Source organism: Vicia villosa, unplaced genomic scaffold (assembly GCF_029867415.1).
Source record: "Vicia villosa cultivar HV-30 ecotype Madison, WI unplaced genomic scaffold, Vvil1.0 ctg.001633F_1_1, whole genome shotgun sequence".
NCBI lineage: Eukaryota > Viridiplantae > Streptophyta > Magnoliopsida > Fabales > Fabaceae > Vicia > Vicia villosa.
Window position 1 is genome coordinate 249,130 of NW_026705680.1, and position 72,089 is coordinate 321,218.

Genomic DNA, 72,089 nt, shown 5'->3' on the forward strand with positions numbered 1-72,089 from the left:
AAGCCATCTGTTATTGGACAGTTACGAAACCGTCTTCGATTTTCAAATCTTCCCGCCTGAGTCCGTCTTTGACGCGTGGCAGTGTATTAAAAAACACTACGAAAACACGCAAAGTAGTAATACTTAAATACATATTCTATAAATTTTGTCTAAGTCCCGAAGACATATGCTTTCATTAGTCTTTCAGTGTTCACTATCTTCATCGAACTTAGAAGTCTTTATTCTCGAAGCATGACCATCAGTAGCCATTCTTTTATATTTTTAAGGGATGGCCATCAGTAACCATCTTTCCTTCGATTTCCTACTCCTTCGAAGGACAAACACTATAAAACGAAATCTTCAGCTAACATCACCATTTACCGAATTCAGATAATACACGACTTCCCTTATAGGGTTGATAGCAAGCAGCAACCAGTGTGCTCTATAAATTAAAACAATAGGTTATATGAAAATTTTGCTATACACAAAAGAAATAGAGATTAGATGAACAAAGAATGAGAAACTAACCCTACTGGTCGGGTATTATACGCCAAAAGATGCAGACGTTCTGTATTGCCGGTGGACATGAATCTATCGACTAAGTGTTGTCTAACTTATTCCGGTTCCGAAGCAATTGCCATTCCGCTGCAATGGGCGGAAGACACGAAACGGAGTCTGTTAGACAATGGATTCCCGCGCAACACTCTGTCATACAACAACCTTAAATAAAAACATAATAACATTAGATTATTTTCATTGAAATGTGTAAATAAATTATATTGTGGGACTAATTAAATAATATATCGGATGAGTGAATATTACCGGATGTATGAGTGCATGTTAGTAACGCCTAGTTGATCATGCCTAAAAATATCCTCCAAGTCATCAATTGTAATAAGTGACTTGAATTCAATACCGAAGACACTTTCATCCATATCGATTTCACGTAAAGCACCATCCTTCAAATCGGACATATCAACCATTGTTGCGAGCGTCGACCGGTATCGAGGCACAAAAGCACCGCCTTTTTTTCCCGCTGGCTTCGGAGGACCAGTGGGTGGTACGGTACGAACTTGCTGCGTCACTTGTTGTGACTCCCGAGCGGATGCCTAAAAATCATATAAGTTAGGTAAAATATAAAATCATGCAGATTTAGATTCAGATTAATTATTAACACTTTAAATGTACCTCTTTTAGTGATGCAACGGACTCCTCCTCCTGTAAAATCCCTTTACCCTTAACTGTGGGTTTTATAGGAGCAGTCTAAAATTAAAATGTAAAAACTAATTAATAAACGGTTTAGAATTGACATTCGAAAACTAAATGATTCATAATCGTTTTCAATATACCTCATCACTAATGGTAATGAGCTCCGAGGGCCATGCAACAAATGATCCTATTGCATCTCGCAGCAATGTCGTCTCTGAGACCATGTCAGGTACCGGTAGCATCGCATCATGATCTACTACAACATCCACCGATACTTTCAGGTGTCCATCCGGGAGCGGTCTATGGTGAAGTAAATCTCCCAAAGTGTTGTGCACTTTTCCCTTGCCAACTAGTCGATAATTCGGTTCCGATAAGTATAGTTGGCAAGATGAAATGCCCTAAACCAATAGTAAATATAAAGTCATTATCATTAATAAAATAGAACAATTTAAAAGGAAAAAAAATTATAATTACCTCGGGAAATTTCCTTTGATAGTTGATACTAGCCTTATCACTAGTTTCTTGCACCGATGAAGTGTTGCACTTTTCTCTCATATACATCTCTTTATCTCTTTGCAATTCAGAGACTTGTGCTTGCAATTCCGCCAACTTTTGCAACACTTCTTCATTTGAAGGATTTCTTCTCCTAGGACTCTTGTAAAAAGAGGTTGGAGTCACACCATGACCCTTACCCCTCACCCAACCGGGATACTCAGGAGCATCTAGTGCTCTACTAAGTACGCTCCCCTCACCGGTGGATGCCGGTTGCGACAAGGTCTCCTGTAATTCATTTACATTAAAAAATCCTTTATATATTAAAAAACATTTGATTTAATTAAAGACACAGTATTATACTTACACATTCAGTAAAAACTCTCTGAACTTCGGGATCGACAACTTGATTCTTGCCCACATGAGCTTCCCTCCACAACACATGTACAGGAAGTGAGGTTTCCTCACTTTTAGTCTCCTCTAACTATGCATTGACACAAATGATAAAATCGTCAAATAAAACACATTTAGACAATTAATTAAAACGCATTTCTATTTACTTACAATTTTATCCTCCAAGCGTGCATATCCCAAACACCTTTTTTTGTATGGATATGCGGGTTTTGATGCTCTCGCGCTATTTGTGACACTCCTTTTCCGAAAATCTTCATCTCTTTGCTTTACAAACTCAGCTCAATCTTTTTCACCAATGAAGATCTCATACTTTTTTGGCCGTCCCGGTGCCTCTTCAAGAAAGTTTTCATCTTTATCCTTAAGATATGTGTTTGTCAAAAAAGCTTTCCACCCTCTATATCTTTTGCCGGCAAAACTAAGTATGTAGCATCTACGCTCATCTGGTATCTCAAAAGTCCTCTGCAAAAAAACATACGCATAGTGTGTTAGTATAAGTAATTTAAACAATTTATCGTCAAGATAATAACAACAATTAACCATATATGATATATACCTGAAGCTCGTCCCAAATCGCATTTTTTTTCGCATCCAACTCATCGCTTTTCAGATTCCATTTAGCTACGGAGACCGGAATATGCATACGAACAAGTGTACCAATGTAGCTTGTCAACTTTGCAGAATTAGGACCAATTGGTTGGTTTTCAGAATTCCATTCCAAACGGTATACTAATCCTTGGTCTCTATGTCGAACGATTCCCTTCATAATGGTGATGCCTCGTGCTACTTTTTTTGCTTCAGTATCAGGTGGAGAATTTGTATCCAGAGCATCTCTTTCTTGATCATCTCTTTCTTGATCATCTCTTTCTTGTGAGTTTTCTTGTGAGTTTTCAGGTGGAGCATCTCTATCCGGAGCCATTTAACCTGTATCACACAAACTAAAGCACATTAGTACACTTTTAATAAGTTAACAATCTATACAAGTCAAATGGAAGTCAAACCATGCATTTACAAGTGTATCGGAAACAAAATCGGTACAAATCAAAATAAGCGTCAGAAAAGAAAGTTGTCGGAATTGAACGAAATTTACATGGCTATGGTAAAACGTCCCCACGGACTAAAAAATAAAGTCGGTTTTCCGAAATTCAGACCCTAAGCCCGACTTTTGATTACGGGCAGAAGCAAAACCGATAAAAAAACAGTCCCGAAATGTAAAGATAAGTGCACGAGCAGCTCCGGAATCGTCAAAATAGTATAGTTACATGTAAAGAAGTCGACAAACGGATACATGGTTCAAAAGTTATGTACAAAACGAGAATATGCACCAAAATTGAATAATTACTATACTATTGATTAAAACAATCGGTACAAATTGAATAAAACAAATTATTCGGAATATGTATACTATTACCTTTATCACTAACGTCTCTTTCTTTTCTTGGTAGGATTGTGTTCTACGCGTCTCTTAACAACGCGGACGGTTGGATTGAACCAAATACCCTCATTATGATCATTTCTAGTACAAGATTCATTATCATTTTGGTCGTTTCTTGTACAAGATTCAATGCCAACACCAATATCACCTTGATCTTCAATGTTTTCATCAACTATTTTGTTAGATAAAAGCACTATAGACCATTTCGTACTTGTCGGATCATTGACATAGAACACTTGTTTAGCTTGAGAGGCTAGAATGAAAGGCTCATCTTTGTACCCTACCCTGTTGAGATCCACTTGCAAAAATCCTGACTTATCCATTCGTATGCCACTATTATTTTCAACCCACTTGCAACCAAATACAAGATCTGAAACTTCGCGTAATCAAACACCAAAATGCGCTCGATAACCCCAAAATATGACAAATTTGCAAATTTCGGATTTAAGTCATTCGCACTTGATATGTGCATTGCTTCAGCTACCAAGGTAACACCACTATTTTGCATAGTACTTTTATCATCCTGTTCTTTGGTATAAAATGTGTATCCATTAATAGCGTATGCGCTATAAGAAAGCACAATTACAGTTGGACCATAGGCTAAACATCTCAACCTTTCTGTTACTGAAGCAGGATCTGAACGATACTTTGAATAAATATGATCCCTAAACCACGGTATGAAACTTCGATTGTGCTCTCGTACTATCCAGTTCTCATTTCTATTTGGATTTAAATCTCGGAGAACAACCTTGTGCATTTCAACATACGGCTCAACCTCAATCTCATTGTGCAGAACATACAAATACGCTTGATCCCGTTCGACCATTAATACTGTCACAACTTTATTTCCAATTAGCCTTTTTCCTTCTTTTTTTTCGACAATATGAGATTTGAGGAGTCCAATTGATTAAACATTTGACAGATATTTAGTACAAAACTCAACCGCTTCTTCAACAATGTATCGTTCGGCAATACAACCCTCCGGTCGACTTCTGTTTTTCACGTACCCTTTTAATATTTTCATATAACGTTCAGCAGGGTACATCCATCTCATATAAGCTGGTCCGCACAATTGTGTCTCTTTCACAAGATGAACAACTAGATGAACCATTATGTCAAAAAACGAGGGAGGAAAATACATTTCAAGATCACATAAAGTAACAACTATCTCTTTTTGCAATGTTGGTAAGATCGCGGGATCGACCACCTTACTGCAAATTGACCTGAAGAAGAAACACAGCTTAGTTATTGCGCTTCTTACTTTTTCTGGCAGAATAGAACGTATACCTATTGGTAAAAAATGTTCCATTATAACATGACAATCATGCGTCTTCAAACTCTTTAAATTGAGGTCTTTCATGGACACGAGTCTTCTAATATCTGAAGAGTATCCTTCTGGAACTTTAACTTCACTGAGGAACTTACACAATGTTTTCTTCTCCTTTCTAGATAGAGTGTAAACAGCAGGTGGCAGATATGTTCGTCTTCCTTTCGTCACGGGTCCCAATTCAGCTCTCATTCCCATGTTTACCATGTCCTTCCTTATGTTAAGGCCATCCTTAGACTTTCCTTGTATATTGAGTAACGTACCTATGACGCTGTCAAATACATTTTTTTCAATATGCATAACATCCAGGAAATGTCTTACGTACAACGACTTCCAATATGGAAGTTCAAAAAAAATGGACTTCTTCTTCCACCCACCCTTGACAAGTGAATGTGCAAAAGGCTTGCCAAACTGAGTACTCACATCTTTCACCTTTTAAAAAATTTGATCACCTAACAAAAAAGGCAGGGCTGTACCATGTTCGGCCTTTCCGTTGAATGCTTTTCTCCACCCACGGTAGTGATGATTAGAATTTAAGAATCTACGATGGCCGAGAAAGACATTCTTCTGACAAAGCTCCAATCGTGTCGTATCGGTTTCATCTTCACAAACGGGACACGCCTTTTGACCTTTATTGCTGTACCCGGATAGATTTCCGTATGCTGGAAAATCATTAATTGTTCCAAACAACATCGCCCTCAAGTTGAAACTTTCCTTCCTATACCCATCGTAAACCTCCACACCGTTGTCCCACAAAAACTTTAAATCTTCGATTAACGGTGCCAAGTATATGTCTATGTCATTCCCTGGTTGTTAAGGCCCATAAATTAGCATAGATAACATCATGTACTTACGCTTCATACATAGCCACGGAGGTAGGTTATAGATCATAAGAATCACAGGCCATGTGCTATGCGAGATACTTTGAATACCATGCGGGTTCATTCCATCAGTAGACAATGACAACCGAAGGTTTCTTGCTTCTTTTCCAAATTCAGGATAATCAGTATCAACTTTCATCCATTGTGGTGAGTCTGCCGGATGTCGCAACTTTCCATCAATAATTCTTTCATCTGCATGCCAAGTCAAGTGTCTTGAATTGGTCTCACTACGATACATGCGTCTAAATCTCGGAATTATAGGAAAATACCATAAGACTTTAGCAGGAGACAATTTTTTCTTATATCGAGGGGCACCACATTTAGGACACTCATTCAACGCTACATACTCGTTTCGAAACAAAACGCAATCGTTTGGACATGCATGTATCTTATCATAGCTCATGCCAATAGAGGACAACATCTTTTTGGCTTCATACGTTCGATTGGGAAGAACATTATCCTCTGGTAGCATATCTTTCATAAGGGCTAATAACTCTGTGAAACTTTTATCCGACCATCCATTGTCCGCCTTTAAGTTGTACAACTTTAACACCGCAGACAATCTTGTGAATTTTGAACAACCATCATACAACGGTTTCTCTGCATCTCTTACCAACCTCTCAAACATTTTGGGACAATCCGCAAGATCTTCTTCAAGCGCTTCTGCAATCTCTTCGACTCGATCGCAATCATATGTTTCTGTGCAATCGTCGTTTGAAGCATACTTCCTATTACACCTCGACTCAGCATTCCCGTTACTTTTCTCACAATGCATTGTGCAACATGTATAACTTCTATCAATTCCAAACCGTAGTAAATGGGATCCCAACTGTTTCCCGTCAACCTTACCCCCATAACAGCAAATGCTTAATTAATCCACGTCTTATCCATGTCTTAATTAAGCTAAACAAATGCTTCTTGGTTTCTCTATCAGGTACTAAGGAATTCTGTCAAGATAATAAATAGCTATCATCTTAATAGAATACCTAATCAGAATACCCGATTTCTTAAAGAAGACATTACCTTATTTCAAGGTAAGTCCACAAACCAAAAAACTGGTTGAGAGACATTAAATTGATATTAAATAGAACCATAAACAATAAACTATAAGTAGAAAATACCAAACTATAAGCAAGAAGAAAGGGATAGTAGCCTGAGTTAGACTTGATGTGGGAGATGGGTAGGTTTGAATCGGCGTTGTACGAGTAGAAACCAGAGACTTCAAAGTAACTGTAAAATTAAACACACACACACACGATGCAGTTAAATACAAATATCATAAAAGTGAAGGAAGTATATGCAAACTGTAGCATATTCAATTATTTGTTCAATAAACTTGATTCCTGTACAATTATTTTAAAATGGTAAATAAAATGAAAACAAAATTATAATTTTATAGTTTAAATTGAAAGCAAAATATGAAAATAGAATATATTCTCAAACAAAATAGACCATTAATTTCTATATGTGCAGCATAACACTTCTTTCTTTTCCGTTTGGTTTCCCACAGAGAAAGTTTTGGTAGTCAATGGTGCTGCAAAAGTGTGCAGCATAACACTAACACAATATCAAAAAAACCCCAATATAGAACTCAGTTATTTAAAATGATATGAAATCAATTATGAATTAGCTAGTAACTACAAACACCCGAATTTACAAAACCGAAATGCTCAAATATGTTTTGGCTAGATGCTTTATCTTTATCTTTTGTTATAGAAATAGCTTATAACATCAATGATATTAATTTCTTTTTACTTAATTAAACTGTTTATCTAAATAGTGCCTAAGTTATGTTTAAGAGTCACTTCTAACATCAATGATATTAATTTCTTTTTACTTGAATATTGAATATTTCTCATTAACAATGAAAAGATGTGAACAATATTTATATACATGTTAGTTGGAAAAATCTAAATAAGAATGTTATTCTATCGTTAATATCAAAGGATACTATTAAATCTTAATAATCAATAAGATAGCACTCAAAATATCTTCACTAATTTGTCGGTGTCGTGTTGTATTTACACACCACATAACCTACAATCACTCAAATTATCTTCACTCTTTTATGAATATATTTCAACAAGAATCCAATTTCCAAACCAAATATAATCCGGGAATTTTCAAAAACCTAATCAAATTCAAAAAAACTACCGACACTACTCAAAGCATCAATCGAGCAATCAAAGTAGAAAAGACCAATGTAGTAATTAAGCTTCGTTGTATGAATAAGAAGCAGAAGAGAACACTAGAATACAGAATGATATGAACCAGATGATTCAATATGAATAAGAAGCAGAAGAGACAACATAGAAGCAGAAGAGAACACAAACATGACATAAAAATTACCTAAAAGGACATGCAGCAAACCAGAGGCGGAGGGAGAACGGAGAACGGCAAACGAGCGGCGGAGACGGCAACTGAAGCGGCGGAGACGGCAACTGAAGCGGCGGAGACGGCAAACGAGCGGCGGAGACGGCTGAAGGTCGTGGCGGAGGTCGTGGCGGAGGGTTGAAGAGAGACTGAGAAATTGATTTAGGGATTCTGTCGCGAGGAGAAGAAGAGAGACTGAGAAATTAATTGGGGCAAGTTTTATTAATTTAATTTTAAAACACCTACGAGGGCGCTTTTGAAAAGCGCTTTAGAAGAACCCCCTATACCAGCGTTTTTTAGGAGAAAAGCGCTTTCGTAGCCTACCCCTATAGCAGCGCTTTAGAAAGCGCTTTCGTAGCCCATTCTATACCAGCGCTTCTAAAAAGCGCTGTCATACCCCCCCCCCCCCTTTAAGAGCGCTTTTAGAAAGCGCTTTCATACCCACCCCCTATAAGAGCGCTTTTGAAAAGCGCTTTCATTACCCCCCCCCCCCTTTAAGAGCGTGTTTTTTTATTTTGTTTTTAGTGCAACCTATACCAGCGCTTTTTACTAGAAGCGCTTTAGTAGGGGTGCTGCTAAAACTTAAATTTGGCGTAGTGTTTAAAGAAACAGTCATTCCAGGCATGGCAAGGAACGCCATAGCATCTTAACCACACCAATCTTTCATGTTCTACATCTTCCGGTAACCACCTCCTAATGTTTTTAAACACACCTCCCCACCACTCCCTTCTTTCCTTAATGAAACTCTCAACCTCCCCTTCTATGAGATCTTCCAACAAACAGGAATTTGCTCCCATCGTTGTGACCCTAACTGAAAAGATTCCTTCTTCGTGAAACATCTTGATCTTCACCATATATGCAGAACCAAGCACTAACATCTCCCTAATAAAGGCTCTCTTATATCTATTCAAATCTTCAGCACGTGCTTCATATGACAGAGTCGGTTTTACTGCATTTAGATCCTCATAAGACTGCCTTACCTTAGTCTGGTTTCTAGTCACATCGGCGAAAGTTCTACCTCCACCCACTTTTGAATCCCTTCTTAAGCACCTTGCACCACTTCTGTTACCGTCTGCTTTAAAAAACACTTCATTACCTCTACTACCTTTGATCTCACTCCTATTAAATCTTGGAAGGTTTGCAAAAAGTTTTCTCCCTTCCAGGAACATATTGTCCAGTTTTGTCGCCAGAAGCCTCTAATTTTCAACATTGAAAAACCGAACGAAACCATACTGTCTTCCTCTCTTATCCTTCTTTGGTGGTGTCACCACCTCATCAATAACCCCAAGACCCTTGAACTCCTTATAAAGATCCCTAGCACTCCATTTGTTGTTAAACTCTCCACCCTTGTCCATCTTCCACCTGAAGAAGATGATACGGCATACATTCCCATATATTGATCTTGCTTGAAAACTCTAAACACTCAAGATGAACCAGCAAGGTTAGGAATTTAAGCCGAAAATCTTAATGCAGAAGAACCTTGGTCTTTTACAACTTGAACAATCCCACCAAGTAGCACCATTTCCATCGATTTCTCCTACATTATTGCCATCAATTGTGAGTCCATTTACACTATTGATCTCAATCAAATATGGTCTAGCTTCCCATGCGTCTTTAGAAGGTGCAACTACTGAATTGGTACTTAGAATATTTTTTTTGATGATTTTATTGTTTTGCATAATCAACAAGGAAACATGAGTCATTTTATTGATATCGATGTTCCAAATTTGTCGGAAGCACAAGTACGACAACATGATGAGTTCATTGCAAAGAAAAAACACATCTAGCAAACAAAGTGTAGAAATTTATATTTCCATGAGTTCTTTGGATGAAAATTAAATACAAACTATTCATGATGAAACTAAGATATAATGTGCAGAGATCAGTCAGCTTCGTGCCGCGAGGAAAACTTCATTCACCATATAAAAATTGAACAATTTGTTGGCCATATTTTGTTTAGTGGTTAATCCGTTATTTTTCTTCACAATCAATGAGAACAATGTATGATTCTTTTCTTCTTTTCTGTCAAATATAAAACTTTCCAAATATCATTTACTCTAGTTTTTAGGAATATTTTGTTTTCCTTAGGATATCACTATAAAAAAATCTTAATTACTGCTAATTTGAATATTTTGTTATCCTAAGCATTTAGTTGCCACATGCCAAAATGTAGAACTTGTCAAACATGCAGAACTTGTGAAATATAATATAACTAAAATATTAACTTTAAAATACACACAACAGTTGGTCTCAAATAGTTGGCAATAAAAGAGAACCTCATCATCAATGTTGATATTCTATGAATGTTTTTATTTCTCTAATAATTTATAATGATAAATGTAAAACCAAACCATCTTCTCCCTTTACAAGTTGTCGTGTGTGAGGGACTATATATAGAGGTAAGGGATATAATATCTCTTCCATAGCATCTTTTTAGTCGCCCAATAACGGGTGCCCACTCTGGACTTTGGAAAAGAAACAAGTTGCAAGAACCAACATTCCGGGCGGGCAAATCTTCTTAGACATCAAATCTCCTATTTCGCGAGATACTAATTATCTTTGACAAAGTGCAGATTGATTCTGATTCCATCTATTTCAAAATCTGGTGAGAATTCATGTTCATAGACTAACTTGTTTCTTCTTTATTGTTGTGTCATCATGATGTTTTATTGTAATTTTTATGTTACTGCCAAAATATTGTGACAGGTGTATAATTGATGGATGCTATGACTAGTGATTTGGAATGGGAGACTTCGAGTGACAACAACAGCAGTGGTTTCCATTCAACAATGACTTTGTATCTCTAGTATGGTTGGCAGCGGAAAAATAGAAGTTGTCTGATTCATCAATAAGCTTTTAGGGTGTTATTATTTTTATCTTCATTTAGTTCAATGTCAAAAATTAAAGTTTGTACTCAAGAAAGGCAAAATGAAAGTTATTGATAATATGGTAAAATATGTGAATCTTTGTTGTTATTCTTATTTTTCTATTAAAAATTGATCCTTTTAGCGGGGGTTATAACTGCTCATAGATTGTATTAAACCGTTACAATTAGCATTAAAAATGAAAGAAAAAATAACATTCACGATAATTTGAACCGTCGCAGTAAAAAATGAAAACAAAAATCAAATTGAAATTCACGACACTTGGTAACTGCCGCAATTAACAATGAAGATAAAAATCAAACTGATATTCACGACGTTTGGCAACCGTCGTAATATTTAGTTTACGTCAGTTCCTTAACAATCGTGAGTGAAAACGACGGTTGGTGCGACTGTTTTGTCAACCGTCGTGAAACAACATGGGGACACACGTTTCTGCGATAGTATTGGAACCGTCGTAGATTTCAAATTGTGATTGTTTTAACCGTCGTAACCTATCAAAATTATCGTCGCAATCCATCTATTAATTAGATCATTTTATATTTTTATAAATTTTGTAATATTTCCTAATTTAAAAATAAATCTAACAAAATAAACAAATTTCTAAAAAAAACTTTCAATATGAGCCTACATTGGTCTTAATTAATAAGTAATTTATAAAACTTATTTAACAAATTTATAGTTATAAATTGTTAGTTTAGATAAACTAAAAAAAAACCCAATAAATCTTTATATCATAAATTATATATCATCGAAATTAATTATCCAGAAACATTACTAGAGGTTACAAATATATAATTTGCAACACACTTTACTTTAAGGGTCCTATTAATCAGTGTCCTGAGACACTAAATGAGAAGCATTAAATGAGCTTTAACTATATTTTTAATTTAATAGTAATTAAATGTATCTAATTATTACATTGACTTAAATTAATTTATTCATTTATTTTCTCTTTCATAAACTACATAGTTAATACATGGGAAATTAAATTAAATTTAAAATTCAAATAATTGTATCATTATTTCAATATTATTATCTTTAAACATGAGAACTTGATTTACTAAAAATAAAATAAACTAAACAAAAAAATTAAAAATAAAAACTCATAAGAAATTAACAGTAAAATAGTGCAAGAAAATAATAACTAAAAAACTAAAATAAAAATTTATATTAAATGTAAATATTTAAATGTTTTGATAAAATTAAATAAAAAATAAAAAGAAAGCACTTTATCTATATTATATATTTTAAACTACATATGAAAAAAAAAGTAGTGTTTTTTGAAATTAAAAAAATTAATAGGCGTTAAAATTTAAATATGCAGAAGAAGCAATAAGCAGTAAATGAAAATGAAAAAATGAGTAAGTAATGGTAACGTCGGTTTCGAAAATTTCAACATTCTATCTTAAATAACACTTTTTTTAGGATTAAATAGGTTTTTTGTCTCTAAAAATATTGCAGTTTTTACTTTTAGTCTCTCCCTGCTTTTAGGCAACGGTTTTTATAAAAAAAATCGTTGTCAAAACTAGCTAAAACTGTTGCAAATATCACAAGAGAGAATAAAAATGAAACTGCAATATTTATATGGACCAAAAACTTATTTAACTTTTTTTTAAATAACACTTTTAATAAACTCTCTTTTTAAAAATATTAATGAATTCAAGATGCAATTAATAAGTCTTAACGAGTGCCTCTGGAGCACTCGTTAGCATATTAGCATATTGCCCTAACAAAAACCGTAGATGTCTCATTTAATTTGTAACAATTTTTTTGCATTTAGTTTTTTAGAGAGACATCTTCATAGATAAACACGGCTTCATTTAATAGCCACTGCCAACACCAATCCCTTCTTCTTGAGCTTCATTCAACATTCACCGTTAAACTCTCTCTCTCTCTCTTTTATTGATTTTTTTAGCTTTTGACTCATTTAATAAAAATATCCTATTATTTCTCACTATCTCACCCATATTTTCCGCATCCGCATTGTATGCCTACTCTCAATTTTTCAATCTCTCAACAAATGCTCTCATTTTTCTTTGATTCCAGTTATATCATCTTTTCATTTTCAATCACAATTATCACGAGTAAAAATAAAATAAACTGTTGCGAGAGTATGAAAATATCTGCATTTTACTGTTCTAACTGATACATTTTTATGGGAAAGTATCCACGTTGATCAGCCTTTGAATAAAAGGATCACTGATGATGTTCTTTTGGAATTAACCACTAGGGCTCCTGGTACTCATTTTTGTCATTAATATTATCTCATTACACCTATGAAATAATATGTTTTCAAAACCAATCTCTTCCCCTTCCTCTTCTAGTCTTACACTAAGTAAAGATCCACCGCATTAACCTCTCTTTCCTCTCTTTTTCAAATTTCTCTATAGACATTACAAATCAATTTGTGAACTTTATGTTTATGATTTCTCATTTTGACATTTTTGGTACCCTCATCGCGGAAAAGTACCGTGAATCCTCTTCTCTATTTTGATATTTTGTTCAATTTATGCTTCAAACCTAAAACCTCTGTTAAAACCTTAATTTTAAATTCAAAACACACAACACTCTGAAACTCATGCCATTTGTGACAATGTATCCAGTTGTATACGTGATGGATCACAGGTAACTAACCTCCACTTTACTTAAGTTTTGTTCCCAAAATAATTTCTTTTCTTTTTTAATACTTCTAATCATTGTTTGGTTTTATATATAGCTGCTTCCACCAATTTAGTTTTGGTTATTGAGTTTAGGGTATGTTAGATGGAGGATTTTAAAGAGGATATGAAAGTTTTTTTTCTAGGTTAAGGAGGCTGTAAAATGTTCAAATTAAGTTTGATTTAAATTGAAATAAATATTATTACCAAAGTATAGACTTATTCCTCCAAAACTCTTTTGATTCTTACGGACAATTGGTGTAGTTTCCTCTCTATATACATTCTCACGAAATATGTAAACTAAGAAAATCAAGATGGTAAGCTAGAGAAACAGAATGTTAAAATATGTTTCAACTTTTCAAGAATTTCAGTCCTCTTTTACATTTGAGTTGTGGACATCCTATGGCTGATACTTGATTATATTATATATTTAATTAGTTTCTTTTACCAGAATTTCAATCCACTATGCCAAAAAGGCCTTTAGACAGCGCAGCTTAGACAACGCTTTTATACAAAATCACTGCTATAAGTAAAAAAACACGGAAAATGTATACGAAAATGAGTAGAAGCGCTGCTAAAAGTCCGAACTTAGACATCGCTTGTTAAAAGCGCTGCTAAAAGGTTGCTTTAGAAAGCGATTTAAATAAGCGCTGGTAAAGGTCCACATTAGCCAGCGCTTCTCAGAAGCGCTGTCTAAAGTCAAATAAATTTTAAAAAAATATCTTAAAAGCGCTGGTAAAGGCCCATATTAGCCCGCGCTTCTCATTAGTGCTGCATTAGATTATCATTAGAAAGCGCTTTCTAACAAAGCGCTGCCTTAGGTGGATTAAAATTGAAATTAAAAAACAGTTTCTAATCACTATATCTATTCTCCTACTATCGTTCCTCTTCCCTCAATAAAAACCATAGATTTCTTTAGAAGTACCATGCAAACAACATCCGGTTCACACGTAAACAATCTCCAATTTACACTTTTCTCACTTAATCACCATCCGTGCCAACTTTTACCTAAGACTCGCCTAGGTATGAGGCCCTCCTTAACCCCCTCAATCAGAATTGTGATAATCAATTACAAATATTAGAAGAAACACTTCCAAAACACATTCACTCAATGCTTAAAAGCTTATGAATGAACACAGAACTTACAACTCAATAAAAACACCAAAGTCTTATATCAATATCATATTAGAGAGCTCACAATAGACAAGATTGCACAAACCTTAACATGAATTATAATGTAAATTCCATACAATACTAGGTTTGAAGCTTGTTATTTAAATCAATCTTAAGGACTGGACTTGGACTTCAAATCGCAACAGGGCATCCAAAAAATACTCCACAATGTTTTCCATGAAGATATGACTTCAATCATTAGTTTCCTAAATATTTTCCATATTTAGAAACCAATCACGTATGTTGAAAACAGAGACAATCTCTTATCCCTAAATCAAGTGCCACATAGGATTGCATAATATTCCAAAATATTTTGCAGCTGTACATTAAACAAACTTCAACAGATCCAACTATAACTTTAACAGACGTGATGTCGAATGGATCTTGTTTAAAACATATTTCTCGACATGTCTTATTTAGTTGAAGTGAATAGAACATCTTGTTCAACATGTTCATATAAGTTAGTTTTAGCAAATATAATTCCAATCATAACACAAAGAATTAACATTGATGTTGGAAAATGGTTTGGTGTTAATGTGCCTCAATCCCAAGAGGTGGCGATTGGGTACCAGTAGAGATGATTTTGGAGGTGATGGAATCAGTGAAGTGTTATCGGAGGTGATGGTAACGAATTTGTAGCCTTGATCATAGAAGGATACGATTGGGACAGTGCACGTGAGTGTTCACATATAGGTACCACATGCATTGAGTCGAATGGTTGTGCCTCATTGCATTACATATTGGTTTTACTGTTATTGTGTTGGTTGGTGATGTGTTGATTGTGTTGAATTGCATTGTGGAATGGGTTATGTGCAAATAATAATCTGATGTTTGCTTAATCTCATGCTTTCCTTTATATAATTATAATATCTCACTCATTCTGTTTGAATGTTTCTTTTGCATGGGCGCCGTGCAGATAACTCGTAGTAGATGACTTGATGTGAGTGGAAGATGGAGTTTTCCTTTATACACTAGTGCAGAAAGTAATTTTTACATCGGGCCTGGTTCCGATGTAAATCTAAGCGATGTAGTAAATTAGAGACGTTTTACATCGGGCCACGGCCCGATGTGAAAATTTAACATACCACATTGGTTGAATTCAGATGTATGATGTGAAAAATAATTCAATTTTTTTATAAAAAAATATATATGCCATATTTTTCATCGGTGAATTCGACGGACCGATGTAATATATAATTTTTACATCAGTTTTTCCAGTTCCCCGGTGTAATATATTTGTTTTTACATCTGTTTCCTCAATGGGCTGATGTAATATTTTTTCTTCTTTTAAGCGAATTCTAGGTGTTTTTCCTATTTTTGCTGTAACTTTTTTTTGTACCTAATATTTCATATGTTTCCAATACCACACAGACCAAAGTTAGGTCGCTATTTTTCCCATTTTCCCACATCACACAGACCACATATTTTTCTAACCAGTGAAGGATAATTTCATTGCACAAATTTTATTGCTTTAACTCACCTATTTATGGAAGAGTAATACCATTGCTACTTGTCTTTTAACAGTAGCGCAATTAGAAAATAAGAAATTGTTTCTCAAGTCGATGCTAACTCAGGGAAAGTTAAAGAAATAACAAGAAACTTATCTGAACGCGAGCTTTGTAAACTGAAATCAAACCATGTTGTAACCTTCGCGATCCAAATTGACGACAAGGGAAGTTAGCCTTCGCCGCTGTTCGTTCATGTTTTAAAATCAACACTTTTATTAGCAATTACATCCATGGCGGTCTTCGATATTTCCGGGAATACGAGATCGTCTACGATATGATAGAAACCCCTATAAGACCAACCCCTTAAAGTCATACGAATACTTTGCATGAACCGATTATTAGCCCCCGCTCTATCATCAATCATGACAACATAAACCAAATCTGAGTTGGTGCCGACATCGCTCCAAATGACATTTGATGGCATCCCAAACGACTAATACTATGAACAACATTCACCGAAAAATCACACTATACATATGATGAGACCGAACATGAATCGGTTTGTATCGACCTGCAGCTCAATAACAAAAATGAGCTAGTTGTTACATTATAGTAAACAAATAGCTCACAGTTACGAACATCTTATATGGATATTTATTGAATTATTATTCCAACGTGAATTAAAACTGGGGAAGCCAAAATAAGACTAATCTTAGTTCACATGCCGGCGTAGGAAACTTGATTTTTAAAACTACAAAAACAAGTTGATTGCAATTCTTTCTTAAAGAGAACAGAACAATGTACTTTAGCCAACAAGTTAAGGCGCCTTCTAAAACTTGAAATTAAGTATGTTTACCTCTTTGAAAATGTTGCTATGTTAAGTTTCCACAAACCCCTACATCAAAACATAAAGATAAGTCAGCAGAAGAGAATTTAGGAAGTAGAAACCACTTGAAGCTTCTTAACATTAGAGTACATGAACTTGAAAGATATAGAAATTTTAGAGACAAATCAATTTTTTTAACAAGTTGATGGATTCTAAACACAAACACAAACACAAACATCAGAACAGACTTCTTTCCAAGTCCTTTGCCACAGCTATGCTAACAAAACAACAAACAATCTCACAACTTTGGTTATGCAAATCATAGTTTCAATCTCAGCAATTTTGGGATTATTGATGTCATTCATAAAATCACTCACATCACCAACCATGGCTTCGACGTGAGGTTGACCGTGTGAAAAGGTCCCGTGTGAGAAGGTTGACCGTGTGAGAAGGACCATGGCTTCGACGTGAGTTTGTGATTGTGTTTGTTGTCTTTGGCTGTGTTCGTGGAGAGATGGAGAGACCGTTGGAGCTTTTCATACGACAACAAGAAGAAAAGATTTGTGTTTGTATAGAATGTCTAAGGTTTTAGGGAAAGAATGGCCGTAACATTTTCCATCGTTTCTTGAATGGCCCAATGTGTAGGCCCACTGTGCCTAACATTTCCCACTGGGTTTTAACTGAATCGATGTAAAGGTCCACTATGAATTACATTTCTCATATTCGGTATTATCTCGGCCCGATGTAAAATCCCTTAGAACAAGATTTTCATGTTATTTACAATTCTTCCACCGCATGTTTTTTTTTCATTTTATTTACAATACTGCCACTATGTTATACTTTTTTCATTTTTTCATATAATTTTTATATCTTTGGAAATAAATGTATGATGTAAAATCTTTTGAAAAATATTTTTAATTTCACATCATATATTTTGATACCTGATATAAAATCTTTTAAGCAAATGTCATATTTTTAGTACTGATAGTTTCTAGTGTCGATGTCAACTTTAATGATGTTTCCGCTGCTTAAATACAAGTTGAATTATCAGACATGTCTATGTTACTTTATAACTTTTACCGCCGAATTGAATGGTATTTTTGAATCAATCTATATTTATTTATTTAATTATTGTAATTTATAGCAATATCTCTTTTAATTATTGAATTTTAATTTCTTTAATAATTAAATTACTATCTCTTTCCACACTTTTTTTTATTTAGTGATATTTAATACTTAATCATGTAATTAATCTATAAAAACTCATAATTTTGTTATTATTATCTTTAGTATTATCAAATCCATTTAAGTAACCCACTAAACCCACTAAAATATGTGAATTAATTTATTGAAAACCCTCCCATTCAATGTTCTATCCTTATAAGGAGTAGGGATCCTCTCCATTTTTCAAAAGAAATGGAGGTATCCATTACTATGATTTTGGTGTATAAATATGTAATTAATGTCACCACTTTTAAAAATACGTGCATTTATATCTTTTATTTTCTTGAAAACTATAGTAATAGGCACCTCCATTTCTTTTGAGAAATGGAGAGGATCCTTACTCCCTTATAAGCTTCTTATTTGTCACCTTATCTCATCTCATTACCATATTAACCACCCACTAACACATTATTAAAAACTTTTATTTTAATTTTAATTGTCTTTAATAAAATTTGTCAATTTTTATTTATTTATTTTGGTAATGTTTTTCTTTTACTTTTCATATTTTTTAATTTATAATATAATACAATTTTTATCAAATGTATATATTTTTTCTATTATATCTAACTTTTGCGTAAGGATGTATATGTAATTTTTTTATTTTGTTATGCATTTTTCTAGATTATTCTGTTGTTCTATTTTATGATTAGAAATTCATATTTAAAGATGTAGAGAAAAAAATTTAAAATGAGTTAAACTTTAAAATATTTTGGTATCATATCATACTAAATTATAATCCTACAAGTTCTCTAACAAATACTTCCCGCCAAAACCAAATTAAACAAATTAAAAATTAATAAATAAAATTATTAACTTTTCTTTAAAAAAAATAATTAATTTACATCCGCTCACCCCACTACTTTTGGCAGCTGCTAATATGCATAAACATTTATTTATGCATGGTGCATAAGTTAACCTAAACCCTTGGATCAATATTTCCATCTAATGGCTAGAAATCACCATATATATATTTACTAAAAACAGAAAAAAAAAACGTTTTCGTGATTTGTTCGTTCTCAATTCAACAACTCAGACATCATTTTCTTCTCAATTCACCACCGTCGTCACCGCTGCACCGTCGCCACCGCCTGCACCGTCGCCACCGCCAATCTCCGCCGATCACCACCGTCTTCATCCTTCCTTCTCAACACATCACCACTGTTGCCATGCTTCCTTCCTAACACCTAATCATCGTCGCCTTTCTTCGCCGCCATCAATAATTCATTCCGGTGATTTCTCACAGCTCACTTTCATCCACGAAATCATAGGTATTGAATTTTAAACTTGTTAAATTTAATTTTAGATGATTCACACTTCAATTTCTGGATTTCTATAGAACTGATTGTTTTACCTAATTCAAGAATTCATTGAGTAATGTATGTACTATGGTTGAGTAGTGTTACGATTCCATGAGTAATGTATATTTTGATAGAATAACCTTGCATACTTCTATGAGTAATGTGCGATATATTTTGATATAATAACCTTGCCTAATGTATATTGGATAAGGTGAACGAAGTGAAAAAGTACAAGGCTGTCGAAATTTCGAAACGTGACAACACCGAGAATTGCTCTGCAGCATCACCACAGACACACCGTTGAAACTCCCTCTCTTTCGGTCACAGCTCCGCTCCGCCATCGGTGAGTCAGACTTGCTCTCCCTATCTCACCTATCATCTTTGTTCTGCTAATTTCTGTGAAATTTGGTTAGAAGGGTATCACACAAACTGTTTGATTAACTGAATGTGTGTATTATAGTGTGTCTTATAGAAGGATTTTCTTTGTAATTTTTCTATGAACAATAAATGAATATTATGTTACTGGCCGTAGAATTATGTTGTAAACCATGAGTTTGGGCTGCACAATTATGTTGTAAAGCTTTTCTCCAATTGAACTAACCGTGCTTGCATATGAACAGGGGATTTACATTACCCTTAGTGTTGAATTTCAATAGAACTGATTGTAATTATGTTGTAAATATGGTTGAGTAATGTTAGGATTCCATGAGTAATGTGCAATATATTTTGATAGAATAACCTTGACTGTGTAATATTGAATATGCATATCTATCTGTCTTATTAATAAAGTTGTAATTTGTATTATGTAGGTTGTGTTGCTAATGGATGAGATATCGTCTTCCACAAATGTCACTCAAGATGTTGGTTCAATCTCCGATGAAAATAATGAATCGTGGCAACATTTTGTCTTCCACGAGCTTTCATCAATCAAGGATTTCTATGCTAAATACGCTCATGAAAAGGGATTTAGCGTGAGAAGAAATTTGCATTCCTTCTATGATTCTCGTAACAAAAAAACGGACATTGTGCAATATATCCGTTATGTTTGTAACAAGCATGGTTTCAAGCACGGAAGTCGGGCGGATCCTAAGAACAAGACAAACTCGGATACTCCTGTTCTCATTGAATATCATAAAGAGAAAGAACTTCCCGAGGAAAGGACTGGTTGCCCAGCTAGTATTTCGTTGAAGTATGATTCCAATGTTAAAGGTTATCACATATACAAATGGAATGTTACTCATAACCACCCTCTCCATAAACCCGAGCATTCGCATTACTTGAGATCGGCTCGAGAGATTAGTGAGCCTCAAAAACAACTTGCTATAATAAATTCAAAATCAGGCATGTCTGTAAGATCCTCCTTTCAAGTTATGCGTCAAATAGCTGGTGGTTCAAAGAACCTTGGGTATTGCTTCCAAGATTTAAAGAACTTTCTCACCACTGTTCGACAAAAGGAAATGGTCATTGGTGATGCCACTATTATCCAAGAATATCTTAGAAACGAAGCTTTGAGGAACCCGTCATTTTATTATGATATCCAAGTAGATTCTGAAGAGAACATATCTAGTATTTTCTGGTCAGATGCAATCATGCAGCAAGACTATGAATTATTTGGTGATCTCATCAGTTTCGACACTACTTATCGAACAAATACGGAGTATCGCCCATTAGGTATGTGTTCTATTCATTTCACTACTATTATATCAAGCTTCCATTTTATTTTGTATTTATTAGTGCGTTGATATATTTTCTCTACCATATTTATTATTACATCATGGTATATTAGTATAAAGATATATTGATAACATCCTTTGTTTTAGGTATGACACTGCTTTTAGATTGATATCATCAATTGTTTTAACTTTTTCATTATATGTTTTTGTCACACATACCAGCTCCGTTCCTTGGATTTGACAACCACCGTAAGAGTGTATTATTTGGTTGTGCCCTGCTATACGATGAGACTTCAGCAAGTTTTGATTGGTTGTTTACCACTTTCCTGAAGTGCATGAAAAATAAGAAACCCATTACAATTTATACAGACCAAGCTTCTGCTTTGATGAAGTCAGTTCCAAACATCTTCCCCGATGTCTTCCATGGCTTGTGTTCTTGGCACATGGGGGAGAATGCAAAGTCCAACTTAGGCTCTCGTTGCAATGGTGCATTTCTTGACGAACTACATCACTTGGTTTCGAATGTTGATGATGAGGCAGAGTTTGACTTCAATTGGAATAAGATGCTTCAAAATTGTTTTGGTGGTAAAGCCACTTCTGAATTTACTTGGCTTGTCCAGATTCATCGTAATCGTACTCAATGGTCTTCTGCTTGGGTGAAATCACACTTCACTGCCGGTTTGAAGACCACACAGTTAAGCGAGTCGTTCAATGCCTTTCTTCGCCACTTTCTTCAGCCAGACCACTCACTTGTGCAATTCTTTATCCATTTCAATGTTATGGTTGAGAAAATGCGAGATAATCATGCTGATTGTGATTTCAAGGCTGCTAATACTAGGCCAAGAAACAATTATCCCAACAGCCAACTCATGAGGTCCGTTGTCGCCAAGTATACTCCAGCATCGTTTGCATTCATTCACAAGCAATATGATCTTTCTTTCAAATATTATTATGAGGAGGACATGTCAAGAAGTTCAATTTCTAATAGAGTTTTCAAAGTGTTCACAATTCAACTTGTTCGTGATGCCGATGAGATGGATTTTGATAATGATGCCGCTGCGAATGTTTATATGTCGGTCGAAGAAGTTCCAGAAAACCTTCTTCCTAATGATCAAGATCCTTTGCGACTTGATGAGAGGGTTGTTACGGTAGATATTGGGAACAAGATTTTTACTTGTACCTGTCGGATGTTCGAGAACCGGGGATTCTTATGTCGCCATGTTTTCAAGATATTAGACTTCTTAGGGAGTTCTGTCCAATACCAGTCCTTGAAGTCCATACCTGACCACTACATATTGAAGCGTTGGACTAAAGGAATTCGTCCATCCCTTGATGCTTTAAAACCCATCAGTATTGGAGGTATTCAAGATACTACTTTTGCACAAAGATATCAACAAGCTTCTGGTGTTATGCTTCAGATTATAACCCGTGTTTGCATGGACCCTGATGCGTGCCAATTTTTTCTTAATGCTGCAATTGAATGTGGGAAGCAAGCGGAAGAGTTGATTGTTGCTAAAGGTGTTTCCGGTCAACCTTCATCTTCCAGGTCTGCATCTTGCAAAGATACTAGTGTTGCTGAACCTCTTGTAGTTGATTCTAGTGTAAAAAAGTTCAAAAAGAGACCCAATCCAATCAGGGCTAAGAAACGGCTCAAAAGTGATTATGAGTTAGCTAGGGAGAGACAAAGATTCATCGCACAGCGGAAGAAACAAAAGAAAGAAGAAGATGCTGCAAAATTAGCTTTAACAATCAACAATGTTGATTGATTTTCATTATTTCTTTCCATTATTTTAGACTATTATATTTCAGTCTACTATTTCAAATTTTCATCATACTGTAAGCAGAATTTTTACTATTCCGTTTTAGTTACTGCAAATACATTAGTGACCGGAATGGATAATAAATGATATTTCTATGTTTCCATTGTCAATTTAGCTTTTGCTCAATTAATCAATCAGTAGATGAATTAGTTTGTTTTTCAATTAGGAATCAACAATTATAGCTGTATAATCTGAGTATGGATAGTGAGAACCATTCAGGAATTATAGCTGCTGGAGCAGTCCCAGCTTTAAGAAGAATTGTTCTGTCAGAAAAACCACAGTGGCAAAGGGCACTTCATTTGCTCAGGAGTTTGCAGATATGATGAGTTATTGAGTCCAAGGGAAGAAATCCTTAAACAAATCTTATGCAGTACTTTATTATATATTTAGAAGAAAATCTTTAGTCCATATATCTTATTTAAATTTAAAAAAAGATATAAAATTCAATTCAAACCCAAAACGAGGATCATACTCTATTTCAAAATCAATTCTCACAAAATTATTATTTTATTATTACAAAATCACATTCCCTTATTTTTTATTGTATCGTGTTATGTTTTGTTTTATATTTTTGTTATCACACACAACACAACACAGTCATAAGTTCATATTATAGTTCCTAGAATTATTACAACAGTCGAGTAAACAACAGACAAAAGAGGAGCAGGGTACTTCATAGAATGAATAACTATTCTCCTCTCTTATCATTTTTATTACAGTGCAAATTGTTTTCATTAAATTCTTGCTTGTATTCTAGAATAAATATTCTAGATATGTATTGAGATTGTATTTGAATCGATTTAAAAACACCTCATTGATTGAAATTTTTTAAAACTAATTGTCATTGAATCTATTCATTGGATGTACCGGATGATTCAAACAGTCTACTAATTTAAAGTTGCAGTTTTATTTGAAAATACGTAAAAAGGAATCTGCATCAATATGGAACAGGACAGTAGCTTTAAAGAAACAATTTGTCTACATTTAAGCTTAAAGAAACAATTTGCTCATACAAGTCAAACTTAATCAATTCTAGAAACCAACATTCTTACTACACAATTCAATATAGAGTTTTTTTCCTTTTTGTCCTATGTTTTTTTGTCTTCTTCCCGGCTTCTTTCTCAAGGACTTGTGCCATAGAACATTCTTCCTCTTCTTCACCCAAGTTAGGGGCTGACTTCTTTGTCTTCACCTTTTTTTTGTTCTTCTCTGCTTCTTTCTCCAAGTCATCCTCCATAGCACATGCAGCCTCTTCTTCAGCCAATGTCAGAGCTAACTTTGTCAAGTTTTGAAGCAACTCATTGTCCTCACGCTTCAAGATGTCTAGCAACACTTTTACTCTTTGAATCTCCATAAAATCATCTTGCTCTTCATTTGTCATCATATCCCAATGCTTAAAAAAATCCCAAATTGCAGCTTGCTTGCTATCCCATTTCTCAATATATGTCAGAACAAATAGCCCGCATGATTTCCTATCATGTTGTAAAGGCAAATTCACATCCTCCCAACTCCATTGACTAAAGTCTATAGGTTCATTTCTCTTAGCATTTATCAACTCCATCCCATATCTCACTTTCCACTTCCCCCAGTTGTCCCATTCATCTTCTTTTCGAAATGTGAACCTTTCACAACTATTCAGAAATCCGAACCTCTGTTCTTTGAAATCAATCACATATGCAGCATAGTGACTCTTCAAATAAACTGGGAAAAACCACTGTAATGATGAAAAGAAATCATGAGTACAATAATCAACATGGAATTAATACTATCAAAACAGATTACTCAATACAGATTACTCAATACAGATTACTCAGTACAGATTACTCAGTACAGATTACTCAATACAGATTACTCAGTACAGATTACTCAGTACAGATTACTCAATACTATCAACATATTAATCAAAACAGATTGCTATAGCTAACCTTGTAATTAATCAAAACAGAGTAATCAATACTATCAACATATTACTTAAACATTATTGAATATTATCCCATGTGTTCAGTATTATTTTGTTACAAAACGTTCATACTTCTTAGGTTTCTAATTTGGAATATGGTTTAAACTTAGAGATTTGGATCCATCAAACATTGGCTGAATAGCAGTGTGATATTTCAGCCACTGTTTCACTGCCATATGGACTCGCCGAGCTGTAAATGATGTTCTTCATTGCTCTTATTAAGTTTCTTAATAACTACGTACTTTTTTTAAAATTAATTTTTAATACTAGTAGCAATAAAAATCTCAAAGCATGTCGTGATGTGATTAGTGTTGACACACTTAAGAGCAAGTCTGTTACCAACCAAGTTGTTATAAATTTCAATAGCATATATGAGAATTCAAAAGCAGTTAACTTACTTAAATTGTGACTAAAAGGTGATAAAAATTATCATCTCCAAATCCTAAGAGAGAATAACTAAAAGAAAAAAGAAAACCATACCATGGTATAGTAACAAAGTAGAAAGTTTACAACAGTATGCAAGTTTAAAGCCATGTTTTATCCATCTTATTAGCTACTTCACTATTTTCTAAAAACTAGTTGAGCTATTATTTTCAACAACCCCCTTAATAGCAGAATCAGCCCCCTTAATCAGCCCCCATTGTGCATCTCACTACAATCAGCCCCATTAATCAGCCCCCATTGTGCATCTCACTACAATCAGCCCCCTTAATAGCAGAATCATCGAAACTTTTTTCAGCGGGACGCACGATCTGACCAAATAGTATTATATGACTGGTAGTGTTTATCTCATTTGACACATTATCAGTTCCTTTCGTTGAACTTTTCTCAAATGAACTATCTTTCAAAGAGTTACTGAATTCTACCTTTGATATAGCAGAAATTCTTTCTGTATCACTTAGTATGGCAGATTACTCATTACTATCAACATATTAAACATTATTGAATATTATCCTAGCACAATATATTTACAATATGTTCGCACAAATATTAAGCAAAAATGTACTTACATATTCAGGATTTTCCACGTCTATATCATTAAAATCCATGTATTTGAGCTGTCTTATTAAATCTTCTGCATACTCGGCCACTACATGGGCTTCTCTATGATCCTTTTTGCGTCTAGTGATCTTGACGCCATGCTCAAACTATGTGCAAATAATTATAACAGAATACATTTAATATGGGAATTTAAACAATGAAGATATTGTAAATTTTAGTTAATTAAAACTAATCAATATGTGATACTTACTTCATATGTAACCGGGAATATCAACCTTTTCATCTTTCCTTTCATCATCTCTTTTTTATTCAAGAAACTAAAATAGTTTCCAATGACATCCCCCTCTAACTTACAATCCTTCTTGAGACAAAATAAGGATCCCCTGTTAAGGTTGTCTAACATCTTGCATTTGTCTTGGAACAATACCTCCCTTCATGTTAAAATCATTATCAATTAGAGATGAAATATAATGAATCTCATTTAAAGATTGAAGTTAAAAAAATATTAAATGCTTGAATTAAAAAATCAACGTACATAGCTCCTCCATTTGCTTCTGCCAATGTCCATGCATAGTTGACCAATTGTGTGTCTTCCTCACTCAATTTTGCCTTCTTCATTTGCATTACATATGGGGATCTAAAGTATTGTGACAATGCTGAGATCCTTTTTGGAAGCGGAATCTGTTCATTTTGTGGTATGTTCTCCATAAGTGTGTATGTTGCCACATCAGATGGTGACTTTCTACTTTCTTCCAATGATATAGGAGTACTGAATCCTAGACTAAAAGAAGGCTGACCCCAATCAGAATCATTCATCTCAGCTGTATCACCATGCTTCTCTTGACTTTCTTTTTCAGGCTGATTTGCATCATCTTTTTTTCCGGGCTGTTCTGCATCATCCTCTTTATCAACTAAATTTGCAGCTTGTTCTTCAAGCCCATGATCCGAATCATTGTCTTCACTCTCAACCAATTCAGGACTTGCATTTCTAGGCTCATGTGCAGCATCCTCTTTATCTCCAACTTCTTTTTCCGTATTAGAACGATGCTCCTTTTCTCCAACTTCTTTTCCTTTTCTCATTGAAGACTCGGCTTCCTCTGCCTGTTTGACCCAATAAGTCTTCCAATCTGCCCAAAACTTCAGCTTTTCATCACAAATTTTTATTTGTTTTTTAGCCTGCAATGTACATAAAAGCACTCAAATCAATAGCCACATATTACTCAAACTAAGCATGTATAGCCACATATTAAACATGTACTCTCAAACAGTAATACTGAATACTAAAATAACAATGAATAGCCATATATTATGCAATACTCAATAGTCAAACTGTAGCACTCAATACTGAATATTAAAATAACAATGAATGGTCATATAGTACACAATACTCGATACTCAAATAACAATGAATGACCATATACTAAGCATTACTCAATACTCAATACTGCTAATATATTACACTACTAAATTTGAATATTGAGTATTTCGTTCAGATATACCTCTTCTAATGCGTAGTCTTGTGGAGCCAAATGAGCCTCCATCATTTCATTATCCACATTTTGTGTCTTTCGCTTTTTCCCTTTTCTTTGGATCACTTTCTCTCTACTACGTTTTGCAGTCTCAGCAATTTTGTCATGCATCACTTCATCACCCATGTCTTTTGCTGCCATACTACTTTCTGGAATATCACAATCTTGTTTATCAAGAATGATCACCTTGTTGAAACCTCCCTTCTTCTTTATTTTCTTCAACTCCATGCTCACATTGCCATCCTCCCAATTTCCACAACTTGGTGCTTTTTCAACTATTTCCTTTTGTTTGGTTGTTTGCACCATATCTAAAAAATGTACCTACAATGAAGATATTAAATTTGATTATTAAATAAAATTTAAAGAGGATACATTAAATGAAAACAATATTTTAATAGATTACATACTAGAAGAAAGTGGAAGTCTGCTTTCCCAGAACATGCATCTTTCTTAATCCCTCCGTTGGCATGTTGAATTAAGTGTTGACACCAGTTGTAGCTACTAACTTTCTTTACTTCGCTCAACACTGTAGCATAGTTCAAACTAATCAAGTATGAAGTAGTAGGGCAAAGAATGGTTCCGATAGCCAATAATATAAAACCTTTTGCCCAAGCTTTGTTCTTTGTGATTTCAAAATTCATCAATTTTTCATACAAAACATTGGTATGTATGTGGATCATACTATCATAAGTCTCCCCTATGTACCCGAGCTGCTCCTTAAATTTCTTCACCTTTTCTTTACTTGATTTGTCAACCTTTTCCAAATCAATTATCTTCTTACCCCTTGGCAAATCATATACCCTCTTCACATCTTCTTCTCCAACTGTAATTCTTGCATTTTCATTGACAATCATTCCCCTATGTTCGTCAAAGTTATCTAAAATCCAACTTACAAATACCCCCGGGATAATGGTGATGTTCAGTTTTAACAATCCACCAAATCCACATTCCGTAATATACTTCTCTTTCTTAATACAGTCTTCTTTCTTCCTAGGATCTTTCTTTCCCTCGTTCAACAACAAAACTAATTCTGTCAGCTTCTTAGGGAAACACCTATGCAATATTCTTGATGATGTTTTTTTGCCTTTCTTATTTCTCATGTCAGCACTTCCATCCTCTTCCTCTTCTGTCCCAACTGCACCAGTATGATCATTCAAGTCTTCCTCTTCTGTCCCAACTGCAGCAGTATGGTCATTGTTGTCAATTCGTGCCGCAGATCTTGTTCTCATATCTGTCCATACAACATATTACTCAATAACAAGAATAGAAAGCAAGGAACAGAATATACTCAATATTAACAACATATTAATCAAATCCAAAAACAGATTACTCAATATTAATAACGTATTAATCAAATCCATAAACAGATTACTCAATATTAATAACATATTACTCAAATCCAAAAACAGATTACTCAATATTAATAACATATTACTCAAATCCAAAAACAGATTACTCAATATTAATAACATATTACTCAAATCCAAAAACAGATTACTCAATATTAATAACATATTACTCAAATCCAAAAAATTACTACTAGCTTTGTTCCATATTTTTGGTTATAGTTTGAAAAGAAAAAAAAATACTAAGTATGAAACCTTTTAAAAAAAACAATACAAGCCACATCTGCTTGTAAATTTTAGAATTAAAAGAAAAGGAAAATTAAAAAATAAATAAATCAATATTTGAATCCTAACAAATCAACATCCAGATTTTATTCTCTAAAAGCATGAACTCATGAAATCTGGCCAGTATTGAACTATGCACAGCTCCTAATAGAATTGTCACCATTAAACTATATCTAAATATATGACCCCTAATTGGTGGCATGGTTGAATTGTAGCTAACTCGTACAGGGCAGGGCCTCCCAAAAAAACTTATGATATGACTATTCTAAACATAAATATTGACAACAAATTACTCAAATCCAAAAACAGATTATTCAAATACTTACTTCTATGCAATATATTTGATGAAGTTCTTTTGCCTTTCTTATTTCTCATGTCAGCAAATCCATCCTCTGCCTCTTCAGTCCCAACTGCAGCAGTACGATCATTTACGTCTTCCTCTATGATTGTAACAAAATCATCAGAATGGTCATTGTTAACAATTCGTGCCGCAGATCTTGTTCTCATATCTGTCCATACAACATATTACTCAATAAGCAAGGAACAGAACATACTACAATAAGATGTCATACTACAATCCTAGATACTTATGTAGAATTGCTCACTCAAATTCAAATACAGCATGCTATTCTAGATTCACAAAGAAAAAATAAAAATATACAAGCATTTGTTAACAATTTATCTATTTGAAGCATGCTATTCTGTTCCGAAAGTTTCAGATTATACACACATATGAGAACAAGACACATAAATAAAACTATCTAACACGTGTCAAACGATAAAAAAACATATGTAATTACTTCACACGTGTCATTACTTTTCTTGAGTAACTCAACAATTTATTGTGTAACTCAACATGAATTATTAAGTTGTCACAATTACTTGAGTAAAAAAGATTATCACAACATATTACTCAACAAGTATTATGGGAGAAGAACAAGTATTATCAGCAGCAACAAGTATTACTTGAAAAATAGATAGCTAATCCGAATTTAAATCAAAACTTAAAGACATGCTGCATTTGAGGTAGAAAATTTGGGACTGAAATATAGACTCTTCCTTGACAAACTAAGACAACAGTCAACTAACAGTAACTGCAGATAATTTGCCCAGGATTGTTTACAAACTTAACTGACTCCATAATGAATACTACCCATTCTTAGACCCTATCACTGTGGGAGCTGAATAGCACTGGCTGCATTAAATCTACTTACTGATAGGCCATGCACTCATATTTACTAGATCCATTAAGCTCTGGCTGCCTTAAATCTACTTACTGATAGGCCATACACTCATATTTACTAGAATTAATGACTTGGCACAGCACCTATAATTTTAAAAAGAAAAACACACCTAGAGTTGTGTCCCTGTTTTAAAATGGAAACATCGACTTTGAACCAGAACAAAGGCAAATTCATTATATAGTAAATATGTTATATGCTAGAAACTATAGAAAGAAAACCAAAAGGTTCTTTTTCAAGTAAGTAGTTATTACAGCAGTTAGCTGATTTCTTTCCTCCAATATTAAAAATTACATGCAACTATAGTTTTTAGATAATTGATATAAACAAATTCCACAGAGGTACAAAATAAAATCTAACATCACTAACAAAGAAGACAAGTGAATAATGAAGACTGGAGTTTTAGAACTTCCTCCACAGAAGCATATACTCCTTGGAATATAACTTGTCACCGTGTTTGTAAATTGTCTAGTTCATAGTAGACCACTCATTACTCAATACATATTACTCTATTTCATACATATTACTCAAATCAGTCTATCAATAACTCAGCAAGTGACATATAGTGCTCATAGTAGAGCACTCATTACTCAATACATATTACTCTATTTCATACATATTACTCAAATCAGTCTATCAATAACTCAGCAAGTGACATATAGTGCTCATAGTAGACCACTCATTACTCAATACATATTACTCTATTTCATACATATTACTCAAATATAGCAAAATCGTGACCTAATCTGACCTAATCGTAGTAACTAAAACACAAATTGAAACAAAATCGCGACCTAATCGGAAGAAAGATTTAATCTTACCTAGATGATGATGTTGAAGGTGCTGCGATGGTGGTGGCGGCGAGAGAGAGAGAGAGAGAGTGCGATGGTGGTGGTGTCGGCGAGAGAGAGAGTGCGATGGTGGTGTTGGCGGCGAGAGAGAGAGAGTGCGATGCTGGTGGTGGCGGCGATAGAGAGAGAGTGCGATGCTGGGGGTGGCGGCGAGAGAGAGTGAGTGCGATGCTGGTGGTGGCGGCGAGAGAGAGAGTGCGATGATGGTGGTGGCGGCGAGAGAGAATCCGAAGCCCCAAAATCGTGAGAGCGAGAGAATGAGATTAGGTTTCCTTTTTAGAAAATGTTATATATGCCTAATATTCACCTTTAGATTAAAATGTTGATCCAAGGGCAGAGATTATTCTATGCATGGTGCATAGATTATTCTCTATGCACAGTAACTTGACCCGCTTACTTGTATATGATTGAAGCTTATCTATTTAAGAATGGGGTTTAACAACTTAACTTTATGTATAGAAAAGCATTAATTATGTTTTCTTAAAATATTAAGAATTAATTTAATACTAGTTAAAAATGGGTACTTAGCAAAATACATAAAAAATATTCTCTTTAACTAAATAACTTATTTTTAAAGGATTTTTTTAACATATTAAACATTTTATTTTACCAATTATTTTTCATAAACCAAAACTTTAATACCATTTTAATACTCTATGTAAATAATTGTTAGATTAAAGTCAATTATTTATTTTAAACATGTTAAGTGGTGTGATACATCATGACTGTATTTGTTTTATTTCTAAAACCTATGTTTCAAAAGAACATTACTTCAAACAAAATATTGATCTATGAATGTTGATTAAGAAAATATTTTTGAAATATTTTTAACCAAAATAAAAAATATTGTCCAACAAACACATGTCATTTTTAGCACATGAGTCACTATTTTTAGTTCTAAAAAAAATACTTATCATGCTATTATATTAAACTTTGTTTTAAACTTTTTTTTAATAAAATATGAATATCGAGATAGTCATCCCATACTTTAGATTCATTTCATATATAAGAGAATATTCATTTATTATAATAATTTATATTTTGCATTAATCAATTAATTTATATATAGTTCAACTTCAACTTACTATTTCATACATATAGAAATCGAGAGTGAAGAAAAAGATTCTCCACTTTTTCCACCATGAGACAAACCAGTTGTTGCCTCCGGCTTTACCCTACACCAGAAAACAAAACCTATACATAAGTCAACAAATGTTAAGATGAAAGAAAACAAAATTTGTTACAGCCGTTATCTCAACCAAAAAAGCGAATAAAATTTCAACAATAATAGGATAATAGTACTAGTTCTGAGATCTATTTAGGACATGAGTTGAGAAGAAGGGTCCCCATTGGCTGGTTGATAATTCTCTATCTCATTCCTCTTTAAGGCATTAGCAATAGCCTCCAAAGGAATTTTAGAGGCAAGACTGATTTCATATGCCTTGGAATGGAATGAGAAGAGAATTATCAAATAGCCAGTTGGGGTGCTTGGTGCTTCATATTATACTAAGGCAACATGTTGCCAAACAGTGCGTGGTTTTCATAACTTAATATATATTTTTTATTTATTCAATTGCAGAGGTTGTCTTCTTGTGCCTCAAAACGACTTCCACAATAATGTTAACAATTTCACAGATGTAGGAGGTGTTTGTTTTAAAATTTGTCATGGTTCCATTATTTTATATTTTAAAGCATTGGTTTCATGTATAGTTGACTGACAACCTCTTTTTGGTTTTTTTCACGAACTGTTGTGGACGGTCAAATTTGTCATCCAAGAAATTATGACTTCTATATGTGTGCTCATGCAGGAATAATTGTGAATATCTCCAACTCATTTTGACTGATCATTTATGTTGAGTTTGAAGTTGTATGATTGTCAACAATACCATAGTGTTTCTTTAAGTTATGCATGTTCTTTACTATGGTATGGTTTGTTGAAAAGTATCAGAGTAAAGAACATGCATAACTTAAAGAAACATTATGGTATTATTGACAATCATACAACTTCAAACTCAACATAAATGCTCAGTCAAAATGAGTTGGGAATACTCACATTCATTCCTGCATGAGCACACATATAGAAGTCATAATTTCTTGGATGACAAATTTGACCGTCCACAACAGTCCCTGAAAAAAAAACCAAAAAGAGGTTGTCAGTCAACTATACATGAAACCAATGCTTTATAATATAAAATAATGGAACCATGAAAATTTTCAAAACAAACACCTCCTACTTCTGTAAAATTGTTAACATCATTGTGGAAGTCATTTTGAGGCACAAGAAGACAAGCTCTGCAATAGAATAAATAAAAAATATATATTAAGTTATGAAAATCACTCAATGTTTGGCAGCATGTTGCCTCAGTATAATATGAAGCACCCCAAATGACTACTTGATAATTCTCTTCTCCTTCCGTTCCAAGACATATGAAATCAGCCTTGCCTCCAAAATTATTTTGCAGGCTATTGCCAATGCCTTAAAGAGGAATGAGATAGAGAATTATCAAGAAGTCAATGGGGACCCTTCTTCTTAACTCGTGTCCTGAATAGATCACACAACTATTACTATTAGCCTATTATTGTTGAAATTTTGTTCTCTTTTTTGGTTGATATAATGGCCGTAACAAATTTTGTTTTCTTTCATCTTAACATTTGTTGACTTATGTATAGGTTTTGTTCTCTGGTTAATAGATCCTATTTTTCAGTTTTATTGTGAGATGTATTTCATGCATCTCACAATATCGGAAACATCTATACCTATAAAATGACATGTGTTTGTTGCAAGCATTCTTATGGTCGGTATCAATATGATCATAAAGATGCAAGTTAAATGATTGTTGATCAAAATAACCATAATAAGCAAATAAGATATTCAACCTCACACACCTGATTGTTGACAATATTTACACAATGTCGTCATTCCTGATTTCTCTGTGTTAACGAATGTCTCGCTCTCTTCATTTTTGAGCCTGTCGTTCTTTCTTTCTCTGTGTCAATAAAAATTCACATACACAACAAAGGAAATACGAAGAACAGAAATAACAAACTGAATACAGAAATCAACAAATCGGATGGTTTTTAATAAATTGCAACTAATATTGGTAATGGATTACTGATCCAACAAAGAAAAAGCAAGAATCCATTGAAAATCAAGATTATGCCGTCTAGAGGAACCATTGATATTGGGTCATTTATATATCCCATTAAGCAAGGGTATTGAACCAGTATGCGCTATGCCAGAATAACACGGAGATGACTAAGGCAGTTTGAAACTGTTTTGAGCCATGATTTCCTACTAGCAGTATGGTGGCTTTTCCACAAATTGGAATTGAAAATAATTAGTTTTATTGGAACCACAAATACTAATAAAGTAATGAAGGGAAATAATAGGAAAATAATTAATATGTTTTGCTTATAATAGGAGAATTAATTAGAGGGAAATAATAGGAAAATTTTATTAACTGAGTCAAGAGCTAAAAATGTGAGAGTGAGTGAGAGAGAGAGAGAGAGAGAGAGAGAGAGAGAGAGAGAGAGAGAGAGAGAGAGAGAGAGAGAGAGAGAGAGAGAGAGAGAGAGAGAGAGAGAGAGAGAGAGAGAGAGAGAGAGAGAGAGAGAGAGAGAGAGAGAGAGAGAGATTAACGGTGAAAAATAATGTTGAATATTGAGGGATATTGCACGGAGAGAAAATAGAAGAGGAAGAGATTGGTTAGTTACTATTAAATGACATTTTGTAACAATTAGTATTTCATCCCATGGGTGGTCATGCCAATTAATTTTTATGAATGTATAATGTATAAATAAATTTTTTAATATATATTGAGAATCAATAATAAATATTAGTATATTATAAATTTAAGTAGTTTATATAACAAATTTAAATATACTGTATTAATGTTAATAACCCTAACTATTGTTGTCAAATTTTCTTTTAAATAATAACCCTGATAAACTTTTTCATATATAGTATTGGTCCCTCCCGTTAAAATGACTTAACGATTGGCTACTTCCATTCATTTTTCCCAACTCGTTTGTTCTTCACGGCAACTCATTCCATTCTTCTTCTTCTTCACTAAACTCGTTCCATTCATCAACGTTGGTATATAATTCAAAATATAATCTACGTGACAAATGAAACATGTTCCACGTAAGTCTCTGTTTGTGGAAATTAACTCGAGGGACAAAATGTTTCGACGGAAAAAATTACAAGTACTATTATTTGAAGAAATTTTTTTGAAGAAATAAAATTGAATATTACCCTATTTATAGAAGGTAAAAATATATTTAGCCATACTAGATGTTCGCAAGTGCGATAGCACGAAATAGTGGTACATAATATTGTGAGATCTATTATTAATAATAAATATAATTTCCATATATAGTATTGGTCCGTCCCGTTAAAATGACTTAACGATTGGCTACTTCCATTCATTTTTCCCAACTCGTTTGTTCTTCACGGCAACTCATTCCATTCTTCTTCTTCTTCACTAAACTCGTTTCATTCATCAACGTTGGTATATAATTCAAAATATAATCTACGTGACAAATGAAACATGTTCCACGTAAGTCTCTGTTTGTAGAAATTAACTCGAGGGACAAAATGTTTTGACGGAAAAAAATTACAAGAACTAATATTTGAAGAAATTTTTTTGAAGAAATAAAATTGAATATTACCCTATTTATAGAAGGTAAAAATATATTTAGCCATACTAGATGTTCGCAAGTGCGATAGCACGAAATAGTGGTACATAATATTGTGAGATCTATTATTAATAACAAATATAATTTTAGAAAACAACTTAAAAAATATTAAAATAATTGGTCATCAATTTATGTGTGATAACTCATTCAACGTCCAAATTTCTCTTTAGAGTGAAGAAATATTATTCAACTTCTACTGTGTCAATTCCAACTTATAGAAAAAATTAGTCAAAAAAATTTAGATTACTTTCACTCTCATAAATTAGAAAATCATAAATAATCCCAAATTAAATAAAAAAATATTAAACACATTTTAAATTTTTATTGCTCTACATCTTTAAATATGAATTTATAATTATAAAATGGAACAACAGAATAAACTAGAAAAATGCAAAACAAAATAAAAAAATTACAAATACATCCTTAGGCAAAAGTTAGATATAATAGAAAAGATATATACATTTGATAAAAATTGCATTGTATTAAAATTAAAAAATATAAAAAGTAAAAGAAAAAAAAATACCAAAATAAATAAATAAAAATTGACAAATTTTATTAAAGACAATTTAATTTTTAAAAAAAAAGTTTTTAATAATGTGTTAGTGGGTGGTTAATATGGTAATCAGATGAGAGATAAGGTGACAGATAAGAAGGTTAAAAGAATAGAATATTGAAGGGAGCGTTTTCAATAAATTAATTCAAATATTTTAGTGGGTCACTTAAATGGATTTGATAATACTAAAAATAATAATAACAAAATTATAAATTTTTATAGATTAATTACATGATTAAGTATAAAATATCACTAAATAAAAAAAAAGTGTGGAAAGAGGTTACATTACTTAATTGAATATAGATATAAAATTATTAATTAGTGATTTAATTATTAAAAAGATAATAATTTAATAATTAAAAGAGATAGTAGTTTAATTATCAAAGAAATTAACATTCAATAATTAAAAGTGATATTGCTATAAATTATAATAAATAAATAAATAAATATAGATTGTTTCAAAAATACCATTCAATTTGGTGATAATAATTATTATAAGTAACATAGACATGTTTGAAAATTCAACTTGTATTTAAGCAGCGGAAACATCATCAGAGTTGACACTGATACTAGAAAATATCACTACTAAAAATATGACATTTGCTTAAAAGATTTTACACCAGTTATCAAAATATATGATGTGCAAAAAAAATTTTTCAAAAGATTTTACATTAGACATTTATTTTCAATACTATAAAAATATACGAAAAAATGAAAAATGTATAATACAATGCAGTATTGTAAATAAAAAAAAAAAAAACATGCGGATAATGAAAGAGTAGGGAGTTGTTGAGTTATTGTATAAATTCATGATCATTCCTTATAACAAGCTAACCCATAATGTAGCTTATTCGGATGAGCCACTGTTTATTTTATAAAATGGTATTAGTCGAAGTTGAGCTTATTATATATATATATATATATATATATATATATATATATATATATATATATATATATATATATATATATATATATTTTGTATTAATAATAGTAAAATGTTTGAGCGTTTGGATCTATAATATTGTTTCCAACTTGTAGTGCTAGATATGCCATGAAACTACATAGTTATCAAGGCAAAACCAGTATTTGAGTTATATATATATATATATATATATATATATATATATATATATATATATATATATATATATATAGAGTAAAAACTCTTTAAATTAGTAATGTCAGGATTGGAGAAATTTATTAATTTAGAGAATTATTAATTTAAAAAGTTTTTAACTAATTATACTGTACATACCAAATAAAAAGGAAAATTAGCTTGTGTCTCTTAGAATTACGTTGCAGCGAACCTTGAGACTCAACGTAAATTAGTAACTACTGTGTTCATATGCATTGGAAATCAATAATGACTTTTGAACTTTAAAGGAAAACAGACAACTATTGAATCATATTTCAATAGAGTGTAATATTATTTTTTCAGTTTCTATGAATTATTAATTTATGATTTTCTTAGGACCAAAAATTATAAAGGGATCTCCCGAAAAGTTATTATCTTATTATTTTATCGATTTTATCAATTTTTTACATTGGCCCAAGTCGGGACCGAACAAATTTATTATTTTAGAGAGTTTATTAATTTACCGAATATTAATTTAAAGAGTTTCTACTGAATATATATATATATATATATATATATATATATATATATATATATATATATATATATATATATATATATATATATATATATATATATAGAGAGAGGAAACATATCAAGTGAGAGCATTTTTAAATGAGAGATGAGAGGAATAAATATCAACCATTTGATTCATCAAGAGAGAGAAATTAGTAATCACATTAGTGGATTAACATTCTCTTTCTTGATGGATTCAATGGTTGATATTTATTCCTCTCATCTCTCATTTAAAAATGCTCTCACTTGAAATGCTCTATATATATATATATATTAGATTAGCTTAGTGACATATCTTCCCTTATTTATTAGATTTAATTTGAACAAAACAATCTCATAATTTGAATAAAGAGGAGAATATTGGAGCACTTTGTCTTCGGCATCTCGGAAAGGGAAAGGAGAATGAACAAGGTTGGAAAAGTGATTGATGAAACATTGAAATATGCATGGAAGCATTGTTTTAAATTGCAGTTGCGGCTGCAGATGCGGTCACTGCGGTTGCGAGTATTGCAGCTACTGTGATGCGGATTAGGGTCGTTCCGGTCTGAATTTAATTTTAGAGCATAAAATATTAAACTTTATTATTTAGTTTATATTTCACATGACTTTCATTTTGTCTCTATTTTATATATATATATATATATATGATTCGCCATCACTTTGAAAATCATTAATTTGTTTAAAACATACCTTGACTCTAGGATAAAAATAGAAAGGAAGATACATTAAATGATTTTTGCTAGCAATATATAATCTATTGCGGGCGGACGCGGTTTGATGCAGGCCGATCCGACCGTTGCAGTGTTATGATGCGGACGTTGCAGCGTTATAATATGATTTACGATCACACCACAATTGCGGTTTGATGCGGATGTGGATGCGGTCCGCAATTTAAAACCATACATGGAAGGGAAAGAATACGGAATGATATAGAGAAGAAATATTAGAATAGTGACATAATGTTCCAACATTTAACTTTAGTCAAGAAGGAAAAAAACATACCTTAGTCCTTTTGGGTAAGTACTGCAAAGCTCAATAACCAAAACTAAATTGGGGGAAGCAGCAGCTATATGAAAAACCAAACAATGATTAGAATTATAAAAAAATAAAAGAAATTATTTTGGGAACAAAACTTAAGTAAAGTGGAGGTTAGTTATCTGTGATCCATCACAGTGTGTTGTGTTTTGTGTCATTTCACAAGAGATCTGAAAATTTGAATGGATCCAAAAGAATTAGCAATTTTGGATTTAAAATTAGGGTTTTAAAGAAGAGGTTTTAGGTTTGAAGCATAAATTGAACCAAATATCAAAATAGAGAAGAGTATTCACGGTACTTTTCGGTGCCGATGAGGGTAACAAAAATATCAAAATGAGAAATCATACACATAAAGCTCACAAATTTATTTGTAAAGTCTATAGAGAAATTTGAAAGAGAGAGGAAAGAAAGGTTAATGCGGTGGATCTATACATAGTGTAAGACTAGAAAAGGGAGTGGAAGAGATTGGTTTATGAAAACATATTATTTCATAGGTATAATGACATTTTCTACCAATGCATCTACATCGGTATGTGATTAATCAGAAAAATTAATACCTTGAGCCCTAGTGGTTAATTCCAAAAGAACATCATCGTGATCCTTTTATTCAAAGGCTGATCAACGTGGATACTATCCCATAAAAATGTATCAGTTGGAACAGTAAAATGCAGATATTTGTATACTCTCGCAACAGCTTTTTTTATTTTTACTCGTGATAATTGAGATTGAAAATGAAAAGATAATAAAACTGGAATCAAAGAAAAATTAGAGCGTTTGTTGAGAGACTGAAAAGTTGAATGAAGAGAAATGAAAGGTTGAATGAAAATGAGTAGGTCTTTTCTTTCTTCTCCCTATAGAGTAGGTCTACAATGCGGGTGCGGAAAATGTGTGAGATTGAGAGAAATAATAGGATAATTTTATTAAATGAGTCAGGAGCTAAAAAAAATAAGGAGAGAGAGAGAGAGTTTTTAACGGTGAATGTTGAATGAAGCTGAAGAAGAACGGATTGGTGTGTTGGTGGTGGCTATTAAATGAAGCTGTGTACAATGTATATTAATTATTTTTTTAATATATAATGATAATAAATGATAAAAATTAAATTATAAATGTAACTAAAAAAATTATTAATTAGTGATTAATAGTAGTATTGGTTCATCTCATTTAAATATATAGTATTAGTGGCTATTATTTTTAGTATTGGTTTCTCCCATTTATTTTTTAAATAACTAGTAACAAAATCCGTGTGTATGTACGGGTTTTGGTTTGGTACGCGCATTTATTTACATAATATATTTATATTAAATAGAAGATTAAATACAAAAAAAAAAATATTTAAATCAATAATAAATTTTTTTCGTGTATAAAAATATTTATAACAATAGATTTTTTTTCCCGTATACCATTTTTGAATCATAAATATTTGGATCATAAATACCATCTTTCGTATATAAAAATATTTAGATCAATAATAATTTTTTCCCGTATACAAATATTATTTATGTTTAGTTATCATTTATAAAAATATCTAGATCAATAGTAAATTTTTGTATATAAAAATATTTAAATCAATAATAGATTTTTCCCATGTACTTTCTTTGGATTATAAATACCGTCTTGCGTATATAAAAATATTTAGATCAATAATAATGTTTTTCCGTATACAAAAATTATTTATATTTAGGTATTATTTACAAAAATATCTTGATCATTAGTAAAGTTCTCGTATATAAAAATATTTAGATCAGTAATATTTTTTTTCCCGTATATAAAAATTATATCATTTATAAAAATACATGGATTAAATATATTTTACCCGATATGCAAGTATTAATTTTTTGTAGGCATCATTTATAAAAGTATTTAGATTAGTAATAGAATTTGACTTTGATTCATAACAAACTTTTGACACATAATTAGACTAATAACATAAATTTTAGAAACTAATTTACTTATGAATTAAAAAAAGAAAATAATACTCATGCACCGAAATTGTATAATTATTTTACACATGCAAAATGTAATTTTTGAACCCAAAATGCTCTTAAAATAGTACAATTTAGTTGCTAAAGTACAATTTAGAACCAAAAGTATAATTTAGTTGCAAAATAAAAATTTACAAATAAAAGTATAAATTAGTTGTAAAAAGTAAATTTTAGACACAAAATGATGAGGTGGCGGACAAAAACAAAAAGTTAAAATAGTTTATTTTTCTTTTCTAATACCCTAACATTGTCAAGCTAATTAGATAAGACAATATAGTCAAAATGAAATTTAAAGAATTACAATTTGGTGTTTAAATTTACAAAATAATATGTTATGATTTGTAAAGTTTTAATTTGTAAAGTTGGATACATAAAAAATAAAATCATTCTATAAATATTTTATAATAATAATAATAATAATTCTTAAATAGTAAAATTATTATTATCTCAACTTTGATTTGAAATCGACAATTCATCTTAAATTTTTATTCGAAAGAGTTATTGATTCTCTTCTTTCTTATATCATTTAATAATTATTCAATATAAGATTGGAAAATAATGTTATTGATTATCTTTTTTCTTCATTTTTCCCGTTTTATATAATTTTCACATTAAGAAAAAATAATATTTATTAAATATATAGTATTGGTGGCTATTATTTTTCTTCAAATAGTAGTATTGGTTTCTCCCATTTAAATAAGAGAAAAAGGGATATGCACTGACAACCAATCACAACCATGCATCCAATAAAAACACAATTTTAATTTAAAAAAAATTAATATGACATGGCAAGTGTAAGAATTTTGATTGGATGTATGTGTAAAGTTTGTTTACACTGTCAGTGCACTACCTTTAAACTCTTTAAATAATAGTATTAGTGGCTATTTTTTTCTTCGAATAATAGTATTGGTTCCTCCCATTTAAATGACTTGAAAAAACTAATTGGAAAATTTGGTAGCACACTACCACCTATTTATAACTTTTTGTAGAGAAAGATTAATCACGTGATTAAATATAAGAAAATGTAATTATTAATTAATGATTTAAAAATTAATAATATAATAATCTTTCATATAAGAAGACGATATGTTTGGGAAAATTCCATAATAACCCTTTTCTAATTGGACAGAGTTTGCTTTTTGATGATAGCTCACGGTTTGAAAATACTGGCTGAAAATCATAAAATACAAAGTTGAAGTAATCAATTTTATGTTGCTTTCCATGTAGAACCTTTCAAATTTTGGCAAATGCTATAGATTAAAAAGTTATTTAATTATTGATGCTTATTATCCTTTATCCTCCATCCTGCAAATAAGCATGCATAGAATCTCACTTTCAAAAAGCAAATATCATATCCAATGCTTCTTTTCTAATGCTCTCACAGTTTTTTCATCCCTTTCAATCTTCCCCTTTCAACTTCAACTATTTAAATTGAATTTGATTTTTTTAAATCCTTTTATATTTTAGTATTAGTTTCATGACAAAGATGTAATTTTTACTAACTTTTGTAGTTATAGTGTTTACTGATTATTGAATCTTCCTATTCTTTTTCCTTCTTCCTCTTCTTTTACAAACTCTTCTTTTACAAACAGTTAATGTTATTTCTGTTTTCTTCAAGTTTTTAGGGTTTTACTTCAAGATTGATGAATATAACTCAAGATATGTTTCTGCACTATTTTCGACGGGAATTTCCTTTTCACATTGTCACATAAAATGATGATTGTAAAAGATGTTGGCTCAAGAAAATTGAAGGTAATGTTATTTATAAATATCTATGTTTCTTTGGATCATTCATATGTTGCACTTTTGCTTTTGTAATTTTTGATTGATTGAATTTCATAACCCTCACTGCCAACCATTTTAAATTTGTCATTTGAAAATACTTTTATAACTTTTTGGAAGTTAAAAAAGTTAATTAATTTTGTAAGTTATTTATAGATATCTCTGTATATGGAAGAATGTTAAAAAATATCAATTCAGTCATTTTGTAATTCAATTTAAATGTGAATAAAATTATTTTGGTAGATTTTAAATTTCTACTATCTAAATTTAAATGTAATTTATATTTGGTAAAAGTACAAAACGTGACAATATCTTATGATTAAGAGTTGTCATAAAATTTAGGTTACGTTGTAAGATTGAGAGCTAGCTCCTGTAAGGGGTGAGAAGCTCAATGTATTTAGTTTTTGTGTGAGTATAAGACCTTCTACTCAACTTCAGGGTTGAGATACTTATAGTGCATTGAGCCTGGATTCTAAGCAACTTGAAAATTATAACCCCCATCAAAGGACGGGAAAGTGGACAATTAATATAATTATAAAATGCGACCTAAGAGTGGGGTGAATTAAGATTGCCCAGTTTTGGTTGTTTTAGTGCAAAAAAATTTAATTAGTTATTTTATTGGAAGTTATGAATAATTTATGTTCTAGGGATAGTAAAATAAATAAAATAAGACGCATAAAAAGAAATTATACTAGTTCCCCTTATTAACCAATAGTACATCTTGTTCCTTCACACTTTGAAGGATTTTTCACGATGTTAGATCGTTATACAAGTATTACACCAAGACCTTTCTTACAATCTTCCATCATAAACACCAAAACTATGGTGGACCTTTAACTACCCCAATTCAAAGAACCTTTTTCCACAAAATCCCAACTAATACGGTGGACTTTGAATTAAACCAAATCAAAGAGACTTTTACACATGAGCGACCAGGTTCGACGCCTTCACACGCTACCATTACCATTCCCTCTCTCATTCCGCTTTTGACGACGTAGCCATCATGAATCCTCAATGCGAATCCTTCTAACTTCGCAAATCAGCGATTTGAATACCTTATATTCACCTTTAATTTTATTTGATTACTATTGATCATCTGTGAAATTAGGGTTTGTGTAATTTGTTAGTGTATATTTATTTTGATTTATATTGTATATTTATTTTTCTTCACCTCTAATTTTATTCACCTTTGGTTTTATTTGATTACTATTGATCATTGATGAGGAAAATATGGTATATTTCTTATGATTTATACTTATGTAATTTGTTACATTGAGAAAAAGGGGTTTGAATTGAATGGCAACATGATAAGTTGCTCCAGCATTTTTCAGACCAAATGGCATTACACGGTAATAAAACGTGCCCAGGGTGTGATAAAAGCTGCTTTTTTTCATATTTTCAGGTGGCATCATGATTTGATTGTAACCTGAGAATCCTTCCATAAATGAGAAGAGTTTAAACTTAGCAGTGCTATTTACCAGCATGTCAATGTGGGGTAGCGGGAAATCATCTATTGCACTTGCTCTGTTTAAGTCTATGTAATCAACACACATTATGACTTTTCCATCCTTCTTGGGAACGGGCACAATGTTGGCCAACCATTGAGGATATTCTGATGTGACGAGGAAACCAGCGTTGATTTGCTTGTGTACCTCTTCTTTAATCTTGTCTACCATATCTGGGTGAGTTCTTCTTAACTTTTGCTTAAAAGGAGGACATTCTAGCTTTAACAGTAATCTCTGCTCTACAATAGTGATATCCAATCCAGGCATATCTTGATAGCTCCAAGCAAAAACATCCACGTATTCTTTCAACAAATCAACCATTTTCTCTTTGACGCTTGCTTCTAACAATGCCCCAATTCGCACTTTTTTTCTCTTCTTCAGTACCTAAAATTATCATTTCCAAAGGCTCTTTGTGCGGCTCAATGATATTTTCCTCGTGCTCAAGTAGACGGGTGATCTCTTAAGGGATCTCTTCACTACTCTCTTCTTCAGCTTCCTACACAGGATATTCAAAGTTGGAGAGGGCCTAGGATCATTGTTTTTCAGCGGGTTTACCAAGAGTTAATCTGCACATGATTTATGTTTTGCTTTTTAGAAACAAATAAAAGAAAAGGTGTATGTGCAAATTTGAAAACATTTTGATTGATTTTATGGTTTTTTAGATCTTACCAGTTTCACAAAAAGACAAATGATAAACAAAAGGGAAACAAAAATTGCTTTTTATTAATAATTTGAAACAAAGCCCTACATAAGCTCACTTTTGTCTTGGGAAGAACAAAATGAATTATTTTAGACACCCTCACACGTTATTCTTTCGCCTTGGGAAGAGCGAAAGTTTTTTTTAAAAGACAGATAATTACTTAGACTCGTGAACAACAGAAGAGATGCTGACGGAAGTCCAGTTGGAATTGTCCTCTCAACGCGTCACAAAACTTGAACATTCTGGAACATCTTCAATGATAGCAGCTATGTCTTGTTTATCTAAGTTGATGTAGCTAGCACTTTGAAAGGTCTCATTCAGATTCTTGTTGCAGCTTCAATACTCAGATTCTTTTCCTTTTGAATTCTGGGATGTGAATCATAAACCACTTTTGTTCTTGTTCGTGGGAAGTTCAATAACTTGCCCCAACCTTCTTATGATCCTTCGGCAACCACTTGTTGGGCATCTTTCCAAGATGAAATAGACGCACCAACTTTCTTCCCGTATTCAGGATTAACGACTCCTAAAGCTTGAAACTTAGCCGTAATTTCATCAATGTTAGGAACAGAGGATAGTTGACAAACAAACATGGTCTGTTCTCCATAAACAGTTATTAATTTGTCCTTCAGATGGTATTTCAACATCTGGTGAAAAGAGGAAGGGACAACTATAGCATTGTGAATCCAAGGTCTTCCCAACAAACAATTATAGGGAGGATAAATTTCCATCACTTGAAAGGTGATATCAAAATCATGAGGTCCGATGCGGATAAGAAGATAAATCTCTCTAATCACAGTGCGTGAGAACCCTTCAAAAGTCAGTACGCTAACCCCATTTGGTCTAAAAGGTGCCCCTTGATAGGATAAACTTTCCAAGGTGCTCCACGGCATAATCTTCAGAGATGAACCAGCGTCTACTTTGTTGATATGTATAGGTCACGGTTGTGCTTCGGAATCCTTTGAGGAACTTCTCGCATCATACTATCAAGTGGCTCATGGGTCATTTCTTCGTCAATGTAATTATGTCCTTTTCTTCCTTTGATTTGTTCGTATAGAAAACCTAAACCCATTAGAGTCAGAATGTCTTCTAATAGATTAGCACAACCTTGTGTGCTTCCGTCACAAGCGGGACAACTATCATGGCTGAAGTCAATCAATCTATTTTGGACCCACACTTTGTGTATCATTCGTAAGGATCTGCGTACAGTGCGAACACCGGGCACATAATTTACTATGGAGCATTCCAATCATGTTGTCATTGTTCACATCTCTATCTCGGAGAATCTGGATAAGTCCTCGATCCATGAGACTTTGAAATGCTCCTTTCACTAGAGCACATCTGCGGGTATCTCTGCAGTAGAGTTGGCAGGAGCCATAATTGTGTCGAGTTAATCCTCCCATCACCCATAAGGTGGCATGCATTTGTACTATGTCACATCTCAATAGGTGTATGTTATAGACTTGATATTGGTCAGGAAAGCCATGTACCATGCTGACAGAGTGAATTTCTTCATCCCTTTTCTTTCTTGATATACTAATAATTCCTCGGTATAGTAGTTTCTGAAGGTCTTCAACTACGAGAGTACACACATGAATGGTGATAGAACATATTGGACAAGCATTATAGTCATGCAGAGGAAAGTAGTAAAGTTCACATAAGACATCGTGCATATTCACTAAGGATTGAGTTGATTCACAAACATTGTGTAGGTATTCATAACCGGCTTGAGTCTGGATTGCATTGACAGTCTCATGGTTGGGCAGTGGATTAACTTGAACATTAGGATTGACATCTTTGAAGGTGAGCATGTTGCTTCGGACCAGTTTCTTTACTTCACTCGTGAGAGGGTAACAATTTTCCACAGTATGACCAAGAACATTCTTGTGAAAAGCACAACGAGCATCTGCCTTTTACCAAAATGGTGGATTAGCAGGAGGAGGAGCAGGTTCCCTCAGTTGAACTAGATTCTTCTAAAGCAGCAAAGGCAGTAATTCCGTATAAGTCATCGGAATAGGATCAAAAGGAGGATATTTCCTCTGTTAATTTTGTTGAGGAGCCTGTTTTCGAGGTTGTTGGAGCTGAGGCATCTGCACATTTAGAGGCGGAGCTTGGCTAGCAACTGGAATTACAGCAACAATCTGTTGTGGTTGATACCGTCTTTTTCTTCCTCTTGATATGACACTAACAATTTCTTCCTTTTTTCTTGGCAAAGTTACTAATAAATCTTTTGACGCCACCACTAGATAGTGATGAATTGGATTCTTTGATTAGGGGACCTTCTCCGATACCTTCTTCAAGTCGCATCCCATGTTTACCATTTCAGTAAAGTCATTGGTAGCGCTTGCTACAATCTTCTCATAATAAAATGTGCTTAGTATCTTAAGAAACACTTTAGTCATTTGTTTTTCTTCTATGGGAAGAATGATTTGAGCAGTTAGTTCATGCCATCTTTACGCGTACTCTTTGAAAGACTCTTTTCTCTTTGGGACATAGCACATAGTTGATCTCTGTCCGGTGCCATATCATTGTTGTATTTGTATTGTCTGATGAAAGCTTCACCAGATCATGGAAAGTACGGATGTGAGTACTATCCAAACCCATGTACCATTTCAAAGCAGCTCCAGATAAGCTATCTTGAAAGTATTGAATTAACAAGCGTTGATCTTCCGTGTGCATGGACATTTTCGTCACATACATGATCAGATGACTGTGAGGACGGGAATTTCCTTTGTACTTTTTAAATTCTGAGAGTCTGAATTTGGCCGGAACTCTGACATTCGGAATAAGCATAAATCATTTAATTCTTTTCCAAATAGGTCATTTCCTCTAAAGGCCTTGATCTCTTTTTGCATTTCTAGAAATTGGTCTTCAAATTCATTGCAGTAGGAGCAATGGTCATGATAGCCTGAGGAATTGTTGTATATGGAACAGGAATATGTTGTCCAGCCAATTGGAAATCCATCTCTATCCTATATGGTCTAGTGGTCGTAGGATTCGTCACAAGAATTGCAGGAATCTGAGTACTATCTCTATCCCGGAGATCACAGTAGTCTGAGCTTTGGTTGATGGCTGATCTGGGCAGCCACCAAGTCTTGAAGCATATAAGTTAATCTTTCAATACCAGAGCGTAAGACAACAACTTCTTCTTTCCACTCTTGATCATCAACCATACCTTCTTCCATTCTTTGACGATTGGCGCGAGTATTATACTGGTGCGTCAGCTTGACTTTCCAAGGAGAGAGGGTAGAATGAATAATTCTGACTCAGATGTGAGTGTGAATGTGAATGTGGTATGATGCATGCATTGCAAAAGACTCTTTTTTGTTTTAATTTTCAAGATATATCATAATATCTTTCAAGGATTTATTTAAGAGTTTTTTAAATGTAAAAACTATAAAGTAACTTGAAAAAGAAATTGTATTCATTAATAATAAAGGGACAAGGCAAGCTTGGTACATATAAGGGTCATCGAGGGTCATTGAAGAACCATTTCTTTTGATAGAATACAAAGGGACAAGGGACAACCAAGTCATAAACTACATTCAAGAGTTACAATAGGCAACCCAATGAAAGGAACTCTTCCAGTAATAGGCAACCCAATGATGCTTGAATACGCTTCCAGGGTAGGCAATAGTTGATAATAAGGAATGGTGAAACAATGATACAATGAGTCATAGAACTGGATCAAAGTGGAGATGGTTCCTTCTTCCATCTTGGTTATGAGGAGATACAACAATATTCCATATTTGCTACAAAACTTGTCTTGATCAACAATCAAAAATCCTAGCTTTCTTAATTCTTCCACCTCTAAACTCTTGAAAGTATATTTCTTTGTTTTTCTTCTTTCATGTTCCATTGCTATAATGTTTACAAAACAAAAGGTTTTTTTTAATTCCTTGAAAGATATTATGTTTTTAGATGCATGGATGAATGAATGCAATCATAGCAAAAACATGGGCTTGAGGGTTCAAAGTCACGAGCATGGAGCCAAAGATCTACCCATCCAAAAGGTGTGTACTATGGTTATTTTGTACTTGTAGATCAAGGTTCTATAGTTTCCAAGACTCAAGCAGCCCAACTTGGAGATTGTAAACTCTGTATCAACATACCCATTTGAATAAAATCCAAGAGAACCCTATCTGAGCGTAGCCTTGTGTAACAACTATTATGAAAATGAATCAGACATAGTTTCCACACTACATCTTAATGGTCACTATTGGTTAAGGGTTTCTAGGTCCCCAGCTTCTACACCCTAGTTGAATGCAACGATGTATTCCCAACTACATGGTCAACAAAGTTACTTCCAAAGAGGCCTCCATCGAGCGATGGATTTCAAATTGACTTCTTTGGGACTACTCCCGCGAGATCAAAATGACTATACCAGTCTCTTGTAATAAGTGTAAACTCTAAATCCGGGTTAGGATTTGTCTCACGCGACAAGGGGCATGACTCCCTTTCCCAATACAACCCAATAAAATAACAAGTATACACATAGGAAAATAAAATACACAAATAAAAGTTTATGTACAAAAACAAAGATAATAACAAAAGATAATAATAAAAACAACGATTGGGCTCCCCCTTCCAAAGATACACCAATAGTTTGGTCAGTATCCCCGGCAGAGTCGCCACTTTTCTATAGCGGTGAAATTGGTGAGACTAGAGTCATTGAAAGACTTAGCTCATTTTAAACAGAATCGCCACCGTGCTTTATTGTTTCCAAACAAGAATGGGTGAAAGAGCGAATAAAACCCACATAAGTTTTTAAAATCAAAACTAATAAACTTATCATAGTTTTGGCTACGGAGGGTTTGTTATACAAAGAGGAAGGTTTTGAGCACCCCTCATATCCATGGTACTCCATGGGAACTTCTTTGTTTTGTGTTATTATCTTTTGTTTATAAATACCATTTTTTTTAAAAACCTATGTGAAAAACCTGTTTGAAATAGAGGGTGGGGATTGGAAGATAAGTCTTTGAAAGTGAGCCCGATAAAACATCGCATCTTAGACCTACATACCCCTTAAGTGCAATAGGGAAGTCAGAGCTTTTGTAGTTCCTCTTAAAAAGGAAAATAAAAAAGGAGGCCAAAGTGGCCAAAATCTTTTTGGTTGTGAGCTTTAAAATACTCACAAGTTTTTAAAAAGAGGGTTAAGCTTTAAAATACTAACAAGTTTAAAAAGGAATTAGGCTTTAAAATGACTAATAAGTTTAAAAGGTTAAGCTTTAAATTACTTAACAATTTTGAAAAGGGAACTAGGCTTTAAAATACCTAAGAAGTTTTAAAAGGTTAAGCTTTAAAATACTTAACAAATTTTAAAACAAATAAAAAAGACCAAGCTTTAATTAAGAATACAAAGTCAATGGGTTAGGAGAAGTTTCACCGGAAATAATTCTTTTCTTAACACCAAGGTTTCAAAACAAAAGACCTAGCTTTAACAATACATTAGTCAATGAATTAAGAATAGTTTCACCGAGAATAATTCTACTCTTAGTGCCAAGGTTTAAAAAAAACAAAGGGTTTGGTTAAGCTTTAACAATACAAAACCATAAGCAAGTGAAAAGCTTTAAAATACTTAACATAAAAGTAAAAGAGATTAGAAAAGAGTTTGAGTACCTTTGACAATTTAGTCAATATCATTCCCATTCTTTTGGACAAAACAACAAACTTAAGCAATTAACAATGAATACCTCAAGAGTGTGGGTGATATCATGTGGCACAAGAACAAACTAGTGAATATAATAATCAATAAATAAGAGAGATGGATGTATCTAAACCCTTGGATTCAAACTCATGCATGAATGATGAATGATTGGTATGATAAAAAACATGGGGTTAGATAAACAAAACATATAAGGGATGATAATTAAAAAACAATTAAGTACAAAACATGGATTAAAAGAAATCAACAAATATTTACAAAATAAACATGGATAAGCAAAGATCAACATGTTGCAAATTTTTTTTGGTTAGGGTTTTAAACCTAAGGTTTTTTTAAATTAGGGTTTTAAATTAGCGTTTAAACATAAACACCTAAACCTAACCAATTTTAATTGTTAAATACCAATTTCTTTAATATATGTAATCATTTTTAGCAAAAGCATGTTCACCAATAACTTGGTAAGCAAACTAACTATGGTGGACACTGCCTTTTATCAAAGCTCCAGAAGCAATAAATAAAAATTTCAGATCAGTTTATGATAGTTTTCTTTCCACTTTCTTCTATTTCAAACTAATAGCAGTGCTTTTGTATAAAAGCGTTGTCTAAGGTGCATTGTCTAAAGTTTTTTTGGCATAGTGGGTTGAAATTTTGCTAAAAGAAACTAATTAAATATATAATATAGTACACTTCTATATAATATATTATGCTTGATTACCTTATGGGATAGAAACAACGTGGAGGTTTTGAGTAGTTTTAAAGGTGATGGGTACTTGGGCACTAAGGTGGAGTGGAAGAATAGTATTTAGTACATTAATAACATTTATTCTTCTTGTTTATTGAGCAAAAAGAAGGAGTTGTGGAAGAAGCTTTTAGAGTTGCAAGATACTTTCAAAGATGGTGATTGGATTATGGGAGGGGAATTTAACGCTATAAAAAATTCTAGAGAAAGGAAGGGGAGGATGGTGGTGGCGAAACATTATGAAACGGAGCTTTTTTCGGAATTTATTGATGAAAGTCTCTTGGTGTATGTTCCGTGTAAAGGTAAAAAGTTTTCTTGGTTTAGTGGTGACGGAAAATCTATGAGTCGTCTAGACCGCTTCCTTGTTTCTAGTAGTATTGTATCTAATTGGGGTGTGGTTGGTCAACTCATTGGCGATAGAGACATCTCAAACCATTGTCCGGTTTGGTTAATGATGGATAAATTGGATTGGGGACCAAAACCTTTTAGATTCAACATTGAGTGGTTTTCGCTTGATTCTTTTCTTCCTTTTGTGGAGAAAGAATGGAAAAGTTTGGAGGTGGAAGGAAGAGGTGATTTCATTCTAAAGGAAAAGTTCCTCTTATTAAAAGATAAATTAAGAAGGTGGAACAAAGAGGTCTTTGGGAAGATAGAGTTGGAGATGGAAGATGGAGTCCGAGACTTGAATATTGTCGATGAAAGGTTAGTTTCCTTTAACGTCGCTTCTTTTGATGATAATCTTGCTTTTAGGAAGGAATCTAGTGTTAAGTTTTGGAGGAATTTGAGGCTAAAAGAGAATATGCTTCTTCAAAAATCTAGAGTGAAATGGATTAAGGAGGGAGATTCTAATAGCGGTTTTTTCCACAAGATGATGAAATAAAGGAGAAGGATAAATCATTTAGGTCTCATTATTACCCCGGAAGGTGTGGCGGATTCCGTTGAAGATGTCAAAGAGGCGGTGTTTAATTTCTTCGAGAACAAATTTATAGAAACGGACGAGACTCGGCCGGTTTTGGACGGTATCCCTTTTAATTCTATCAATGGTTTTGAAGCAGCGGATCTTGAGAAGCCTTTCTTAGAAGCCGAAATTAAAGAGGCAGTGTGGGAGTGTGGCGGAGACAAAAGTCCGGGTCCGGATGGCTATTCCTTTCTTTTCATAAAGAAATGTTGGTATTTTATCAAAGAAGACTTTATTCGATACTTCGAGTATTTTTATGACGGGAACTCTATTTCGAAGGCAATCATCTCATCTTTTTTTACTTTGATTTCGAAGAAATCCAATCCGGCTTCTTTGGGCGAATACCGGCACATTTGTTTGGTTGGTTGCATGTATAAAGTGGTTACAAAGCTCTTGGCGGGGAGAATTAAAAAGGTGTTATTTTCGATCAGTTCTAATTGCCAAAGTGCATTCGTTCCCGGTAGGCAATTGCTAGACGGTGTTTTGGTGGCTAATGAAGTGGTCGACTTTCCTAGAAAATAAGGTAGTAAATGCATTCTCTTTAAAGTTGACTTTGAGAAACCTTATGATAAAGTAAGTTGGAATTTCTTGAGGTACATGATGAAAAGGACGGGCTTTGGTCAAAGGTGGTTGAAGTGGATGGAGTTATTGGTGTTTAATAGCAACATGTTGACTCTCGTTAATGGTAGTCCTACTAAGGAGTTTATGGTTTCAAGGGGTTTGAGGCAAGGACGTCCTCTCTCTCCTTTTCTTTTTGTTTTGGTGGCCGAAGGTTTATCGGGCTTGGTAAAAAGATCAATTGGAGTTGGGGATTTTCAAAGGTTTGAGATTAAGAGATCTTGTGGGGTTGATATCCTTCAATTTGCGGATGATACTCTTCTTGTGGGCGAAGGTAGTTGGAAGCAAATATGGGTGATTAAGGTGGTTCTCCGTGCTTTTGAAGTAGTATCGGGACTAGGAATTAATTACCAAAAGAGAAAGCTCATTGGGATTAATTCTAATGCTAATTTCTTGAAAGCGGCTTCTCATGTTCTTTCTTGCAAGTTGGAAGAAAGCAATTTTTTCTTTCTCAGTATACATATCGGCTTTAATCCAAGGAAGGAATCTACTTAGAATCCTCTTGTGGTGAAGTTGAAGAATCGTTTGGAGGGGTGGCCTAACCGCTTTCTTAATTTGGGAGGTAGAATCACTCTTCTTGAGTCCGTGCTTAGTTTGTTTTATCTATCTTCACTATGTCTTTTTACAAAGTGCCTCTGGAAGTGGTTAAAAAGTTTAAAACCATCCAAAGCACCTTTCTATGGGGGGGAGTGGAGAATAAAAGGAAAATTCATTGGGTAAAATGGAGGGATGTCAATCTTCCTTTTGATAAGGGGGGTTTGGGTGTCAAAAATATTTCTTTGTTTAATTTGGCCCTCCTTAACAAATGGAGATGGAAGATTCTTCAAGGCACCGATTCTCTTTGGCATAGTATTTTGAAAGCTCGTCACGGTGACTTGTCTTATAAGATGTTGAGCGGGGATAAGTGGTTGTCTCCTTCTCGTTGTTCTTTTGGGTGGAGGGACCTTTTAAAAATTTCTTATGATTCTTATTATGACCCGACTGTTGATTGTAGTAGGTTCTCCGTCAATAATGGTTTCAATACTCCTTTTTGGCATGCTAAGTGGTTAGGAGTAAATTAATGGTAAATTCATGTGTTAATATAAGTGATTTCTTCTCTAAACTAATGCAAATTGTGATAAATCCATAGGTTTTTATTAAGAATTGAACTGAACAAGTTTAGTTCGTGTGTAAAGCAAATCGAATCACTTGTGGGTGTTATTGTTGCAGGTTTAGAGTTGAATTGAAGCTTGAAAAGAACATGAGGAGGAAAGGGAGCTGGAAGTCTCAAAGGCAGAAGAAAAAGGTGGAAATTACAAAGAGCGCGCCGCGAGAGTCCTAGAGCGCGCCGCGAAAATACTTCTGTTTTGAAGCGCGCCGCGCCAGTCCGATGTCGCGCCGCGGCCTCGGCGTTAAAAGCCCAAAAATTCTGTTTAAAAGCCCTAGCTTCCAAGTGGTTAGAGAACTTTGTGAAGAGCGAAATTAGGAGAGCATTCTGAGATTGCAATCAAGAACAACAATCGAAGGCCAATTCTTCACCAATCGAAGACATTCCATTGATGAAGATGAATCCTTCTATTAATTCTTGTGTGTTCTTCATGTCTATGGAGAGCTAAATCCCTCTTGTTGAGTCTAAGGTAGTAGTTAACCTATGATTATACATTACCATTGATTAATTCCTGTGAACAATTATTTGAATTCATTATCAATAAGAAACCTTGTTTTTATTCTTAAATTATCGTTGAATCTTTGACCGAAAGAAAGGATTTAACTTTTACCCTAGGTTACTATATTGATTCAATTGCAATTTGCAGAGATGGAATTGGAATTGGGTTTTCATAATTATCGTTCTTAATCACTATTATCGATATTGATATTTGGAGAGATCGAATCTCATACCGGTAAAAGTTTATCTAATTTGATTTGCAGACATGGAATCTTATTTGAGGATAAGTGAAGATAGTGATTCAAAGGATTGTTCTATTGGGAATTAATTGATAATTGTATAGGATTAGGTTGATGAACCCTAAAGGCTCAACATCTTTCTTTATTTGTTAACACAAAGTCCTTTACTTACTTTTATTTTATTATTTGCTTGTGATATTATTAGAAGTATAAAACAAACCAAACCAAATTTCCTAACTCAAAATAAACAACTATAGAACGGCAGTGATATTAACCAATCCCTGTGGATACGATATATTACAGAAAATATTTACCCACAAATACTTTCAACAAATTGGCGCTGTTGCCGGGGATTGGTGTCAATATTGCACGCATTGCAATAGTTCTTATTTTGAGTTTTAATTTTTATTTTCTCGATTTGGTTGTTTCACGTGTTTGTTAGTTTGTGCAGAAATTCGTGTATGCGCAGCAAAGTTCCCAGTGACCAACTTCTTTTTGATCCCGAGATCGAAAGGACCGCTAGGAGGCTAAAGAGCAAAGCACGAAGAAGAGCAAACATAGCAAGAACAAGAGACAACGCAACCGCGACATCGTCACAACAACTTGAAACTATTGACGAGTCGCAAGAAGGATTCTTCTTTCACGAACTATTCACGGAGGAAGAACCGGAAGTTATTATACAACCTACTGTTGGCAACATGGCAGCTAATGGTCCATGTGCTAATAGTCCAAGACTCAATCCTCAGTTCGCTAGAACTGCCGCCAACGGGCGACCAACAGAACTGAAGACCGGTATCATACAATTGATTTGTGCAAGTCCTTTCGCCGGATTGGACCATGAAGACCCGTACACGCATCTTACTTGATTCTATGAGTTAGCGGGTACTACGGGTGTCGCTCAAGCTGATGAGGAAGCATTATTTAAGAGGTTGTTCCCACATTCTTTGTTATCTAAGGCAAAAGATTGGTACCTGGATCAACCAGAAGCAGTGATGACTAATTGGAACACATTGGAAGAAAAATTTCTAGAAAGGTTTTACTCTCAAAACCGATTCTTTGAAGCAAAAACAGCAATAGCAGTATTCTCTCAAGGTAGTAATGAATCTTTGAATGAAGCATGGGAAAGGTATAAAGCTATGTTGAGAAAGTGCAAAGGACAGGGTTTTTCAGACGTTGATCAAATCCATATGTTCCGTAACGGTCTCACAGCTACAAACAAGACACTTTTGGACGCCACAGCTGGTGGTTCTCTCATGTCCAAAACACCTGAAGAAGCTACTCAGATAATAGAGCGAATGGCTCTAAATGATCGTCAAGGCAATCATGATCGAACAGTAAGAGATAAGAAACCCGGAATGCTAGAGTTGAACAACAGTGATGCTCTACTTGCTCAGAACAAATTGTTAACTTCACAAGTGGAACTTTTGACACAACAAATGTCTAAATTACCACAACAAATCAAGGAGCTGAACGGGGTATCTAATTCATATCAAGTTGCTAAGTGCGAATTGTGCAAGGGAGATCATCAAACAGGATTCTGCCCACCAGTGCAAGAAGAAGAAGTGAATTACATGAATAATAACCAAGGACAAAGGCCGAATCAATATCAAAATCAGCCATACCAACAAGGCTATCCGCCAAGATATAACAATCAAGGGTACCAACAAAGGCCACCGAATCAAGGGTATCAACAACAAGCCTTCCAACCATACACTCAACCACCGCAACAACAGCAAGGAGGACAATCCAAGTTGGAGGAGACCGTGAATCAGTTCATTCAAACATCAGTGATAAATCAGAAGAACCAGGAAGCTGCAATTAAAAATCTGCAGACTCAAGTGGGTCAAATAACACATCAGCTCACTCTACAGGCACAAGGAGCCTGTCAAAACTCAACTGTGAAAAGCCCGCAAGGCCAAGAGAAAATTAATGCTGTTACAACAAGGAGTCAAAAGGGTTTAGAATCGAAAAAAGAGAAAGAGGAAATAGGTGACCCTATGGTGATGGAGGTAGATCTAGAAATAAGAGAGAACTCAAAAGAGCCAGAAGTTGTTATACCACCAATGAAACCAGTTGAAGAAAAAAATTAAGAAAGATGTTGAACAGGTGATTAAACCACCTCCCTCTTTGCGAGTGACAAAGAAGGATTCAAAAGAGAAAGACTTTCGAAAGTTTACGGCCTTGTTCAAAAAGTTAGAAGTGAATCTACCTTTCTTTGAAGCACTGGAGCACGTGCCTGTGTATAAGAAATTTATGAAAGAGGTGTCGGCGAAAAAAAGATCACTAGAAGGAGAACCAAAAATTGCAATCGAGAAGTGTAGTATAGTCGCTGCAGCAAGAAAGATCCCAATTAAGAGAAAAGACCCTGGGGCGGTGGCGATACCATGCACTATCAGGAATATATCATTTAAAAAGGTACTTCTCGATTCTGGCTCTAGTGTGAGTTTAATGCCGTTATCCATTTTCAAAAGGCTTGAATTAGACAAGATCAGTGAAAGTAAGTCGCAATTACGGTTCGCCGATCACACTATTAAGAAATCGTATGGGGTAGCGGAAGATGTACTAGTTGAAGTTGATAAGTTTGTTTTCCCTGTTGACTTCCACATCATGGACATTCCGGAAGATGAAGAAACTCCGATCCTTCTTGGGAGACCCTTTTTGTCGACAGGACGCTGTAATTTTGACATTGAAAAAGGGACGCTGACGCTAAAATCATTTGATGAAGAAGTAACTTTGAAGATGTTGGGAGTCAAGAAACATAGGGCAGGTGTGAATGAGAAAACTTCAACTGGTACGCCGGAAGGTGAACAAGAAGACAAAAATCTCAAAAATTTCCAAGAAAAAATCTCTAACATATCTTCTCCAATGGAACCAAATTATGAAGTTGTCAAAAGTCCTAAGAAGGCTAAGGAAAGTGATAAGAATGGGGGAGGTAAAGTGAAGAGAAAAGCTATCCATGCTTTTCATCTTCATGAGTTTGTGGTTATGAAAGTGCAGAGTAACGAGTTTTGGAAAGGGAAACACCCTCCATAAAGCAAAAAAGGGGGTAATGGACCGTCGAGCCATGCGACGTTAAACGAAGCACTTTGTGGGAGGTAACCCACACTTTTAATGTTTTGTCTTATTTTGTTTGATTTTATTTCAGGAAATAATCAGGGAACCCGTCTGGTGAAAGCTAGGAGGCAGCAATTGATATTGCGTTACTCTCTGTAAGTCACCCTCTCGGACTTGTTACGAAACATTGAGGTCAATGTTTAGTTCAAGTTTGGGGGGTGGAGCTATTTATTTTTGAATTGTTCAAATTTTTTGTTTTTATTTAATTATGTACTCCCAGTTAGAGTAAGTAGTCCCATAACAAAGCGGGAATCTCAAGCGAAGTATCAACAAGGAAGCAACATGTATGAAAAGTGGTAGGAAGTGAATGTTCAAAATTTTTCAGTTTCACTTTCTTTTTCAATAAGTAACAAAGCAGGTATGAATTTTTGAACTCAAACTCTTAATGTGTGCATGAAATGTAGGTTGTTAGTAAATTCTTAACAGAAGTTCTTTATGGTACATCGTTTGTTGGATCAGCTTAGCCTTAACCATTGTGAGGAAAGCTGTCCATTGTTTACTATATGCAGGAGACCATCAATTATTTTGACGTGTTTGTATCATGCTAAACCGTTTGTTGCATCGTTTGTGGAAATCTGTGAAAGTGATTTAGGCAATTGTTTGAATCTGAGAGTTCTTTTAGCCTATTCCAATGAAAAACTTATTTGCTTCTGTGAGAGTGTGATCTTTTGCTAACCATTCTTTGAGCCTGAGGTCAAGATAAGCATTATAATATACACCAAGGAAAATATCTGGTGAGTTTTGATCTCAATAATTTTTTTTTTGGTTTTGGACCATCAACCATAAAATTTGGTGATGTGTTGTCTCTTTGACCTATTTTAGAAAGTAGGGGAGCATTCATATAATCTAAATACAGGTTGATCTCCAAGTTGGGGAGAGTCACATTCAAAAGAAGAGTAAGTACTTATGGTAATCGGTGAAAGAAAAAAAAAAGTCGTAGCTTGAAAAAAAAAAAGAGAGAAGTAACAACGTTAGAATATTACGGTTGTTGAAAAAAAAAGTGAAAAAGAAAAACCAAGCTACGAATGAAAAAAAGATGGACAGGTAAAGGAAGTAGAGTTTTGGAGAAAAAAGAAATAAGTTATGAATTGGATGCTTCCCTATATTAGGAACAACCCTTGATTATCTTCTTTTCTTTGAATCTAAACCACATTACAACCATAGAAAGACCTTCTGATTCTCAGATTCCACAAGACTTGATGCGAGCAATTTGGTGAATGTATGATATGGATCTTTGTTGATTTAATTGTTTGGATGAGTGTTTAACCCCTCTTTTATTCATCATACTTTTTGATGAGAGTGATTAGTGCTGATTCAATTACAATTGTGTAGTGTTTTGAACTTCTGGAGGTAATTTGCTTTCAACGTTTGTTTCATGTGGATGTTCTGAGTTTGCAGTTAGAAGAAGAGTATTTGACTTGGTTACTGGATTGAACCACTTGAGAAAAAAAAAACTTTTTGAAAAACTTGTTGCTTGATTGTCGTAAACTTTGCTGGAGGTAAGTAATTTTGTTTAGGGACAAACAAAACTCTAAGTTGGGGAGAGTTTGTTAGGAGTAAATTAATGGTAAATTCATGTGTTAATATAAGTGATTTCTTCTCTAAACTAATGCAAATTGTGATAAATCCATAGGTTTTTATTAAGAATTGAACTGAACAAGTTTAGTTCGTGTGTAAAGCAAATCGAATCACTTGTGGGTGTTATTGTTGCAGGTTTAGAGTTGAATTGAAGCTTGAAAAGAACATGAGGAGGAAAGGGAGCTGGAAGTCTCAAAGGCAGAAGAAAAAGGTGGAAATTACAAAGAGCGCGCCGCGAGAGTCCTAGAGCGCGCCGCGAAAATACTTCTGTTTTGAAGCGCGCCGCGCCAGTCCGATGTCGCGCCGCGGCCTCGGCGTTAAAAGCCCAAAAAATCTGTTTAAAAGCCCTAGCTTCCAAGTGGTTAGAGAACTTTGTGAAGAGCGAAATTAGGAGAGCATTCTGAGATTGCAATCAAGAACAACAATCGAAGGCCAATTCTTCACCAATCGAAGACATTCCATTGATGAAGATGAATCCTTCTATTAATTCTTGTGTGTTCTTCATGTCTATGGAGAGCTAAATCCCTCTTGTTGAGTCTAAGGTAGTAGTTAACCTATGATTATACATTACCATTGATTAATTCCTGTGAACAATTATTTGAATTCATTATCAATAAGAAACCTTGTTTTTATTCTTAAATTATCGTTGAATCTTTGATCGAAAGAAAGGATTTAACTTTTGCCCTAGGTTACTATATTGATTCAATTGCAATTTGCAGAGATGGAATTGGAATTGGGTTTTCATAATTATCGTTCTTAATCACTATTATCGATATTGATATTTGGAGAGATCGAATCTCATACCGGTAAAAGTTTATCTAATTTGATTTGCAGACATGGAATCTTATTTGAGGATAAGTGAAGATAGTGATTCAAAGGATTGTTCTATTGGGAATTAATTGATAATTGTATAGGATTAGGTTGATGAACCCTAAAGGCTCAACATCTTTCTTTATTTGTTAACACAAAGTCCTTTACTTACTTTTATTTTATTATTTGCTTGTGATATTATTAGAAGTATAAAACAAACCAAACCAAATTTCCTAACTCAAAATAAACAACTATAGAACGGCAGTGATATTAACCAATCCCTGTGGATACGATATATTACAGAAAATATTTACCCACAAATACTTTCAACAGAGGTGTACCTTTGAAAGCCCTCTTTCTGGGCCATTTTAAGGCGTCTAAGTTGAAGTATGTTTCCGTGGCGGCGATGGGCGGTTGGGGTAATGGAGGGTGGATATGTGGTGATTTTGGTTTGGAGGGGAATATTCCTTTAGTTAATGTGGGGGGGTTGAGGAATTTTGTGGACAGTTCGGAAGGGAGGAACGAGGGGAGAGATGGGGTGGAGTGGTCCTACAATGAGGAGACGGTTTTTTCGGTGGCTTCTTGTTATTCCTTCCTTTTGAAGAGATTCCCTCCCTTCGGTCCTCCTAACAAAAGTGACGAAGCTTTTGGGCTCTTGTGGAAATTGGAGGTGCCTTTCAAAATCAAAGCTTTCGGATGGAGACTATTTCTCAATAGACTTCCTACAAACGATTTGTTGTTGCATAGAGGCATCTCTCTTCCTTTAGATAATATTTTTTGTCCTTTTTGTGGTGTCACTACTAAAAATAAGACATTTGGTTAAAGGATTTTACATCAGATTTTAAGATATCTGATGTAAAAAATATTTGTTAAAGGATTTTACATCAGACATTTATTTCTAATGATGTAAAAAATATTTGATTTTGAAAAGGATTTTACATCGGGCCTAGAATTGCACCGATGTGAAAAACGCATTGATGAAAAAATAAAACACAGTGGCAGTTTTGTAAATAAAAATACAGTGGCCTTTACATCGGGCCAGATACCAATTGATGTGATAGACAGACCTTTACATTGGGTATTTCCTTAACCGATGTGAAATCCTAAATAAATATTTTTCAATTTCACAAAAACCCTAGTCCTTACAAACCAATTTCCTTTTCTTTCTTTGCGCCGTTCCTGATAGCAGTTCCTTCCGTCGTTCCCTTCGCTCTCTACGTCGTTCCTGACCGTCATCTCTGCGCGACCATCCCATTTGTTCTCTACGCCGTTCTGACAATCATCTCCGCGCATCCTCAAACCACGGTTTTTCTCCGAATGGGAAGATATCGTAGTCATAGCAGAAGCTACAGTCCTCGTTGTCGTAGGAGAACCCCACCTCGTGGTCACAAGCATTATGATGATGATCACTATCCTGATTCAAGGTCTTGCACAGACCGTCGTTCCCCTCTACCTTCTGGATTACTCGTTCGTAATCTCCCCCTTGATGCTAGGTTTGGTATTTTCTTTTATTCACGTTTCTTGTTTCTAAATTTCATTTTAATATTTCATTTTAATCTAGATTATGTATTGAAACCCTTAAATGATAGTGCTATCTTGTTGGTTGACAAATTGAAATCTTTTATTGGGTATGGGAAATAACTTTCTGTTGCTATCTCCTCAATTGGGTGGTATAGTTCCTTTCATTCAATCGAAGTTTGAACTGAAAGGGATACAAGAAAACAAAGTTTACCTTTGATTTATATGATAAAAACCTGTAAATCTAATGTGTTTATGGTTATTTGTGTTTCATTTTTAAAGCTTTGCCGGAAATTTACAACCTTTTTCACCCCCTCTTGTTTTTGATAAACTATTTCTGTTTTTGTATTTATGTTGCTATCTGTATTTTCTCAGACTTCTTCTTTCATTCTATAAAATTATTTGTCATCAACAATGTATATTGGTTGTCAACATCATGCAGGATGGGAAGGCAGGGCCTAATACTTCTAAGGCAAGAGGGGAGACTGAAGCACTACAGAGGCTTAAGAAATTTGCAGCTGAGTGTGTTGCTCAACCAAACAAAGGGTTTAAGGATGGGACACGGGGTATATATGGTGCCTCTCTCCTCGTGAAATGTTTGATGAGCTGAAGAAAACTGCTAGCAGGTGCGGTCTTAGATGTTTATATGTTTAGAAATAGTAGGTATTTTTGTCGTGAATACTTACTGATGACTTAATGTCTCTGATTGTGTTGTTTCCGCTTCATCAATCCAAAAGGGTGGTGGCAATGGCTCGTCCAAAACCGGAACTAATTGGTTGATGTATGAGTTTCTATGGAGGGACTTCTTTAGGTAACTATTTTGATCTTCTTACTCTGTCTAATCATCCCCATAGTCTTTGCATGTGATAAAAACTAGAGCCATTTGAAGTTAATGGGAGTAATGCTCCATGTCACATGCATTTGAAGTTAATTGACAAGTATCTTGGTGGCTTAATCTTGTACTATTTTCTGCTGAATCTTCTCATGGTTCCCATCACACAACGTGGCAGCTAAGAAATGTGAAACAATAGAAACAATCATTCAGCAACTTCAAAAGGAACTCACAGTTATTCTATTAACTCCAGCCTTCATCTTTGCAAGGTATATTAGTTGGACCAAATGTGGTCCTTTAATTAACAATTCTAGTTTAGTGAATTGAATTTTAAATACAATTATAGATTTTTAATCTATTTTCCTCCAGATATAGGTATGTAAAACAAAACTCTTAACTCTATTCAGTTTCAGATTCATTTTATTCAAATGGATGCTATCAAAAAACAAGCTTTGAAGCTTCGAGAATAAATCACTAGCCAACAACAGGTTCAAACACAAAACCCAATTATTCTGTTATTGTACCAGTTTTCAAGTAGGTGAGGTCAACAAGTGTAATTGAGTGATATAAAGAGTCAATCGTCCCTGCTTATTTCTTTGGTTATGGAATAATATATATATTGCCACATAATTTTTATTTTACTTACATGTCTTTTATTTTAAATAGGTTTACTTTTGCTTCATATCTTATGTTGGAATATTGCCTTTTATTAGGAACGACTGTCTTGTAAGACTTGTAACCATTATTATATACTAAATAAATCGTAGAAGTCATTATTCAATGGTAATTACAAAGGACTAAACAATTAAGATGCATGCACTAGCTGCTGTTTATAGTTGTTCATGCACAAGTCGGTAATGAACTCCAACGCCTTTTCTGGGGAACTAAGTCTAGAGCAAGTCCAAGTAGCTTCTAACAGTAGGTAAAATGGTAGTGGCAACACTTTTACATCGAGGTGCTATTTTTTTCTTCAAGCTTTAGGGTCTGGGGATCTAGACAAAAAATAAATAAATAATATTAAGGAGAAAGTAATACTAATATGAAGGAAAGTAAAATTAAATGAGGGAAACTGAAAAATCGTATTAAATTGAATTCAACTTAACTTTGGTCTGTGTGGTATTTGAATCTTATATGAAAAATTAGGTACAAAACAAATTACAGGTTAAAATAGGAAAAACAACCATTATATGCTTAAAAATAGAAAACATATTACATCGGGCATTATGAAAACCAATGTAAAGACCAGTCTATTACATCGGGCAAAGTTGAAAACCGATGTAAAAACAATCTATTACATCGGGTAAAGTGGACAACCGATGTAAAATATGACGTATATTTTTTTTATAATAAAAATTGCATTATTTTTCACATCAGACATCTGAATTCAACCGATGTGGTATGTTAATTTTTCACATCGGGTCTTGGCCCGATGTAAAATGTCTCATACTTATTACATCGCCTGGCTTTACATCGGACCCAGGACCGATGTAAAAAGTACTTTTCGCCCGATGTAAAAAGTACTTTCTGCACTAGTGTGTTCAGTTAGAAAAGTGTAGGCATACTTTTTTTGTTTGTTGGGTGGTAAAAAAGATTTGGAATGAAATAGCTTCTTGGGTTGGTATAGGAGATAAGGTGGGGATGAGTGTTTACCAAGTTTTATGGAGTGCCACTCCTTCTTTAAATTCAAGAAAGTTAAGAGGTGTAAATTGGGTGTGGTGTGGTTGGCGGTTACGTGGTGTCTTTGGTTAGCTAGAAACGGTGTGTGTTTCCGGAATGATGGTTGGAGCGTCAACAACATTGTTTGGAACATAAAACTTATGGTGTGGAGATGATCTTTTTGTGGGAATATTACCAATACCAATTACAATTTTTACGATTTTTGTAAGGACTCTTTGTTGTTCCTTTCGTAAGGATAATTGGTTTGTAATTTTTTTTTTTGTCGGGATTTTCCCATTGTCCATTGTAATTGGGTTTGAGAACCACTAGTTCTCCTATAGATAAATTCCTTGCTTATGAAAAAAAAAATTGCGGAGAAAACTTGAAAAGGTGCAGTTAGTGGATAATAATTCCGATGTTGGCTTAATTAAGTAGCCAAAAAGGATTTATAGGAAAAAAATCGACACAACCGCAACGTACGTAGAAACCAGTTATACTAATGAAGTATCATACTTGAATTTAAAATAACATTAATGAGTTCTACAAATTATTTAAAGATTGAATAATTTTACATGAACTTCTACATGGATCATAAAGTAAAAATATGCAAAAATAAATGTTACCGACAACTGCGAAACTTTTCTAAACTTTATGGTTCAGTGTTATTCTTGTTTTTTTTTTTTACAAAGTCAAAAATATTTATATTATTCATGATTCTTTTAATATAAGTTTACTTGTATATGATTGAAGCTTATCTATTTAAGAATGGGGTTTAACAACTTAACTTTAATATAGGATTCATAAGTCTACTTGTATATGATTCATAAGTTTTATATAGGTTTACTTGTTTATGATTGAAGCATTAATTATGTTTTCTTAAAACATTAAGAATTAATTTAATACTAGTTAAAAATGGGTACTTAGCAAAATACATAAAAAAATATTCTCTTCAAATAAATAACTTATTTAAAGGATGTTTTTTAACATATTAAACATTTTATTTTAACATATTAAGCATTTTGTTTTACGAATTATTTTTTCATAAGCCAAAACTTTAATATCATTGAAATACTCTAAGTAAATAATTGTTAGATTAAAATCATCAATTATTATTTTAAACGGGTTTAAAATTAAATATATTTTAAAATAGATTAAGATATATCTTGGAGTTACGAGGTATGTCTTTATTCGCGGATGATTTAAAGTGTATGTTTTGTGGTGTGAGTGAGGAGAATAGGGATCATCTATTTTTTGGTTGTTTGGTGGTGAAAAATATTTGGAATGAAATAGCTTTTTGGGTGGGTAAAGGGGCTTTTTTCGTTGAAGAGTGCTTTTCAAATTTTATGGATTGGCACTTGTTTTTTCATAGTAAATTGGTGTTGGATAGAAAGTTGGATATAATTTGGTTTGCTACAACTTGGTGCCTTTGGTTGGTTAGAAATGGCGCTTGTTTTCGTAAAGAGGCTTGGAGTGTAAACAACGTTGTATGGAACATCAAGTTGTTGGCTTGGAGATGGTCGTTTTGTGGAAAAATTACTCAATCCAATTATTCCTTTTACAAGTTTTGTAAGAATCCGTTGTACCATCTCTCGTAATGTAATTGGTTAGTAATTTTTCTTTTGACGGGGTTTTCCGTTTCAGCTCTTGTAATCGGGTTGGAGAACCCTTAGTTCTCCCTTTTAATGATATCTTGTTTTCTAAAAAAAAAATACTTAGATTAACAAATTTTAAGAAGAAATTTTATCAACTCATATTGACTCGATCATATCAAGAAATATATTTTAAAACACACTATATATATATATATATATATATATATATATATATATATATATATATATATATATATATATATATATATATATATATATATTTTAATTATTGATAAAGACATAATTTTGTATACTTTATATTCTTGTTATCATATGATCAACAAACTAAAGAAAAAACACATATATAAAACTCACCGAGCCTTCAGTTGAATGCATGCATAACCATCCTTCGGAGCTTTCATTCTCATTATAATATGCCAGATGAATAAGCATCCTCCTGTATTGGTGTTTCAGATATTGTGAGATGTAGAAGCTTAAGAAAAAAACATACAAGGAAAGTTGAGGTGGATTTGTGGGGATTAGAGAAGCGTTTGAAGTTGGTGTAGGGTAAAGACGGAGGCAGCAACTGGTTGGTCTCATGGTGGGAAAATTGGAAATTCTTTTTCTTCACTCTCGATTTCTATATTATATGTATGAAATAGTAAGTTGAAGATGACCTATATATAAATTAATTAATTAATGCAAAATATAAATTATTATAATAAATGAATATTTTCCTATTATATGAAATGAGGATAAAGGTCACCATTGGCTTGAATCTTCCTTTAAAAAGGGGTACGATGGTCAAATTTAAGGAGAAGAATTTGCGGGTTCACTTCAAATACGAGAGGCTGCCTACTTTCTGTTTTGTGTGTGGTCGAATTGGGCACCAATTGAAAGACTGTGAATCATTGGAGGATCTTACGGAGGAGGGGTTCGAAGAGTTGGAAGAACAAGAACTATCTTTTGGGCAATGGCTGAGGGCGTCCCCACTTCCAAAAATGCTTGAGGAAGTCAAGAAGAAGGAATCTAGCTCTGGAACTTGCAGCAAAAATCTTTTTAATGCATCCTCTAGTCATAGCAGATGTGACCCCAAAGAAAAAGATAAAGAAGAAGAGCACGAGGTTCTGCAATCCAAGACGACACAGAGTCCACTGATTGTCAAAGATTCTCCAAAAGCAACGGACATTGAAACGGTTGCAGAGTCATTGGGGGCTGTTATTATCTCCAATGTCACTCCTGCGGCTGAAAGCACTCCTAGAGGTGAGGTGGCTCAAAAGCGCAAATGGGTGAGGAAAAAGGGGGAAAGGAGAAACAAGGCGACACCAAAGAAAGATACAGAACCAGAAAATTATAAGAGACAGCTCGTGGACGTGATGATTGTTGATGGTTCTCTGGACGATTGTGGAAGTGGTGAAAAAAGGAGAAGGCATGTGGGCGAAGGAGAAACTGGACAAACCCTGTTACCAGAGGTGGTGTTGGAAGCCCAACACCGCCTACCCCAATGAAAATCCTAAGTTGGAACTGCAGAGGTTTGGGGCATCCTCGGGCAGTTCGAGCCTTGTCAAGGCTCACTAAATTAGAAAACCCCTTTTTGGTCTTCTTGATGGAGACAAAACTGAAGATGGAGGAGATACATAGTATGGCTCTCAAAATCGGTTACAAATGTGTTATATCAGTGGACTGCATAGGCAGTGGTCGAGATAGAGCAGGAGGTCTGTGCTTGCTGTCCAAGTATCCTGACTGTTTCACGATTCGCTCTTTTTCTGATAATCATGTTGCTGGAAGCTGTCAAACTGAGGAAGATGATGCTCCGTGGTTGTTCTCCGGTTTCTACGGTTTCCCGGAGGAACATTTAAAGCGGAATACTTGGAATTTGATTAAAGAAGTGTTTAGGGAGGAGGAAGGAAAATTTATCTGTTTCGGTGATTTGAATGATACTGTTCAAGAGGAGGAGAAGAGTGGAGGCAATTGTAGAACTGCAAGTCAGTTGGCGTGGGGAAGACAAGTTTTGGAGTCTTGCAATTTATTAGACCTCGGGTTTTCGGGATATAAGTTCACTTGGTCAAATGGGAGAAGGGGACAAGAGAATATTCAGTGTAGATTGGATAGGGCTTTGGCGAATGCCACCTTTCTGGAGGAATTTACTTGCACTAAGGTTTTTCATTTACCAAGGTTTGGATCCGACCATGTTGTTCTTAAAATTGTCATCGAAAAGGCGTTCTCACATGTTCAGATTTGAAGATGTTTGGTGTAAGGACCCTCGGTGTGAATCCATTGTTCGTGAGCTTTGGTCTACCTCGGTTGGCCCTTTTGCTGCCAAAACAAAATCTCTTCATTATTTGCAGATAGTTTTTAAGGATCACAGAACTGGGAATATAGCTAAAGAACTCAAAAGGATTGAATTGCTCCTTCAGGATGAAGTTAGATGGTCAAGTCGAGCGGAGGATATATCCCAGTATAAAGCCCTTGAGAATCAGCGGAATAAACTCCTTCGGTTTGAAGAGACGATGTGGAGACAACGCAGTAGGGCAGTGTGGTTAAAGGAGGGAGACCGTAACACTAAGTTTTTCCACGGAAAAGCTGATCAACGTAGAAGAACAAACCGTATTAAAAGGCTGAAGGATTCGGGTGGTAGAGGAGGAGTGGCTTAATTCAGTGTGAGAAGATCCTCAGGGACTATTTCAGTGGCATCTTTACATCCTCAAATCCCACGGATATCTCTGGGGTGTGTGATTCTGCCCTTGCTAAATTGTCCGATGATCAGCATAGGTGGTGTGCCAAAGCCTTCACTGGGGAAGAAGTGAAGGACGCTCTTTTTCAAATGCACCCAAACAAAGCGCCGGGACCGGATGGGCTAAATGCGGGTTTCTTTCAAAGGTTTTGGAATATTGTTGGTGGTGACGTTACCAAGGCTGCACTGGATGTACTGAATAACGGAAAAGACCCTTCCTCCCTTAATTCTACTTTCATTGCGCTTATTCCGAAGGTGAAAAATCCAGGGTCCCCGCAAGAGTTTCGTCCCCTTAGTCTCTGTAATGTGGTGATGAAAGTGATTACTAAAACCATAGCTAACCGCTTGAAGGGCCTTCTTCCAGACATTGTTAGTGAAGAACAGAGTGCTTTCATCAAAGGACGTCTCATTACGGACAATGCTCTAATTGCAATGGACTGTTTCCATTGGATGAAAAACAAAAAGAAAGGAAAGAAAGGTGTTATGGCATTAAAGTTGGACATGTCAAAGGCTTACGATCGTATCGAGTGGGATTTTGTGGTTGGTACTCTTGAAGCGTTTAACTTCCCCGCTGTCTTGATTGACCTCATTCGCCGCTGCATCTCCTCGGTTACCTATCAAATCCTCATCAATGGTCACCCGAGCAGAAGTTTTTGCCCTCAAAGAGGTCTCCGTCAAGGAGACCCGTTGTCACCTTACCTTTTTATTTTGTGTGCTGATATTCTTTCAGGTATGTTCCGGACGGCTGCTATCTCAAAGACTCTTCATGGTATTAAGGTGGCTAGGCATGCCCCATCAATTTCTCATCTTTTCTTCGCAGACGATAGTCTCTTGTTCGCTAGAGCCAATGAAGCTGAAGCTGCCAGAATTCTCGATATCCTTCTTAGATATCAAAGGGCGTCGGGTCAGTTGGTGAATGTTGAGAAATCTGAAGTTTCTTTCAGTGGTAATGTTAGTGATGACTCGAAGGAATCCATTCGAAGTTTTCTTTGTTTTAGGTCCGTTAACAGCCATATCAAGTATTTGGGACTGCCGGTTGTCTTCGGGAGGTCGAAAAAAGAGGTGTTTTCGTTGGTGGTTGTTAGAGTGTGGAAAAAAGTAAAAGGATGGAAGGAGAGTTTCTTATCCAAAGCCGGGAAGGAGGTTCTTATTAAGGCGGTAGCACAAGCGATCCCTTCGTATATTATGAGTTGCTACAAGATCCCCGACAGCTGCTGCGCGGAGATTGAGTCTATGTTGGCAAGATTTTGGTGGGGGCGAAGAATGGAGAGAAGAAAATTCACTGGATGCGGTGGGAAAAGTTGGCTATTGCTAAAGGTGAAGGAGGGATGGGCTTTAGAGGCATTCGTGATATCAATACTAGTTTGCTTGGCAAACAATTCTGGAGGTTGCTGAAAGGGGATGGGTCTCTTTTGGAGAGGTTTTTTAAAGGGAGATATTATCCAAAATGCGACGTCTCTATGGCTGGTTTAGGATTTAAACCAAGCTATGCTTAGAGGAGTATTCTAAGCTCAAAAGATCTTGTTTTGAAGGGTTCAAGATGGAGGATTGGGGATGGGGAGTCGGTGCGTGTTTGGGAAGATAATTGGATTCCATCTTTGTCGGGTTTCAAACCGCTTTCACGCCCTATTAATATTTCTTGTGATACCAAGGTGAGCTCTCTAATTGATAAAGACTTGGGATGTTGGAATATGGAGGTGGTTAGAGAGGCCTTGGGGGAGGATGGTGGTGCGCATGTGGCTGGCATTCCGATTTCAAACGCGTTGGGGAAGGATTTACTGATTTGGAATGCTGAAAAGCATGGAGAATTTTCTGTCAAAACTGCTTATCACCAACTGTCAGCTTCCAGACGCAATAGCAGACCTGGATCTTCTGCTTGTGTTCTCGACTCTCTTTGGAAACCTTTGTGGAAGGCGCCTGTTCCAAATAAAATAAAGGAGTTCATATGGAGGCTTACCAAGGACATTCTCCCTACTCGTAGCAACGTTCTTTCGAAAGGTATTTCTTTAGATCCCTCTTGTCCCTTCTGTGATAGCTATCCGGAAACTGCTGCCCATCTCTTTGTGCATTGTCCGTTTATAAAATGCACATTTTTTGCTGGCACTTTGGGAGTGAGGATACCGGATGTTAGAGACGTGTGCGAATGGCTTCTGCAGGTTGTTAAAAGCAAGGATTTGAATATATTTCAATTTGTGTGTTTTGGTCTTTGGAAAGTGTGGCAGGCTAGGAATTATGTTGTCTTCAAGAATGCTAAACCTTGCCCTTTACTGCTAGCAAAAGAGGTCTGCTACTCTGTCAGTGAGTTCAATGATAGTCACAATGTCACCACTTTTTCTTCGATGCTCGCACAGGGTGGCGGTAGTGGTGGTAATGTTTGGTCTGTTCAGACAGACGCGGGCTGCTTCGAAGGTGGAGTCGTGGTTCTTGGATGTGTGATCAAAGGCCCCAATGGCGATGTTTTAATGGCTGCGTCTCAAAGAATGTCGTGCTTTGCCTCTCCTAGCACTGCGGAGGCTTTTGGCATTAAATGGGGCCTGCAATTGGCAATGAATGCTCAGATTGATAATGTTATTGTCCAGTCCGATGCTCTTGGCGTTGTGGATTGCGTTAATGGTGTTAGCTTTGCGGCTGATCTTGAACCTAGAGTGTTAGATTGTCAGGCTTTAATTAAATCTTTTGTTTCTGTTGCTGTTGTGTTTGTGGGTAGAAACAATAATACTGATGCCCATAATTTAGTTAGTTTGGGGCGTGTTGTTGGCTCCCGTACCTGGCTTGGTTGTATCCCTCGTTTGGAGGAGAATTCTGTATCTTTGGCTCCTTTGGCCTATCCTTAATATAATGTTGGTCTTTCTATCAAAAAAAAAAAAGAAATGAATCTAAAGTATGGGATAACTATCTCGATATTCATATTCTATTAAAAAAAATTTAAAACAAAGTTGAGTATAATAGCATGATAAGTATTTTTTTAAAACTTAAAATAGTGACTCATGTGCTAAAAATGACATGTGTTTGTGTGCAATATTTTTTATTTTGGGTAATAATATTCAAAAAATATTTTCCTAATCAACATTCTGTTTACGGTGATTTCCGGTAAACAACCGCTAGTCTTCCAAACTATAATAAATATGATTTGGTTACTCGCAGGATCGACTAGATTGAT

The 72,089-nt window shown here is 34.3% G+C and overlaps 2 protein-coding genes across 2 annotated transcripts; one reads left to right on the forward strand and one right to left on the reverse strand.

Annotated features, from left to right (window-relative positions):
• Positions 1 to 20,432: 20,432 nt before the first annotated feature.
• On the forward strand, positions 20,433 to 23,057 carry LOC131636108 (protein FAR1-RELATED SEQUENCE 5-like). The gene is made up of 2 exons (XM_058906758.1): positions 20,433 to 21,289; positions 21,514 to 23,057. The coding sequence occupies exons 1-2, from the start codon at positions 20,440 to 20,442 to the stop codon at positions 23,055 to 23,057; spliced, it is 2,394 nt and encodes a 797-aa protein (XP_058762741.1). The 5' UTR covers positions 20,433 to 20,439.
• A 1,114-nt stretch (positions 23,058 to 24,171) lies between these two features.
• On the reverse strand, positions 24,172 to 44,855 carry LOC131636109 (uncharacterized). Its single transcript, XM_058906759.1, has 13 exons — positions 44,660 to 44,855; positions 39,233 to 39,296; positions 33,553 to 33,617; positions 33,379 to 33,452; positions 32,651 to 32,766; positions 32,421 to 32,500; positions 29,560 to 29,742; positions 28,010 to 28,833; positions 27,573 to 27,923; positions 26,609 to 27,249; positions 26,324 to 26,504; positions 26,082 to 26,219; positions 24,172 to 24,825 (listed from the first exon to the last, which is right to left on the reverse strand). Exons 1-13 carry the CDS (start codon positions 44,853 to 44,855, stop codon positions 24,172 to 24,174), a joined length of 3,567 nt encoding a protein of 1,188 aa, XP_058762742.1.
• Between the last annotated feature and the right edge of the window lie 27,234 nt (positions 44,856 to 72,089).

What these genes read in the sequence shown, in the direction of transcription:
- LOC131636108 (XM_058906758.1), top strand. Translation starts at nt 20,440, where the DNA reads ATGGATGAGATATCGTCTTCCACAAATGTCACTCAAGATGTTGGTTCA. An exon ending in TACGGAGTATCGCCCATTAG is followed by an intron (nt 21,290 to 21,513) that starts GTATGTGTTCTA and finishes CACACATACCAG; the next exon opens with CTCCGTTCCTTGGATTTGAC.
- LOC131636109 (XM_058906759.1), bottom strand. Translation starts at nt 44,855, where the DNA reads ATGGTTGATTTGTTGAAAGAATACGTGGATGTTTTTGCTTGGAGCTAT. An exon ending in ACTTACCCAAAAGGACTAAG is followed by an intron (nt 33,618 to 39,232) that starts GTATGTTTTTTT and finishes ATTCTATTGCAG; the next exon opens with AGCTTGTCTTCTTGTGCCTC. An exon ending in TATTCCCGGTTACATATGAA is followed by an intron (nt 26,220 to 26,323) that starts GTAAGTATCACA and finishes ATTTGCACATAG; the next exon opens with TTTGAGCATGGCGTCAAGAT.